Below are 72,089 nucleotides of genomic sequence, written 5' to 3'. Positions count from 1 at the left end.
AAAATTCTATTAATTGACTAATAATAATTGTGTAGATTCGTGGGATACAGTGTGATGTTTTAATGTATGTACACATTGTGGTATGATTAAATCAAATTAATGAGCATGTCCATCACATGCTTATCATTTGTTTGTGGGGAGAATATTTAGTCAACTTAAAAAAAACAGCTTTGAAATATACGATCATCAGGTACATCTCCATGCTGTGTGGGAGTTCACGGAAGCTGCTCTTGTCTGACTGAAACTGTGTATTCTTTGAACAACATTTCCCCTTGCCCATCCTTCCCAAAGATTCAGGCCACATCATCTGTTTTAACCCAGCAGCAACTTTAAAGTATTGAAGCCTCTGACCAGCTTGTGGGAATGAGCACAGAGAACCAGAGGCTGGCCATCAGCGGTGGGACGCAAAACAAAACTGGGATCTATTCCCCCAGGATGAATGCAGTGAGTGGACATGAGAGGACATGGCCCACTGTTCCCTGACAAAACGTGTGAGTCTCTTGCCTACGTTCTTTGAATGAAAGTTCCTAGATAGAAGAGTACAGACTGTGTTTCCATTTAGACAAAATAGAGAACGTAGCAGAACGTGCTGTTGCATGAGCAGTCAGGATGGTGATCAATCAGGGGTCAGGAAGGGACATGAGGCCACATGGATGTGCTCCATTTATAAAGATTTAACAACCCACATGCTTAGGAGATGTGCTACTTTTATGTTCATTTGTGTTGATGTGTGTGTGCATGTGTGCCTGTATGTATACGTGTGCATATGTGTCTGCTTGCATGTATGCTCATGCAAGTGTATATGTATTAATATTTTTGTGTATAAGGTGTGTATGTATGCATATGTACATATGAGTGCATGCATATGTGTGTGTATATATATATAGTGTATGTGCTGTGTACAATATGGATATGTTTCTGTATTTGTATGCTTGTATGTGTGTGCAAATATATATGTATGTATGTGTGTCAGTCAGCTTTCCGTTACTATAACAAATACCTGAAATACCAGCTTATAAAGAGAAAAAATTCATTTGGTTCACAGTTTTTGAGGTTTTTGTCCCTGATTGGCTGATCCCATTGCTTTTTGGGTCTAGCAAGGCTTCATGGAAGGAGAGCATGGTGGAGCAAAGATGTTCACCTCCTAACTGGGATTGAAAAGGCAAGAGGAGGAGAGAAGGGATGGCCTCCCACTGTCTCCTTCAAGGCTCCTCCATGATTTCCTAAAACCTCCTGCTGGGTCCCCTCTCCTGACATTTCCACCATCTCTTCATAGTGCCCTTCTGGGGCACAAGCCTTTGATACATGAGTCTTTAAGGGACATTTTAGATCCAAACTGTAGTATATGTTTTCATGTGTATGTGTGTATACATGTGTTGTGCTGTGTGTGTGTGTGTGTGTGTGATCTTATATTTAAAAATAGCCCAAAAGCAACTGTGCTGTGGGGTGGGCCTCATGAAGGCAGAGGCCACCTGCAACACTCTGTCCTCCATCCTTGGCCTTCCTATCTCTGCTCTCTGCTCTGGTCCATGCTGCCTTCCCTAGGCCTGTAAGGACTGTGCAGTGATTGGAGGCAGGAGCCTGGGATGGAGGCCACCAGCACTGCACTAGAAGGGACCACCAAGCAGTTGCCACCACGGGCCCTGGTCGTCAGGATGCAGCAGGAGGGAAAACAGGAACCACTTGGTGGTGGTGTCTGTCAAGACAAAGTGTCCAGACTATCCCAGACAGTGAGGCATGTTCGCACTTGAAACCAGGGACCCGGGCATTCTTCCAGAGTGCACTCAAAAGGACGGAGGGGCCAGAGTGTGGCGGTGGACACAGGCAGGGCGAGGAGGGTGGAGCCTCCCAGAGCCAGGCACCAGCAGGTTACCCTCTTGCTAAACGTTGTGAGTGCAGCATCTTAAAATCATTTTTATTCGTTTGATTCAGTCAAAAACTGTCTTCCTCCAAAGAAAGAATTCAATTAGCCTGGCAAAACCACTTAAGCAAATATTCTCCTCCCCAGATAAAAGAGGACAAACCAATTCAAAACTCCTACTTCCTCCTTTCTTTGCCGAATCTCAAGCACACTCAAGGAAACACACACACACACACACACACACACACACACACACCTATTTTTAAAACAACAGGTATTTTCCCATTGGTGCGCTGACCTATTTCTGGATCAGAAACTGTCCTCCCTGTCACAAAGCCATCTGCCCACCTGATGTTTGCTCTGCCCATGGTTGGGAAAGAGCAGTCTTGAGGTCTAACAGAAAATGCATTTTTCCTCTTTTTTATGATGGGCAGAATGCCATGAATTTATAGCATCTACTTTTATATTATACACAGTGGCCAACAATGGATCTCAGCCCAGTCTTTTCTGGAAATGGCTCCTTTGAAATCAGTAGGTCCACTTAAATGAAATAAATGTAGTCCTGCACTCCCTCGTGACTTGCAACATGATTTTTGTGTGTATAAGTTTTCTTTTTTAAGACTCTATCTGGAAACTGTTAATGAGGGTTCTGTTCCTCTTGATGAGTGGGATGGCAAGTGAGTCACCGTGAGTCTATCTGCCATGAAGACTCCTCCATTTCTAGAACCATGCCAAAATAAATATTTAGGAGGAGAGATCTCACAGTATGAATTTTCATTTGACAATATTCACCCAAACTCAAAAGAATTGAAAACCACTCATCTATTTGGATCCCTTATTTTACAAATGAAAAGACTAGGACAGAGAGAAACAGGGCTGATCAGGGATTTCCAAACAGAAATATGACAGCAGATAGGCAAAAGCCGCCAACGTTTGAGCAAAATGAATGCTGTGGAAAACGACATTCAAATTCAGCAAGCCTAATGCTTCTTGATCAATGGAACAGCTAACATGCGGATTACAGCTTCAGAGGTGATTGTGAGAAACATGATCAAGAAATTAACGATGACAAACTATGAAATAAAAAGAGACTGTTTCAAAAAATATCTGTAGAACTCTGAAATTTAGAAGATGATTGTTAATAAAAGCTCCGTCAATGAGCTCTCTAGGAAAACAGATAAGATTGAAGAAAGATTCAGTGAACTGAAAAAACAAGAGGTTTTTGTAGAAGGTAGAATGTTATTCCTAAGAATGAAGAAATCAGTAAGAGAGAAAGGCAACTGTCAAAGGTAGAACCAGATGTTTTCCTATGTATCCTTCTGACATCTTACTTGTAGGAACACAATATGTGCAAATCAAAGTGGGCTGCTCCTAACGGGAGTCGAGGTACCCTTCCACTCTAGCCAACGTGGACCCTCACAGCTTCTGCCTGCCGTGCAGTGGGGCCTCCCCTGTGGTTGTGAGACTGGGTGACCAGGCTCCCCACAATCCAAGCCTCAGAGCCTGGTCCACTGGGTAAGGAACCAGGAGGTCCCCACAGGTAAGCTTCTGTGCTCTATTGTCCCTTGGGTGGATGTCCAAAGCCAAAGAAAATTTTAATTGTTGTGTGTCTCTGTGTGTCTGTGTCTATGTCCATGAGCCTGTTTGTGTGTCTGTGTCTCTACGTAGGCGTGCGTCTATGTGTCTACCTGTCTGTGTGTCTGCGTGTGTCTGGCGTGTGGCGTACCAGCCTGGCCTCCCAGCCTCTTCGGCCTCCTGGACTTCCTACGTGGCTGCAGAGCCCAGGCCCAGGGGCAGTGCTGTCACGGGGACACTGTGTTCCAGCATGTCTTTGCACACTGCTGCCCACCAACCTGCCACGCAGGCCCAGCCAGGCTGTGTCTCAGAAGATTCCAGGAAGCTGGCTTGGCTCCAGGGCCAGCTCTGCAGAGACACCCTGGGAGGGCCCCAAGGAGCCCGGTGTGCCCAGCCCAGCCCAGGTCCCAGCCACTGTCCCTTCCCTCTCCTTTGGCTTCTAGACCACAGGGAGATATGACATGAGCTTGGGCTGCTTCAATAGCTCAGGCCTGCCACCACGAGTGAGGACCTGGACAAGTCCCCCACCAGTGCCCAGCAACTAAAGGGGCACATTGCTCCCGACCTGACTCCACCAGTTCTGGTCGTGGTCACTTCATTTCCTGAAAATTAACTCTTCTTTCTCTCTCTAGAAACTTCATAAATTCCACTTTACCTTTGAAGTCCCAAATAAGTATCTCAAAATCATATTCTGCTATGAGTTTGATCGGCCTTTCAGACAAAATCCTTCTCTGTATGCACAAAACCTAGTGCAAAGTTAAAATGTAGGGCCCTGGTTCCAAAGGCAGGAAAAAAGTAAAATAATATGAAATTATATGAAAAATAGAGTTTTCTTTTCATCCACAGCCTGTTTACTGACTCACTGTGCTGTTTTTCAGTTCTTTAGTGTGAGTCCAAGTAAAATTGAACTTTTAAATGATGAGCATGAATCATACTGTATGTGCAGTGCTGGTTTCAACTACACAAGAGCATTTAACTCGCATGAGGAATTGTGGAAGTCACATTTTGATTTTGTAGCTCATATGTACACATGTGTTTTGTCCTCACAAGAGCAGTGGAGACACTTTAGGGAATTAACTTGCCCATTTTTATTTCACTTGCTGGTGAGTGAGCATTCTCCCAGCACTCTGTGCCTTTGGCTGACTGATAAGCAAGAAGCATCGGAGACTCAGAACCATGACTGCTCGATCCTTCCCTTTCCCTCTGTGCCCTCATCTTCAGGTTTTGTGGTTGGCCAATGTGGGAGAGTAGCTCAGATGACAAGGGAAAGACAGGCGCCACAGCTATCCTGTTTCTTAGAGAGCCACTGCCTTCTTTCTGCACTTGGAGCGAGTTCTGGTTCCACAGAAAGTTTCCTGGGCCGTCTGGGTCCCTCTGACACCTGCATATGCCACATGCTGACCTAGGACTCACTGTGTGTCTCTGAAATCCCTGCATCCTGGGTCTGCACAGATGCTGTGCCCGTGCTGTGCTGGCATTGGGAAGGTAAGTTGGGCAAATAGATATTGGGACACACAGACTGCATGCATTTTTCTCTGATCTTGCACACTGTCCGTGGCCCAAGGAGACTTCAATTCCAAAACACAAGTTCCAAGATCAAATTCTTAGATTAAGAATTCTAAGATGGCAGCAATGCCAAATCCATAAGCATGGAAGCCTTCCCAACTTAGGGCCCACGTGATGGCACAGGTCATATCCATGAGGTCAGCCTTGCCTTTGAACTAAAAAAGTTCTGATGGGTTTTCTTCTCTCCTTGTTTGAATATTTCTCTCCTTTGTATCTGTCTGCTCTCTCCTCCCCCAGACATACACAAGCACACAGTACTCATCCATGGAGTGCTTTCTCTTCTGCTAAGCAGAAACGACTGATTGGTGACAATGGTAGAGTTGGGGATGGCCATAGGCTGGTGCCGGCCACAGCCTGAGAGCCAGGACCACTGGATTTTGAGCCTAATATATGGCAGATTCATTCTTGCAGAGGAATTTATCAATGGTGAGTTGAAGCTGAAAGCCACTAAATTGGTTGCAAAGAATGAAACTCAGGGTGGAACTTTCTCCTGATGTAGCTTCTCCAGTAGTGAGCATGTGGCTGGCGTAGGTCCTCAGCCATGTGCAGGAGCCTCAGCAAGGCCTAGCCAGGGTGAGGCCAGCAAGCCTCCTGCCCCGAGCCTCCCAAACATCTCCACCGTCTCACCCTGGTCTTGGCCCTGCTGCAGGAGTCCACATGGTACTCAGTCCAAGTGGTACTCAGTACTAAGTCAGCTTTCCTCCACTCTAATGAATACCTGAGATAATAAACTTATAAAGAGAATTGTGGCCAGCAGTTCTAGAGATTCCAGTCCCTGATTAGGTGGACCCATTGCCTTTAGAACTCTGGTGGAGTTTCCAGATAGCAATTGCAGAGAGGGCACAGTGGAGCCACACTGCTCACCATGTGGCCAGGAAGCAAGAGAAAGAGGAAGAGACCAGGATTTCATGATCCCCTCTGAGGGGACACTCCCAGTGACCTAAAGGACCCACCTCTTAGAGTTCCTGTTAGAGTGGACATGAATTCACCACAGGTTCCTCAGGATGGAGGTGAAGGGTTTTCCATTCACATGGGATCCTGAGACACTGCAGGGTAGGCCAAGTGGGCTGGGCCAGGTGACCACAGAGCACTGCTGAATCCCAGGGCCAGGCCCAGGCCAGGTGGTGACGTCTATGGATGACGCCAGGTGACTACGCCGTAGGCCCAGGGCAGTGTCTGCTGCAGAACACAAGCCATGCTGATGCTGTGGGCCTGGAGGAACCTTGAGTGGGTGCTCAGCAAATACTTGGTGTCTCTGTATGAATGAATTTGGAGATTTTACTGTGTGAGTTCTCCCAACCACATGAAGAACTACTGGACTTATTCCCTTATCTCCTCACTGTTGCCGTTGGGATCTGGAATGTCCCCAAAGGCCCACAGGTGAAGGGCTTGGTCCTCGGGTGGTGCTACAGGGAGGTGGTGGAAGTTTAAATGGTGGAGGCCTAGCGAAGGTCCTTGGGGGTCCTGCCTTCAAAGGTCATAGGGGTCCCAGTTTTCCTCCCTCTCTTTTGCTTCCTGGACAAGAGGTGAAAAGCTTTGCGATACCACCTGCTCCCAATGTGACATGCCAACACAGTCCCAAAGCAACAGAGCTAACACCCCCAAAACAGGGTGCCACAATAAACCTTTTGTCTTCGTAAGTCTATTGTACTAAGGTATCTGCAGTATCTGCTACAGTCATGAGAAGCTGACTGATACATCTTCTCTTCCTGCCCTTTTCCTGTCATCCCTTGATGATTCTGTTTCTGCTGTTGTCTCCTGACACAAGTCCCTTTCGATGGCAAACACAAAATATGACCAGAGCAAGTCGACTTAGTGAGATCATCACCCAGGACTGGGGAGTAACTCAGTGGTAAAGTGTGTGCTTCGCATGTGCAAGGTCTTGGGTTGATCTCTAGCACTGCAAAAAAAAAAAAAAAAAAGAAAGAAAGTCATAAATGATGGCCACCACTGCCCCCCTTCTCACATGGACACTGACCCTTCAAAAGTTTTGCTGGGCTAGAAAGGCCAGACTTCCTGATACCTGAAGCAATTTGTCTTTCACTCCAAAGGGAGGCTGGGTGGATGCACCCTCTATCTCACATCTCACTGGGCTGCAAGGTGAGCCAATAGGAAGTAATGAACTGGGTCTGAGGTGCTCACTTCCAGCCGGGGACTTTTGAGGCCTTCCGGAAGGCCAGAACCCAGTGAGGAAGATGTCCCACCACAGCTGCGTACCTACCTGCATGACAATCTACATATGTGTGTGAGCGTGGCGTGTGAGCCACCTAAGTCACAGAGTGGCCATGCCAGGGTCTTCCCACAGGTGAAGGGCTCAGCCCCTCTGTCCACTGACTCCAGCCCACACATCTTGGTCCCATGAAACTGACGTCCTCCCGAAGAACCCTCAAGAGCCCAGACCCCAGGCACGGAGGATGGCCACGGGGAAGAAGCAGCTGGTGAGGCTGTTTGTTATTCATGGAGCCAAAGTGCAATAAAAACTGCTTAGAGAGTCAGTATTGTTATTATCAATCTCACCATCCTCTATGCAAAGAAGGAGACCAAGGCGTAGAGAGATGGAACAACTTGCACAAGGTCACAAAAATAATAGACAAAGCATTTTTAAAACCACCAGTTGAGGATTCTGGAACCCAAAATCATGGTCGACCTACCTTCCTGTTGGGTGTGAGGAGCCCCCTGGTGTAAAATAGAGAACAGGGCTGGGGGTGTAGCTTGGTGGTAGACCACTTGCGTAGCATATGTGAGTAGAAAAGAGAGAGAGAGAGAGAGAGAGAGAGAGAGAGAGAGAGAGAATGAAATTTGGGTATTTTCCTTTGCCCCAATCTCCTTTGCCAAATGTGTCCCCATCTCATGCTCCAGGGTCTCCCGTGATGTACCCAGCATGATGAAAAGAGAGTTCAAGGTGAAATCATTAACTCCCCAATGCTGCTTTATCTGCAAAAGAATACATTTTTGTTTCACTGAATTTGTTCAATTATCCAGTTGTTCTTGGGAAACTTGTGACTGTTCTAGAAGGATGTGTGTCATCTCATCTACAGCAAATGTACAGAGTAATAGTCAGGGTTTTCAGAGAAACACAACTCCTGGGATGTGTAAAGAAAGACGCAGGAGAGAAGACATTACAGGAATCATTCGAGTTGCCATCTGCAAGCCAGGGACTCAGGGAGGCCAGTGGTATAATTCAGTCCTAGTCCAAAGACCTGAGAGCCACAGAGCCATTGGAATCAAAGACCCCAGTACCAGAAGCTCTTCAGTGTCTGAAGAAAGGGGAAGAAGATGTCCCAGCTCAGCTGAGAGAGCCACCTCACCTGTCCTCCCCCTCTCTGTTCTATTCAGACCCTCAACAGATTGGATAATCTGATCCAACAGACTGAAGGGTCAACAGAGTGGACCTTCAAGGCATCAGTGAGAGTCGATCTCAGTCTACCAAATAAAATGCCAACCTCCAGGAACATCCTCCTCACAAACACCTGGAAATAACGTTCTCCTAGCTGTCTAGACACCTCCCTTGTCCAGTAGGGCTGACACATAAAAATAACCAGCACGAGTCCATCCTTTGTCAATTTGACACCTCTATCCCTGTCCTTAAATGATAATCGATCTCCAGGCCCACAATACCAAAGTCGTCATCCAGTCTAACATCACACAATCCAAAACTTATTGACATCTTTTGTCAAGAGATGGAGAAATCCTAGAGTGATGTCCACTCTTCTCCCTGATGTCCCATCATTTCAAATAGTGTGCTGGAAAGTTACCAGGACTTAAATGCTGGTATACAGTCAAGGAATTGTGTGTTACGTGATAGAAAAAAAATAATAAAAAGGAAAAATAACAAAAATGTTTGCTTACTACAAGTTATATGCACATCAGTGTGGTACTCTAAACAAAATAGGAGATGCTCATGACCCCTGCAGTCCCCAGTTCTGAGAATGGTCTCTCGTCATCGCTGATGTTCCTAACACCTTCTTCCACTACCTGTGTTCCCTGTGCTGTCTGCAAGCACCTCAGCCCGTGGTGATTCTCTGTGCCTGGGGAGTGACCTACACTTTCCTTCCTGGGAGTCTGGGCCATTCACTGTCATGGACCTTAATCCCAGAGCATGGTGCTACTGGGAGATGCCTTAGGGAATCTCCAGACCTACCCTTCCTGACTTCTATCATGGGTTCTAGGTTAATTTTTCATTGGTAGTTGGATCAACCCCCCAAAACAACACTGTAACTCCCTGCTTAGCCTGCAGACTCAGAGGCATGAGGGATCCAAATGGCCTGGTATCACCCTAACTTCTAGTCTTCAGGGCCATTGTTGTGTCTCCTGGTGGAAGCGCCCTCCCTGTGGAGCTAAGCCTTCAAGGCCAGCAGAGCACATGGTCAGGAGGACAGGAGGAATTCTGCAAGTGCATCACTAGGGCAGCTGTGTGGAGCAGCTCCCGTGCCCACCCCTGGATCCAAACCCGACAGTCAGAGAAACAGCCCATGCATGGGCACTGATGTGGAGCATTATCCAAATTCAGTGGAGTCAGAGTGGAGTCTCCGAGGGCAAGTGTGGGAAACGGCCCAGCACAGCCCTGGTGGTTGCTTGAAATGTTGAAAGACATGCTGGGCCTCACAGCTGTGCCTAAGAAAACCCCTGTCCCCTGATTGGCACTGTGCTCAGGCCTGACTGTCAGTTACCTGGGAGGAGGCAAGGGAATACGTGTGTGGAAATAGATGCCTTTCATCTAGAAGTGCCAAACTTCATGCCATTTCTCAAGGGTTTTCTTGGATGTGTCCAGAATGTGGCTCCTCCTTGGCTTTGACTCACATCTAGAAATCAAGGAGATGCATGAGCTGACCTGCCATGGCCTGGGGTAGCTCTGGGAGTTCCTGGTGGAGGTGAAGGGGAGCTCTGGGAAAGTGGTTACAGGATCCATGCTCTCAACCCACACTCGTCTAGGGATTCCTTGGACTCTCGTTCTGTGTGGCTGAATCCTCCAACTCATCTCCATTAAGTAATGCATGAGGTCATGACTTTGTTTTCACACTTTCCCTTAATCAAAGCCTGGAGTGTTCATGCTCCTGTTAAGAGAGCTGAGCATTCCCGTGGTCTGAAGGCCAATCAGCCTGGATAACTTCCCTTCTGCCTCCCATCTCTGGTGACCAGACCTCCAAATGACCACATCTTAACGTTAAACTAGCAGACATGCAAATGTGTCGAGTGCATCTTTAAAAGAGTGAGGGCACCCATTTAAATCCCTTCACGGGCCAGTACTTTCTTATCAAAGATTAGAAACTGTTTCCCTGAATACAGCAATCATGTGCCAACCTCTTACTTTGCATGTAACTCAATACTTCATTTCTCCACTTATTGGAATATTGGAATGTGATTTCTCAATAGTGCATGCAGTTGCTGTCTTTTACTGTTTTGTAAAAAAAAAAAAAAAAAAAAAAAGGCCACCAAAGAGATCTCAGCTTCATTTCCTGCTCCTGAGCCGTGGGACCTGCTCTCGCCCAAGTGTCGGCTGCCACCTAGTGGGCACCTGAAGAGTAGCACCGACGAAGCCCATCTCCTTCCTGCCTTGAGAAGGGTCTCCTGCTGCCCCACCCCCTGCCCCCCAACTTGGGTCATGGAGGCTTTTTATTTTCCACATGGAACCACTGGGGACCTTGCCCACGGTCACCTTGGAGGTTACACCGGAGGTGCACATGGCTCTGGACACATGATGAGAAGTGTAATATTTGTTTTTTTTTTTTTTAATTCAATAAAATTTGCTTTGAATTTTAAAATTCTAGCTAAGGAATGAGAGGGAGAGGGAAGTCTAGAAATTACCCCAGCCAGGCGCTTCTGCAGGTCAGCGTTTCCCAGCCTCACTCCACTGAGCCGTGGGAGCAGAGGGAGGGGACAGCAGGAGCTATGGTGCTGGGCCAGCCACTCTGGAGGTGGGGGCCATGCAGGTGGGAACAGGAGGGCGGAAGCCGCACTGTTCATCCCTAAGTGGCCTCACAGAGCTGCCATTCCCAGGACCAGGGTGCGGGGACAGCCTTCCCTGGCCACCCATGCCCCCACCTCCATTTATATACCACAGAACTTTGAACTAGGAGCTGCACTGGGCGTAGGGACTCGACTGTGAGCAGAAACTGATTGATATATGCTGCCTGCTACCCTGCCCACTCCCTGCCTGCTGCTGGCTTGGGCTCAGTGGGGACGAGACTTGGGTTTTTGAATTAAGGAGTAGGAGGGGAGGGGCCAGGAGCCTTCACAGACTAATGTTAGCATCCCAGGGACACTGGGATGTAGCTATCAGTGTCAATTAGGGTTCATGCCCCCTGACCCCAGAGCAGTCGATTCCTACTGAGACACTCACGTGGCATGCACCAAAACACACAGGGTACAGCACACAGTAGGTGCTGCTGCATTAGGTTCACCTCCAAAGGGCTGGAGAGACCCTTGTGGTAGGCTGGTCCTCTGGGCAGCAGACTCTGGGAAGAGTGTCTGGCAGGGATTCATTAGGGAGGGCCCCTGCATCCACTCTGTCAGGACTGCATGGAAAAAGTTGAATGGCAGCCTCAGATAACCCTATGAGGGTTCTAGAATCAACACAGTCCAGAAGGACTCTCCTGGGTGAGTGATATATACCCACTTGGACACATCTGGACAACCCCAACTCCGTCAGGACTCCCAGCCTCCCCCAGGAAGCCTGACCTATGACGTGATGCTGCAAAGTGGGTGAATATCTTGCTGGCGGAACTGAGGACCCTGGGACCCCGAATGCCCCTTTAGGACTGGGAGAACCTCAGGGACAGCTTGGGCTCATCCCCAGCAGCTCTGTTGTGCCCTGACTGACTGACAGCTGCAGATGTTCAGATGAGGGCTCTCAGCTGCCCCTTCCCGGGTCACATATCCACATAGTCACATGACCACACAGCTCAACCACAATCCACAGAGACTATGGTGCTTCTGCTGCAGCCCATGGAGCATGTCCCCAGCATGCGATTCCTCTCATTTTGGGCACTTCTATCTCTTCTGGACACCACCTTTGTCCAATTACAGCTCCCTCCCCTTCTTCCTTTTCTCTATCACTCCTTCCCCCTCTTCCTCTCTCCATTCCTCCCTTTCTCTTTTTCTTCTCCTTCTTCTTCTATACCCTTCCCATGTAAAACCCACTCTCTCTGACACCCAGTTTTTCTCCATCATACCGCTGATTGGCACAATGGATTCCATGGAGAGCTACTACCATATAATCCTCAGGGTCTGGTGTTTGCATAGGCTCCTAGCATGAAGAGGACCTCATCAGACAGTCACATATTTAGAATAAAGTTTCCAAAAGTAATAAATTCCACCTGCCATCTTTTCTCCCTCCAACTTCCCCATGTCTAGTATTGGAATTAGCCACTGGCACTTTTTAATTTTAACTGGCTGGGGCTGGAACTCAGGTCCTCATGCATGCTAGGCCAGTGCTCTACCACTGAGCTACATCCCCAGCTCAGCCACGGGGACTTTTAAGAGAAAATGAAAGGTGAGTTGGAGAACACGCAGACTTGTGGCATGTATGTGTGTAGAAACAGTTGCTTCCATGTGGAGCTAAGTCCCTGCCAACCATCCAGGGCATCAAAGCCCACCACCCACTTGATTGACTGCCTGGCTTTGAGACATGAAGGTCACATGTGATGGGCACATGCCATATTGGGCCTATCCCTGGAAACATATGGGCATTTTTTTTTTTGAGTGAGTGCTTCAGGCTAAAACTACCTGAGTGTTGCTTTTGGTTGAACATTCAGGAAGCTGCCCAAGGATGCCTCTGCTGCAGCCCATGGAGCATGTCCCCAGCAGGACATTCCGCCCATTTTGGGGACTTCTGTCTCTTCTCCCCACCACCTACGTCCAATCACAGCTCCCCCCCTTCTGCCACTGTTACGGCATTTGAGCTGGAATCTCCTAGAATCTTTCCCATGAAAGGTCTGAACTACTGTCCACCTGAGATTCTTCTGGAACATCATCCCAGGCTGACCATGGCCTCCTGATGGCCTGCTCAGGTCCAACCTGACACCCCAGACCCCTGTGTGCTCAACTCTGCCAACAGAGGAGTGATGAATAAGGCCAAGGTCCCAGCTCTGTTCCCCAATGTGCTGAGCCAATATGACGGGTAATGGGCCTGACCTTTCCCTACTATTGATTGCCTGTTCTCACATGGAATGTTGGAACTACAGAAAGGTGATCAGATTTAATGGCAGAATCAACAGTGTTGGGCTTTTCTATCAGTGGAGACAAGTCTAGGTTACTCATCACTTAGCCAGTTTGGAATTCTGGGGCACCTTCAAGGGCAACTCTGGTGAGCATTCAATGACCTAGCACTTGATTCACCAGGTTCATAGCACTTGGCCTCAGTCTAAGGCAGAAACATCAGAACTCAGATCTGCCTCTGACCCTCAACTCCATGAACCAGGGTCCCATGTGGCTCCCTCCAGGTCCTCGAAGTTCGGGCCCTGACAAATGATGGCCATGTGAGCCTGTCAATGCCTGGGCTACTGGACCCTGACCTAAAAAAAAATTTTGCTGGCTTCTCAGGGACAAGGCCTGAGCACCAACATTCAAGGCTCTGACTTATTCTAATGGCTCACCAGGCCTGAGGAGCAGAAATCTGGGTTGCCCTCTTTCCCCCCCTACTTGCTATTATTTTTTAAGCTGTGACTTTTCTTTTGCAAAACCAGGAGTTAATAACAACAGTTATCCCAGAAAGATGGTTGTTTCTAGATTTAAAATATAAGATACACCTAAATGGGCTTCATGAGCTGTAAAATATTGTGCAAATGTGAATGCTATTACGGCATGCTTAAAAACATCACGAAATGCTGAGCTGCTCTGAGTTGGCCACCTGCATGCCACTGTGCAGAGGGCTGCCTGGCACCCCTGGGAGCACGCCCAGCAGGTTGTGAAGCCAGAGGAGCCCCCCGCTTCTTAGATGTCCTTATAGAACCTCTGGCTTCGTTCTGAAATTAAAAATTAGTTCCCTGTGCAGTCGGCTCACCGGCTCCCATGGAATTCACTTTCTTTCTGGCACAGCCAACTCTGATTTAGCAAAGTGATTTGATAAGTGACGGTTTGGCCATTTCCTTACCTTTTGCCCACCTCCTGAGGCAGAGGCCTTTCCTCTGTCCTATGTCAGGGGCAGAAGAATTTCAACAGCTGTTCAAGGCCGTGAGGTCTTTGTCATGCTGTGTTCCAACCAGCTTCGTCAACCTTGTGGTTTATGGAAATTTATGTCACCTGATATGAGTTGGGCAGAAGAAACAGCACCAGACATCGGCTCTTTATTTATTTATTTTTTCTGAATGAGGAAGAGTTGTTGATGAACAGCCTACATTTTCCACTCCTTGTTCCCCAGCTTGATGACAGGTGTGGAAAACTGAGTCATTGAAAGTCCTCCAAGATGGAGAAGCTGCAAAGGCTTGTGACTCATGGCTTCGGTGCAATCATGCTTAGCTTAAAAAAAATAATAATAACTGCTGGAAATGTCCCCAGCCAAACATTGTGTGGGCTTCTTCACTTGCTTGTCTAATGACCCATACAGGACAGTGACCGGTGGGGACAGGCCTGTGGTCAGTGCAGGAAGGGTTGGATGGTTAGCTCAGGATGTGCTGGGCATCCTGGTAGATCCTTCTTGGATTTGGTAGTGGCAGCTTTGGAAAACTGTTCTCTCTTCCCATAGCTTAATTTTTCAAAATCGCAAAATAGTAAGTGGCCTTTAAAGATCAGGTCCCCTGGGGCCCCTTTCTGTGTCCAAATGGTACTGTTTCTTTATCCTTGAATTAATCATTGATTATGAGTCCTACGGGTAGGGAGGGAGGAGAGAGATAGAGAGAGAGAGAGAGAGAGAGAGAGAGAGAGAGAGAGAGAGAGAGAAGGGGAGAGAGGGAAGATATATGATGTGCTATAATTGGGATCAGAAGTGTCCCCCAAGGACCATGGGTTGGAGGCTTGGTCCCCGGCCTGGGAGGTGGTGGCACCTTCAGGAGATGGGATCTAGTGGGAGAAAGTTGGGTGATTGGGGGCATGTCCTTGGAGGGGACACTGGGGCCTCAGCCCCTGCCTCTCTCTGTCTTTGTATCCAGGTGTTTGAGGTGAGGAATTTCCTCTGTCACATGCTCCCAGCATGATGCCCTCCCTTACCCCAGCCCCAAAGGCCACAAGGCCAAGCAACCATGGACTGAGACTTCTGAAGCTGTGAGCCAAATAAGCCTTTGCTCCTTCTAAGTGGTTTTTCTGAGGTATTTAGTCAAGCAACAGAAAGCTGACACCTTGTGTCACCACCACCTGAGAACCAACAGGAAAGGACTGGATTTTCACTCACTGTGTCCTTACGGTTCTACCTCCTAGTGCACCAGAAGCCCTCTGTCCATCATGCTGATGGGCATGCAGCACACGTGTGGCTCCGAGGACAAAGGCTGGAAAATGGTGAGCTAGAAAACAGTTCATGAAATGGCCTTGGTCACAGTCCTCACTCCTCAGAGCTTTCTGTAGGCCCGTGGGAGCTGCAGTGCTTCACTGGGAATATTCTCTATGGCATGTTCAAAGTCATTGAATCAAGGAAACACTTGCATGGCCTACCTCTGCCCCCCAGATCCACAGTCCCTGGCAGACACTTTGTGATAGGCTGCAGAGTCAGGGCATAGAGACGGAATGAGCAGGGAGGCCCTGGAGACAGAACCCCAGACTCACACAAACAAGGATTCAGTAAGATGGGCTTTCCCTGGAGCAGGGACGAATTTCCAGCCTGAGGCCAAAGCCAATGCCCAGGCAAAGGAAGAACAAGGCTATGTTCACCCAGAAGGAAAAAAGGAGAATTCAAAACCCCCAAACTTGCTTTGGTGCTTTCAAATCGCTTTCTTCCTTCCCCAAATGAGAACACACTTACCAACCTGTTCTGAAGCCCCCACCCCATCTCCAGAAGGGGAGCATGAGTCCAGAGCCTCTGTGCTTGAGCTTAAGTGAGCTCTGAAGCCATCCTTCGCTGTCAGGAGAAATGACCACCTCGTGGCAAGGGCCCCCCTGCTCCCCTGGGGTGGAGGCTCAAAGCCCTAGGCCAGTGTCCACACAATTCCTGCCAGCAGGTAGCCAATGGCGTGGGCACACACCATGGCAGCCACTGGCATCTGAGGTCACTGGGCCTGGCATCTGCGTGTGCCAGAGTAGGCACACCTTGCCTCCACTGTGGCGCTCAGAGGCTCAGTTTACCTGACCTGCCCAGGCCAGCGATGGAGGTGCTCTGTCCACACATTCTGCATTCAAGAGCAGCCCCAGGGCCATCGCCACTCTGTGTCATTCCCATCTCCTGTTTCCAAGAAGGTCTGGGCCACCAACACCATCATTCCCTCCTAACCTCTCCCTGGACTGGACAGGAGCAGAGGACCCCAGTGGGCCATAGAAGAAGATTATGGCATGGGGTCCCACCAATACTTGACCCAGAAAAGCAGAGGAGTGTCTCAACACAGATGCGGGTCTGTGTCCCTGGGCAGGATGGGTGCCCCACTGATTTTTAAGTGGTTATTTGAAGCCAGGTTCAGTGTGTGTGATGAGGATGTGTGCATGTTCCTGTGACATGCCTGGATTCCATGGCTCACATATGGCTGCGCTGTGTATATGTGCACACAGATGCATCAAGCATTTGGAGTGTGATGCCTATGTTTATATGATACTTGTGCCATATGTGCCATGCATCTGCCTCCACATCTGCATATATGTGAGAGTCTGAGTATGTGCATGTGAATGTATGTGCACTCATTTGCTTGTGCATGCTGCATACATTCATATGTGTTCATGCAACACATGTGCATACTGTGTACATGTGTGCACATACATGGGCACACACATATACATGTGCATGTGTATGCAGGCTTTGTAAATGCAAGTGAATGCATGTATGTAAATGCAGTCTATTTGTATATGTATGCATGTATGTATTTTGCATGTGTGTGTGTGTGTGTGTGTGAGAGAGAGAGATGTCCTTTATAATAGGAGATCAGGACTCTTCTACCCAATACTCTGAGGCTGTCTTCATAGAGAAAGATGAAGCTCATGCTCTACACTCTTGCTTTGGCATCGTTGGTGATTTCTGGTTCTCCTTGGTTTGGTGTGGGCTGTCAAGTCCCCACTGAGCAGATCCACAGTTCATGAAGAAAGGACAGACATACAGCTCAGGATAGAAGTTCTAGAAGGACTTGGAGATCTTTCCCCCACTTTCCAAATTTAACCCTTTTCACAGTCTAAATTCTTCAATGAGGTTGCCTTTCTCTATTTGTGACCCCAGGGGAAAGGAAAATTATCCCTGATGGTAGGACACAGATTTAACTTCACTGGTTGGCCACAGTGGACCTTGTGCACATAGGAACATGTTCTCCCAGGGGAGAGGCACTGGATAGTCTCAGGACAGAGGAACACATACATGACCTTCTACAGCGATCAAGGCTCCTGCATCCCAGTTCCCCAGGCACATTCTAGATAAGTGTCAGCCCTGGACTCCTGGGAGGGGTATAGCCAAAGATGCCAGAAATTCACACTAGAAAAAAAGACAACAAGTACAGCACCTGTTTGCTACACATGGGCATCCATGTTCCTAGGAGCAGGTGGCCTTTATTAAAGACACACTTAGGGTGAAGTGACTCAAGAGTTCAATGGCAGAGTGTCCATCTCTGAAGTACTCATCACTTTACCAAATCCAGCACATCCAACCCTCCCTCATGATCCAAATCTATCAATGGCTTGACCAACAGAGACCTTCCTCACTGATCTTTGTAATTTCAGAGACTGTAAATGTGCTCTGAGGATCTGCTCAGTGAGTTCAACACATGGGGATCCTCTCTTCAATGAAATGAATGAATGGTCAGGTAGCACAATTCCAAAAAGTGCGGCTGGTTCCTAAAAATTTCCTAACACAACAGCTCATGTCTTTTTTTTTTTTTTTTTTTTTTTGGCTAAGCAAAGGTATTGATGGCTACTTTCCTTCATACCTCAAGTTAGGAACAGGGCTTCCTCTGCCCTCCATGGCTATGTTTATGCTTTAAAATGCCTTAGATGTGAAGATGTGTCAAGATTATGCATATCTATAGACATTGAAATACCGGATAAATAACTTTTTAACTTTCAAGGGCCACAAGACTGGTATTAGTGGGTGATGATTTATAGAAGATCAAACATTATGTCCAGGATTCAAAGACTAACAGAATTCTCAGGTCTTACATCTTTAACCTAAGGTCACACTTAGTCACAAATAAGGCCTATCTGTGGTGAGGATCAAAGTCTTTGGTTTTATATGACTGATACTCTCTTTTAGAAACTCCTCTTTTGATGGCTTTGGCCACCACATTGTCCTCTGCTCTGGTGTGACTATGTCCCCCGAAGTTCATGTACTGGAAATTTAATCCCCAAATTCACATGTTAATGGTATTTGGAGGTGGGACCTTGAGAGGTGATTGGGATTAGAATGGGCCAAGAGGATGGGGATTATATGGGAAAAGTGGCTTCATAAGAGTGACTCCAACTGGCATGGCTCTCTCTTCATGTGATGCCTTTGCTGTGTTATGATGCAGCAAGAAGCCTCCTGCCATGTGCTAGCACCTTGACAATTGGGCTTCTCAGCCTCTAGAAGTGTGAGAGATAATTTTTTCTTTATAAATTTCTCAGTCTCAGCTGTTCAATTATAGCAACAGAAAACAGGATTTTTTAAAAAAATAAAAGATGGAATTCTGGCTGCAGCCCCTCTGTAGAGGGTAAACTTCATCTTGAAGCTTGGCCCATGCATAGTAGATAGCAGCCTGATCACTCTGCTGCCTCTGATGGGACACGGGATGAGGGCAGCCTGACATCACTATGCAATTTCCACACAGAACTTCATTCACTAGTCTCCATAAAAGCACAGAAGAACAATTTTTAAGACCACCTGCAGGGGAAAGGACTTCAGAAGATGTAACCTCAGCTGATGTACCCCCACAGTCCTCATTTCTCATCTAGATGATGCTTCTATCCCATAACAGAGAGCAAAAGCCATACCTAGGCTTATTATTGTTAGTGATTGGTGTGTCATTTTATTAATTGGCTCCATGCTTAGAAATTGTTCTGGCTGAACTTTTTTTTTTTTTTTTTTTTTTTGGCTTCACAGCAAGCACTTTCTCATCTGGACAGCTTTTCTCTGGCCAAGGATCCGTCTTGGGCTGTCAGAGTCCTGTTTTAGGGGAAGTCGGCTTCCTCTGCCCTTCCCTCCCCTTCCTTCATTTCCGAAGTCAGTGCTAACTGGGTTGGAGCCATGGAGCCCTGCCCTCAGGTCTCCAGGGCTTTCTGCAACCCCAAAGACCCCAAGAACGGGAATGACACGAAAGGAATTAGAAACATCCTAGAATCCGTCGGCACAAAATCCACCCAGACAAAGGACACGAACCAGTCTGGCAGCCCCTCCAGTCCACATGTCCTCTGTCTTCTTGTGGGACCCCGTTGGCTTGGTGGTTGGTGAGTCCTAGGACAGGTTTTGCTTACGAAGTCACCAGCATGTCCCCCCGGGGGCGGCTCTCTCCCCCAACAGCTGGAGATGGAAGGGCTGGAAATGGATGCCTATGAATACATGCTCCTGAGATGGCTCCTTGACTGAAGGCAGCGGTGGGCAGGCACGGGGCTGTTAGTTCACCACGTCATAGTAGTAATTGCGCAGCCGCAGCTCCACTGCTACAAACCCGGGCCTTTTGTCCACCCTGGAAGGGGAAGAGACCAGGTGGGGGTCAAGGTGCCTGTGAAAAGCATTTTCCAAACTGGGGCCTTCGCAGGCCCAGATTTCAAGCAGCTGTGCCCCCTGGTGGTCCCCTACAGTCTTTGCGCCCATCACTGGGTGATCCCCAGCCCATGAGAAATAGATCCCATCTGATTCCACTCCAAACCTGTGGAACCCAAATCTACGTTTTTACAAGATCCCCGGGGGATTCATGTCCACTTTGAAGTTAGAGAAAAATTTTTACTAGAACTCAGAATCTTTTATACCCTAAGTTCTTGGAATTTCCTGGTGATGCCAGCAACATGTCTGAAGATACCTCTCAGGTGAATGTGCTGCAGATAGGTAGTGTCTGACTCGATTTTCTTAAGTCCAAAAACATGGACATAGCTGCAACTCTCCTCCCCACATTCCTGCTGAACATGTATCAGTTTTCTGATAGGGGATGTTATATGGGTTCTTACTGAAACTTCCCCCATTTATTTGGTGCCCAGGATTGAACCCAGGGGTGCTTAATCACTGAATCACATCCCCAGCCTCCCTCCTACCCTTTCAAAGGCAGATCTGGATAAGTTGTGTAGTTAGATCCTTGTTAAGTTGCTGAGGCTGGCTTTGAACTTGCCCTCTCCTGCCTCAGCCTCCTAGCTGCTGGGATGACAGGAGAGCATCACCAGGACCAGCAAAATTTCCCTCTTTTCATGGCTGAGACAAAGACCCAAGCATTCTCTATTGCAAATCTTAACAGGGCAAGGCCTTTCTTTGAGCCAATGAGGTGCTGAAGTAAGCAAACTACGGGTTAAGGTTTTTTGCAATCTTGATCTCTAAAAAGACATTTACAGAGCTCGCTGACGTCCCTGGGTGGGCTCGAACCACCAGCCTTCAGGTTAACAGTGGAACGCACTAACCCGTTGCGCCACAGAGTAAAAAATTGGAGTTCATAACCCACTTGAATCAAATGTATGGAAGATGATATGTCATGAGCTTTGTAATGTTTTGAACAACCAATAAAAAAATGAATAGTGGAATTGAGAATATATTTTTCACTATTCAGTAATTATTTTACTTAGAACATATAAAAATGGATTTCTAAAGAAAGATTATTAAAAGTTTTATTGGATCAAATGGAAGTTTCAAGTTTTATTAGCAAAGAATAAAAAGACTAATAAGAATTGGTTTAAAAAAAAACATTTACAGCTATCTCTGCTTTCCATAACAGGAGCAGAGGTCATGGAACCCTTAGGAGTACAGTCTGACCACATGGAATTGGTTCCAGGACCCCCAAGGACACCAAAGTCCAAGGATGCTTGAATCCCTTCTACAAAATAGTATAGTATTTGCATATAACCTAGGCATGTCCTCCTGTATGTTTTAAATTGCCTCTAAATTACTTACACTATCTAATAGGATGTAAATTGTATTTACTATGGGAATAGTTGGACTTTATTGTTTAAGGAATAACAATAAGATTAAGAAGTCTGTACATGTTCAGTGCAGACATGATATTTTCCATCTATAGAAATCTGATCTGCAGTTGGCTGTACCTGTGAATGGGGAACCCCTGACATTGAGGGATGACTGTGTTTCTTACAACCTTGAGACTATCCTTGCTAAGAAGTTATTTTTCTCATTTTGCAATACTTTTCACTATAATGCAAGTGGTTAAAGTTGCCCAGTAGGTAAACTAGAACTTGAGGTTAAGCGGTATACAACTGTCCTCATTTAACCATTTTGACCCAAGACAGCTGCAGTTCCACCTCGTTCAGTCTAGACACACGGGAACAACCACAGAACATGCCCAAGAACCAAGAGTCTCTATTATAAGAGCGGTTTCTGCAAAACCAAGATGAGTAGTTTTGTCAAATGGCATCAAAATAAATGGTACTGCCAATATCTTTGGAATAGCAAACATTTCAACAGCAGTTCCTGAGAAACTAATAGCCCTTCAAACCATGGCCTCTGGGTCCACAGATTGCTCTTAGAGAACATGCCCTGTGGCTCCCGGGTGCCATTCAAGCTTTTTGAATGCACCTGAATTCTGCTCAGGGGCTGTGTGGGAGGTAATCAGGGAAGGAAAATGCATTGCACCCAGAATTAGGGATTGACTTTTGACTCTGCCTGTGCTAGGTAGCCTGCGAATGTTATGTGATGACCCTGAGCCATGCTCTGCTGGACCCCTGACAATGAACCCATCTGTGATCAGGAGAATCTCCTAATATATTGTAGAACCAGGGGTGCTCTCAGATGGGGCAGCTAAGATTGCAGAAGCAAGGATCCCTTACGCCACCTAGTGGTCCATAAGATCATACCTCCTAGTGACACTGTAGACATCTGTATGTGTAAACACATTCTATGTCATTAGCACAAAGACAAAAGTCACCCAGCAATGCATTCCTAGAACATGTCCATGTCACTAAGGGACATCTGACTGTATCTTAAAGAGGACAGTTCCTGGCCCTCCCCTATTGTTGTTTAGGAAAGGGCATATCTTGATGCATGACAAGGTAGAATTTGTGCTTCCTGTTCATGCCAAGTGATGCCATCATCCTCCATAGCTCTTGGGTAAGGTGCTAGCAGTATTGGGTACTCACTCGTAGGTCCAGCACAGGTTCATCAGGTCGTACATCTCTCTGGGACACCCTTGAGGGCACCCTATCCGCTCTCCTTTCTCCAGCATGGCGGTAACTTCACTTCCTTTCATCCCCTAAGACATGCAAAATACACAGGAGCTTTTGAAACACAGTGTTAACCAACAAACCCAAATAACCACCTCACTGCCCAAGACACCAAAGAGTATGGGCTGTGTTGTCAGTTATATAAGTCACAAGCCAGGGGCATATCATTTATGAGGTTAGAAGTTAGATCCGGTACACAGATTGGGGGAAGAGCTATATGTGGAGAACAGGGAATGGGGTGTTATGGATTAGATACAATGTATCCCCCAAAAGCTCATGTGTGAGACAATGCAAGAACTGTCAGAGGTGCAATGATTAGGTTATGAGAGTCCTAACCTACTCAATGGGTTAATTCACCAATAGGGATTGCTTAGGTGTAACTGAAGGCAGGAAGGGTGTACCTAGGAGATAGGTCACTGAGGGTGTGCCTTTGAGGTTTATATTTTGTCCCTGGTGAGCAGAACTCTCTTTCTCTTTGCTCCCTGATTCCCATGTTCTGAGCTGCTTTCTTTCATCATGCTCTTCTGCCATGATGTTCTGCATTACCTTGGGCTCAGAGCTATGGAGTCAGCTATCTATGGACTGAAACCTCAGAAATGGTGAGCCCCAAATAAAATTTCCCTCCTCTATGTTGTTCTTTTCAGGTATTTTAATCACAGCGACAAAAACAAAACAACAACCACAAAAAGCTGATTAGAACATGAGGATATTCTGGATTTCTGCTCTATTTCCTCATCTGGGGGCTGATTTCATGTGTGCTTCATTTGTGAAAACTCATTGAGCTGAATTTTAGGATCTGTATACTTTTTGATATTACACTTTGATTAAAAAATCTGAGAAGTGTAAACAAACTGTAAATTTGTTTCTGTCAATAGTCATTGTTTATATTTTAGCTCTAGTGAAACATGGTCTGGATATTTTATGCATATCTATATGTGTGACACACCATGAAGAAAATACACCATTCCTTTCAGGTCCGTGTAAACTGAGATCATGTTAATAACCACTGTCAAAAGGTAAGAAGAGACTCAGGGTGCCCAGAGTTCATGATTGTCAGGTTCTTGGGCAGATAATCTGGCGCTTATCCTTTCTATAAGCCACATAGTTTAGGAAGGAAGTGTGTAGACATGGATGACTCACTCGATAGGGCTTCTGCCCATAGGAGAAGATTTCCCACATTAGCAAACCGAAGCTCCACATGTCGCTTTTGCTGGAGAACTTGTAGTATTTGATGCATTCGGGGGCATACCACTTCACGGGCCACTTCCCGTGGGTCTGTGCCTGAACACAAAGCAGATGGAGAGAAAAGCCATGTGAACCAGGGTTTTATCCCCATTAGTGGAAACCTGGACACAAGCCAAGTGACCATCAGCAGACAGGTGGATTAACCAAATGTCATCTGCACAGACATTCATCTATTAAAAGGAAGGAGATTCTGATGCCTGCTACAGCACGGGAGAAACCGACGAGCATCACATTAAACAAAATAGGACAGTCGCCACACAGCAAATATGGTATGATCCTGCTTACTCAGAAGGATCTAGAGAAGTCATATTCAGGAGATGTACAGGGGAGAGTGGGAAGTAGTTTAATGGATACAGTTTCAGTTTTTAGATGTAGAGAGTTCTGAAGGTAAGTTGTACAACATGAGCACATGACCAAACAATGCACTTAAAAATGGTTAAGTGGTAAATTTTATGTTATATGCATTTTAACACAATTTTTAAAATGGAGAAGAGTATGACTCACACAATGCTCTGTGCATGTGTGTGTATGTGTGTGTATATTTGGAATGAAAAGACAATTTTTTTGGTGATATTGGGGATTGACCGTAGGCCTTCATGAATGCCAGGTAAGCACTCTACCATGTCCTTAGCTCTGAAATGAATTTTAAAATCCTATGAAATCTTAAAACTTTAAGCACTAATTTTAGATTTAAATATATATTTTTAAGAATTGGTTGGGTCAAACTGTCAAACTGCTCACTCCTTTTTCTCTTTTCTTGTCTTTTTCTTTCACCTCTTGGCTGCACACGGCTTCACGGAACTTGAAGTTGGCAATGGACCAGCCAAGCCTGAGTGTCAGGTCAAGGTTGCATGCCAACACCGGGCTGCTCACAAGCATATTCAACTAAAACTATGTGTTGGTCTGTAGTTTTAAGCCAATGCTAATTATTTTAGCATAGGCTATTTGCTGTGCCATTTAAAAAATGGAAATTAAATGCTTTAAACTTCCTAATTAAAAAAAAATCCAGTAGTATTAAGAAGATCAAAACTGTGCATAGGGAAGCCCTGGAGGGTTTGGGATTAGTATGGTACACTGTTGAGTCTTGTTATCTCTCCCTGATGTTCCCTTTCATATGAACAAAATCTCCCTGGGGTGGTGAGAGGGACATGATCTCAGTGAAAATTGATTTCATTTCACTGATGTAGGTCAGCAGTAGCAATCTGGGGATGTCACTATGGAGATGGTAGGATACCCTTAGACTTCTCAAAATTACACAACCAACTATACTGCTGTCTTAATCATGTGATACATTATTTTTACATTTTCTGATTTTCAATGTTGTGAACCATATAGTCAGGTGTGCTAATTCAAGTTCATTTTGAATTTTGAACCAATAACAAGGTAAACCTTTAACACATCCTAAACATGCTGAAAAGTCAGCCTCTCTCCATTACTAGCTCCAGCTTCTCTATGGATACAAGCAACTTTGATAGGATCTGGTGTATCTTTCAAGAACAAGCTAGATACAAGCATAAGCGGGTAATATGTATTTTTTGGTAATAAAACTAGGGAATGTGTATTCTGTACCTTACTTTTAATTTCCCTACTTAACCATGCATCTTGGACACAGCTCTAGATTGACACGTGCAAAATAATGTTACTTCTGAAAGTTGCAGTGTGTGCTTCCTAAGAAGCTCTCAGGACTCACAGAGCCAGATTCCTACTGAGAGGACACAAGGTGGTTTCCAGGGATTTGCTGTTACAGATCCGATCCTGCTAGAGTGCACAACACTGAGTGTTTATGTTTGCCCTTGTGGGGAGCTGTGGATCTAGGGCACTGTGAATACAGCTGTGACACCACCCGGAGCAGGCTGCCTTGTGTGGCTCCCCAGGCACTGGGGAGCTCATGTGCCTCCATTCCTATTATTTCTCTGTGATCTGACTTAACTCTTGATTCTTTTATGTTTTATTTTGCCAGCTTTATGGCCTCCTGAACTCGATTATTAGAATAAATATAAATTTTCTTAAAAAGCCTCCCTATCTCTATCTTTTCAGTGGTGTTGGGTCCTTTCTCACTGCTTCTAACAGGGTCCTTACTTCTGAGTATCCTCCTTTTTCTCCTTCTCTGATTCTCAGAGATCTGCTGGTTTGCTCCTCAACTGTACATTAATATCTAATATCTGTGGAAGTTTTAAAATCAACCACCAGTTGTATGTTGCTCTTCCTCTCAAGGGACCCATCCAAGCACAAGCAGGTTACTAGATCTTTGCAGAAAGCTTCAAAGATTAAAAGAGAATGAATCAAAACAGAAAAGAAAAGCAACTTACAAGGAACAGACTCTGCAGGGAAAACAAAATAGAATGTCAACATTCCCCATCATGGGAATCTGTCCATCCTGTCCCTTGAATCTGGGTGAGCTATGGCTGCAGTGCCCAAGAGAAGCAGGGAAAAATGACCCTGCTTCCTGTAGCCGCCATGCTGCAAGGAAGCCCAAGGGCCACAAGGAGGCACTACACAGAAGCGTGCTGGCCCACAGCCCAGTGGAGGTCTCAGGCCACAGGCTGTGGTCAGTCAGTCTCTAGCTGTACAAATGAGCACAATGGAGATGGATCCCCAGCTCCTTTAGTAAACTGAGTCACTGGGCGGGGCAGAAACACCCTGTCCCCACTGAGCCCAACCAGTTTAGTATCAGTAAATGGGTGCTGGTTGGTCTTTCCCTGCACTGAGTTTGCAGTGGTCTTTCATGCAGCAGCAGTAGATACTAAGGACAGCATTCATATTCTGATGTGTATTTCTCCATGTCTTCCTTTAATACTTGTTCCCAACTGGCTGTCCTCTCTTCTATTAGCCATGGCATTCCAACTTGATGCCTGCTTTACAAGGCTCTTCCTTCTGCCATATGTCCTGGTGCCCTTCCTTCCAGACTGCACTTTACTTTGCTGTTTCCCCTGGGCCTTCAGATGGGCTCCTGCTGACACCTGTCTCAGGTTGCTCAGGTCCTACCTGCACCCCAGTGGGCAGCTGCTTTATGAGCAATGGCACAAGGAGGGGGCTGTGTGGGAGCAGGTGCTAGTCACAAATACTCTCCCTAGGGCAGGCAAGTTCAACCAGTGCCTGCTTCTATTCCCAAGATAACTGACATCCGCCACCCCCTTGCCACCTCCTGGAGTCACGTACTGCCTCTCAGAAAAAGGGTGAATGGGTGGGCATTGTCCTCTAGGGGGACTTTTCTGATTACTGCAGGTGGTGCAGCTCAGGGAAGATTCCAAAGCAACCCCCTAACCTGTGTCTGGAGCCACCCCGTCCCCTGTGTTCTGCCACTCACTCATTGACCGTTCAGGGCGCCTTCTCTATTTATGAGAACCCTGGACATTTCTAGGAACCCAAAGAGTCAATCCTTCTGTGACACTTGTCCCAATAACTTGGTGACAAATCCTGTTACACTTTCCAGTTGGTCAACACAGACCCTCTGAATATGCTGTGACTGCATTCCTGTGAAGATGGGACTTGTTCCTTTCTTTTAGTTATCAGTTCATCTGAGGGCATGCAGAAGAGTGACAGTCAGGAGTGAAGTCACCTTGACAAGCAGGAATGGTCATTGTGAAATTGATTTTTTAGGAAGTACAAACACATACTTAGGCCTGGTCATCACTTTATGTTTTCCTGAGAGTCCATCCTCAATTCTGCATAATTTCTGCCTTAACAAACCAAAGGGTATATTTCTTTTCTACTCTCACATAATTACCTTGATTTTTGATTTCCAGGATTTTATTATTTTTATTTCTTACACTTTAATTCTAATGGATACCAACAATTTCCACATATTTAGTGGGAAGACATGGGCCCTGATCTGGACATAGATGATGATTTGGGTGGAGATGATGGATTTATATGATATTTCTCATCTGCTTTCTTTGACATATGTGTAGATATGTGTACGTTAAAGGCTGTTTTGAAATAGATCCATACCAGATGCTCTGGAACAGTGTTCCATTAGATGTTATTAGATACACCATGAATCAGGTTTGAGAAAAACAACAGAGGAAAACCCTCTTCTGAGCATCAGTGTCAGTTAAATAAAAGGGCTTAGGGAAACCTAACAAGAATCAACCTGTCCAGTCCATAGTTTTCAAAGTTAATTTAGTGAAGGAACTCCATCCTTCTTTTTCAAAACAAATTATTGAGTATTGTTTCATGGAACATAATTCGAAAGAGACTAATTTGAGTAAATCTCAAGGTGTGACATATTTGAGTATTTCCATTTAAAAAAATAGAATCAAAGTTTTTTTAAAAGAATATTTTTTAGTTGAGACGGACACAATATCTTTATTGGTTTATTCATTTTTTTATGTGGTGCTGAGGATCAAACCCAGGGCCTCACATGTGCTAGGCAAGTGCTCTACCAATGAGCTACAACCCCAGCCCCCTAGAATCAGAGTTTGATAAGAAAATTTTGACATGGTTACTAGGGAATCTTCTTCTTAAAATCCTACTGTAATAAAATAAAGAAGAGGTTGATTTACCTCTGGGCTTTTGACAACCTGCTGTTCTGAACATCAGGGACTCATTCCTACCTTGTAGTAGTTTTCATCTGCTTGCAGTGCTTTGGAAAGCCCAAAGTCGCTGATCTTCCCATAATGTTGAGTGACCAGCAATACGTTTCTTGCAGCCAGATCTCTGTGCACAAAATTGCACTCCTCCAAATATTTCATTCCCATGGAAACCTGATGAACCAGCTCTATGATGTTCTTATCCTTGATGTGCCTGAAAACCACAAGGCTGCTGTTAGGAACCATGGATAGTTACCCTCACTCCTCCTGCACACCGAAGATGAGACCCTTCATTCCCTAATCTTATACAGAGGCAGCAGAGGTAACCTTGTTAACATAACAGCACTTCCAGATGGAACTCCATTTTCCTGATATTCAATAGGTTTGATTTTCACAGCATGCTTTGAATTGCAAGGAAGGTAGCTTAAAGGTGTGGTCATATTCTGCCCAGCGAGGGCAGACTTCTTGTCCAAATCATCTGAGGGGCTGATTCTATTGCTAAACCGGAAGTGTGGGTAGAGAATGAGTAAAGGAGAACAAAAATGGGTGGATTACAGATTATCTCTAAGTAGCTGGACCCAGAGACTGTGCCTCCTCTCTCGAGGTTTCTGAGCATCGACTACCGTGGGAAGGTGCAAAGGGCGAGGTTTCCCATAGAACTCAGGCTGTTCTGGGGTCAGCAGGAGCCCTGTCCCTCCAGGCACAGCATCTTGGCCTCTGGGCCCATTGCCATACCTGTTCTGCTGCAGATACTTGTTGAGCGGACCAAGCTCTGCCATCTCCATGACCAGCATCCAGGACTCGGCTTCACAGATGCCGATCATGCGCACGATGTAGGGGTTGTCGAGCTGCTGCATGACATTTGCTTCTGCTAATAGTTCATTCTTCAGGGCCGGGTCATTGGCCTCATTTTTCAGGATTTTCACAGCCACTGTTTTCACCACTCTGAAAAACAGGGCATAACCTGTAGGGAACTTTCCAGAATGACTCCTGTCTACAAAACTACCTTCCATGAAGCATGATTCCTATGCAGAGTGATGTTATGCAAATACCTACAACAGCCAGGCATGGTGGCTCATGCCTGTCATCCCAGTGGCTTGGGAGGTTGAGGCAGGAAGACTGCAAGTTCAAAGCCAGCTTCAGCAACTTAGTGAGACCCTAAGCAACTTAGCAAGACCCTGTCTCAGAATAAAATGTTAAAAAAGGTATGGGGATGTAGCCCAGTGGTTGAGAGCCCCTGGGTTCAAACTCTGGTACAAAAAACAAAACCAAAAAATCTGTAACAGAGCGCATCTTATAATGCCATGTGATGAATGCATAGTCTTCTAACCATGCTCTTTTATTTTATAGATGAAGAGAGTAACACCACATTACTTACAAATAATGGTAGGGGACCATGCTAAAGAATGCCCCAAACCAAGCAAAACCCCTAAATGGTAAAATATTTAAAGAGCATCTACATAAAACCAACCATAACATACATGGATTTCTGTAACATCTTGTGATTTACCAATCAAGATTATGTGATCATAAGATTCCTTTAATAACAATGGAAAACAAATTTCTCAGTGCAGAATTATGAAACATACATTGCTAAATCTCACAGTTGGAAAAAAATACTTTTTTTTCCATCTGAAATTTGTTAATTTTAAGCAAGCTTCAACTTAGTTTGCAAAAATTAAGATTTTTTTTTAATATTATAACAAAAAGCACCACCTAGATCATGTTGAACTCCTGAAAATATTCTAATATAGTGAGACCTCAATAAAATAATAGAACTTAATTGTACGTGATTTGAAAAACTGCACCTCTCTGTGATACAATTCCCAGGAGTATGGGAAGTATCTTGTTGAGCCCCCAAACTGAAGAATAAAAAGAGAACTATCCAATAAAATAGATCAAAAAAAGAACCGGAGACTCATTCTGACACACTAGAGAGAAAAGCACTTGTAACTTCGGTGAATGTCAGTAGTTGACCATGGTGGTTGCTTTCACACAGATAGGTTCAGAACATTACAGCACCCCAGAAAACTCCCTGGACCCTCCTGAGGACATGGAGTTACTCCTTTATGCCTTCTCTACACAGCTGATTATTTTGCTTTTCACATTTGGGTCTACCACCCATTGGGAACTGGTTTTCTGTATGGTGTGAGGCAGGGGTCAAAATTAAGAAGTGAAAATCTTTCAACTCTTGCAAATGTTTAAGGAAGAAACAACAAACTCTTTCAGAAAAATATTAGATGAAGGAAACTCCCCAACTCATTTTGAGGCCAGCATTACTCTGATGCCAAAAATCAGATAATTACAAGAAAAGAAAACAAATTGACTGAGATCCTTCATGAACACAGATGTAAAAATTCTAAGAGAAATATTAATACACTAAGTTCAGTAACTTATGAAAATATATAATGAACAAATAACGAACAAGGAGAGTTTATTCCAGGAATTCAAGGTGCGTTTAACCTTCGAAAGCCAATCAGTGTCATCCACCATATAAACACAATAAAGGAGACAGGCCATATGGTGATCTCAGTGGAGGGACAGTGTTCAGCAAAATTAGGCATACATTCATTCTTAGAGAAAACTCTGAGAAGTGCAGGAATAAGAGAACACTTCTTTATTCTGATAGAGAGCAGCTAAAACCTATAGCTAACATTATTCCTAATGGTAAAATATAGGAAGTTTTCTCTGTTGGATCAGTGGCCAGGCTACTGTCCCCTTTTATCAAGCATTGCTTTACAGTTCCTGATTAATACATAAGACACACACAAACACAAGGATTGGACAGGAGGAAACAAAACTGTGATTATTCATTATTCAGGGAAGGATGGCTGTGCTTACTGACTAGAAGACTCAGTATGGTGAAGATGTTATTTGGCCCAAATTAACCTAGAGAGCCTCTTCCCTCCCCATACCCTCTAGTGGAAATTATGTACCTATGTCTATGTTAATACTTAATTAAGCAAGGAATTTAAATATGGCCAACTATAACAAGTTGAAAAAATGTGTGCCTAAATACATGAGAATTAATATTCAGTTTAAAAAAAAAAGATCGTGATTATATACATATATAAAAATAAGCATCGTGGACAATGTGTATATATATATATATATATATATATATATACACACATATATATACCCCATACACATATGCTATGCATATGTACACACATATGGTAAATGCACATGAATATACATACACATATGGAGGGGCAGCCTCAGAAGCAAGGGTTTCTGTGTGTGCTTTTGCCTATATGTTTTTCGTTTTTCATTTACATTGCTGGGGATAAACCCAGGGCCTCTCATATGCTAGGCAAGCTTCAGCCCTAGTCCTCATCTATATTTTTGATCTTTGAATCATGCAAATTACCTACTCAAGAAAACATCACTTTTACCAAAATTTCTTCCATCGCAAATAGAATGAAACAATAAACCCTATCAAACCTGTATTAGTGTTTTTACCTATCTGAAGAGAGGGTTTGTCTCAAAGGACTTTAGAAATCAGTATTTTTATGGGACATTCTATGTGTGATTCCTTCTAAAGATCAAGTAAGATGCAAAGTCATTTTAGTAATGTAGGAATTTTAACTGATTTATGGTACATTGTGATTTTCAATTATACCAGAAAGAAAAAAAAAAAACAAATTGTCCTAATGGTATTTGGAATTAAGAATTTTCTAGGTAAGAAAATTGAGACACATTATAAAATTCCCCCAAATAAGTGAGAACACCATACTGTTGTTTTATTTAAATAAGATAATTCATGTGTGTATACAGGTGCATATTAAACTTCAAAAAAATACACATAACTAAGTGTAGTTAAGAGTGGTCGTGTTTGGGTATGAATATGCTGTTCTCACGCATGTGCTTGTTTCCATTCCCCGATTTTCTATAAGGCGTATGTACTAAAACTGAAATAGTTCCTACACCCATAGTTAGTACACATAATGGATGCTCTCATTATAAGAATACCAGAAATAAACAAACTTTATAATGTATAAAGAACTCAGCCATGTCAGGCTGGATCTTAAGTTCAGGACTAAACGAATATCATAGATGTATTCTTAGAAGTTTCTAGAATGTTTGCTCATGGGGGGAGGATGATAGCATAATGGAGCACCGCTACTTACTTCTTCATTTGGTAGTAGCCCTTTTTCACCATCCTGAAGTTATCAGAGCCCAGTTCCTTGTCCTCTAGAGTGAGCAGGTTTCGGTCCAGGGAGACCTCCTTGGGCCTGATTGATCTCCTCGGGGTCCGCATAGGGGCTCTTGTACACCTCTGTGTCCATGGGCATGGCTTCTATCTGGGGACCTGCAACACAGTCCGGAAACACAACCCTGAGGTGGGATTCCCTGTGAGGGTCACCCCTTTGGTCGCCGTGGGAACGTAGGGTGTGACAGAGAACTGAAGGCAGGGCCGGGAGGCATCAGGAAAGGGTCCTCAACCCCAGATGGAACAGTGGGCTGTGGTGGCTTTAAATTAGGTCTGATAGTGATGGGACATCCTTCCTGCTGAGAGGTGCAGCCTAGGTCACCGCTCCTTGGTGGCCTTTACAGCTGCGTCAACCAGTGGAGTGCAGGAGAAGTGATGCGTGTGACTTCCAAGGACATACGACTTCTTCCTCGTCTGTGGGAAACCTCATTCCTGAAGTCTTGAGGTGACATGCAAGGTGTTCTGAGGCCACCGTGTTGTGAGACAGTCCACAGTAGCCCAGTCACAGGGACCAAACCAAGAGGACCTCTAGTTAGTACACGGGGGAGACAGAGACAGGCTGCCCTGGCCTTGCCCTGGACCACCTGCAGGGTCCAGCCTGAGTCTACCCCATGGGGCAGGTCCAAATCCCGACCTACAGAAGTTAATTAAATGAGATATAACTGGTTCTCATTATTCTAAAGCACTGCCTTAAGGTGTTTTATAGCATTAAACAGACTCCAAGTTCATTAACAAAAAGAGAAACTTGGAGATAGATACCTAGAGGACCCAAGGAAACCCTCCAAAGGCCCCACTTCTGAGGCCATGCCATGATGGGGGTATCTTCAGGAACTGTGTCTCCTCACGGCCTCACAGAGTTAGTTTCCCTCCACACACCTGGAATACGAGCGACCCACACGTCTCTTCCATCCCCACACCTCTGACTGGACCTTCTTCAAAACTAACAGTGGACACACAGGGCTTTCCAAGAACATGACCCTCTCAGAACTGCAAATAGAGTAGATGCCAAATTCCATGGGGAGACATTCGGAAGAAGACTCATGGATGTTGTCCACACAGCCAGTTTATGGAGAGGGTCTTGATGGTAGCACACTATCTCATTCAACAGGCCCGTCCTGCTCACGGACACATGACATCGCTGCTACCACGGGACAATTGTCTCACAACTACAGACCATGCGCTGAACTTTGGAGCCAACTCTACCCACTTACAAGTGCCCATACACTTTGCTCTGTGAATGTCCAGAGAATAAAATTGTGTTTCTCACCTCTCTCCACAGCCCAGTGTCCTCGTTCTGACTCATAAGGGTTGAAGGACACAGCGCTCTCTGGCAGGGTCCTGGGGGATGGGGAGCCTGAAGCACACAGATGACCCCCTATCACTTTTTTCACTGACACACACTCAGGTAGGTCTGAGTATTTTTTATTTTCCAATAATCACAGTTGAACTTATGCAGGGAAGACAAAGGAAAGAATTCAGAAGAACGAAAAGGAAAATAAAAAGGGTTATCTCATTCTTCCAGCGACTGTTTGGATTGTGGAAGGAGTACATGCAGCTCAGGTCCGGCTGGGGTCTCAGAGGGTGTGGGGAGACCATCCCCTCCGTTCATCAAGAATTCCCTCCCCACTTCTGTGGCTTTTCACATCAGTTTCCCACCTACCAAAAGATGCTGAGGGTATTCATGCTCCCCTTGGATTCATTTTCCTGCTCTAACTCTGTCTCTCTGATCTTATTTTACATGGAAGTTATTTTAAAAGGAAAATTCAATACCCACCAGCTGCTACCATCTACTTCCTAAGTCCAAAGCGTGCAGGTACATTTTATTGCCACCTGCTTCTGTGGCCGCAGGGGACATCTAGCACCATCTGAGTCGATGCTGGCAGATAGCCCTAGCCAGGAAGCTACAGGTCCCAAAGTCTGGCTGCCACCAACCCGGGCCATCGCAAAGCTATGGATCCTGTGAGATGAGGAATGTTTTTTGATTACCTGAAGGAAGGTAACAGAAGCCCATCTAAAGCAAAGCTTTGCGGGTCATTACAAACTTGAATAATATGCATTTGATTAACATCAATTTGCATCATGAAATAAATGGGGGAAAAATATACTCCTTATATTCCTAAGGACTCTCCTTCTTGAACACATTTATCCTGAATTTCCTGAACCATCTTCACCTTTAAGATAAATCAAGGTGATTGGGCTGGGGATGTGGCTCAAGCAGTAGCAAGCTTGCCTGGCATGCATGGGGCGCTGGGTTGGATCCTCAGCACCACATACAAATAAAAAAGGTATTGTGTCCACCGGAAACTAAAAAATTAATATTAAAAATTCTCTCTCTCTCTCTCTTTAAAAAAAAAAATCAATGTGATTGCTACTAAATTTAGTTCACAGAAAATCCACAATCCAAATCCCTCCCTACTCCCCATTGATATGAACTGAGTAGCAACTTTATTTATCCCAAACACTGGCCAGGAAGAAATGAGATAACACCAGATTTGGGAGAAATTTAAAGAAACAGAAAGACACTTAAGCTTAACATTACACCGTCACTTATCTTACAGGACATACTAAATCCTCATCTGCCTTATTAGTTATAGGCTCAGAAACCAACGTGTAACAATGCAGTCATAATGTACCACAGGGCCACCTGGCTGTGCATCTCGGTGCATCCTGATGTCCTCCTCTCCTGCTGAGGGCATGGCCTCCCACAGTGGTGAGGCTAAAGGACATGAGGTCTTATCTGTCAGAGGGATATCATCATATCTATGTTCTCATGATCATCTCAGCATTCTTATTGAACTGTTTAAAAGAACTATGACATATCAAAAATGACAAAAGTTCCCCGAGGTATACTATTCATTGCCTGCATGAGTGTCTGCCATATGCATGATAGGTGCTCAATAAAAATGTGTTAAACAAGCACGTGAATGGATGGATGGGTGGGCGGGTGGATAAAAGAAAATTACTCCTTATAAATGGGAGGTGCCAAGTGTAACCTAATATTGATGCTAAAAAGAGTTTTCTCTCCAGACTTTAATAGAGGGGAGTAGGTACAGATTATTCCAAATGACAATCTGCCTCTTTTAAACATTGTATATGATTTCACGTCCAATTTATAATACAATTACCCTGTTCTCCATCCTTCTTGCTGAGTTCCCTCCCTCAAACAAACTCTAAGCTGGAATACTTTTTTAAAAGTTGTTTTTCAGGTTAACATTTACTATAATTTTGAATTTACTTTGATTTTCCCTATAGGAAAATTCTAGATCCCAAGGCAAAACTTGAACAGACAACGAGTTAAAGGATACCCCAGGATAGGCCACCAGGGAGGAAGGGACCATGAATCCTTGCCTTAAGAACTACTGTCTTCTGCTCACTCAGGACACTATCCTGAGGCTTCGACCTCCCCCCAGTAGAATGTTCTCCAGAGCAAGGGGACTTCAAAAAGACTTGTTACAACTAAATCACAGTGCAAATACCTAACATAGAAATCCTGCAGAAACAATCTTAAAACAGAGGTGAAGTTGTTTAAAAAAATACTGGAAAGAATACAGTGTATAAGCACTAAGTAGGAATTAGTATTGATTGACCCGGGGAATCTAAAGTCCTGGACGTGAGTACCTCAGACTCAGATCGGCCGTGTGTTACATACTCCTTGTCTTTGGGGGCTTATTATGGACAAGGAAATAGACTGGGGCTCTCCTCTGAAAATTTGGGCTCCATATTTTCAGCAAAGGTGGCTCAGGGCTTGATTCTATGCTGCCCCACACAGACCACCCTGTGACAAGGAGGTCTCAGGGTTCAGCCACAGAGAGCCCCGAGTCCCTCCATTAACCACGTCAGCTCTCTCCTATCTGGATGCCTTCATCCTCAGCACCCCTTGCTTTCTGGAGCCTGATCAGTTTGGAACAAAAGATGGCACCGCACTTGACAGAACATTCTGTGGCAGAAATGGGGGGTTCCCACTGAGTCAGGTAAGAAAGCAATGTCCATTTTATGATGAAGATGATACAAATCCAAGTTCCACCTTTCCCTAAGGGGTCAATAAGCCATCTGGTAGAAAAACAACAATAGCTTAAACCTCGGAAGTCAAAACACAGCTGACGAGAACAATTTGAGGCCTCTGTACGGAGTAAAAACAAAGGCATAATGATGAATTATGAAGGTATTTATTATTGCGTAACATTTAATGAAATGTTAATTTTAGTGAAAAAACATATGGCTGGTGAGCATTACTATTCCTCGCCATCTTCCTTCTGCTTTTTGTTTGGGGAATCTACTCTGCCCTGATCAATACTATCATCTTTTCTCCATAGAGAACAACAAGGCTTAAAGGAAATGCAGACAGTTCCTTTTACCCAGTTTTGCCAACACTCAAAACAGAGAACACAGCTGTTGGGCACCACTAGGTGGCACCAGCTACCTGAGCTTCTGACTTTCCAAAGAGAAACTGGAAATTTTTAAATCTCATCAATTCAGGTGATGATAGCCTATTCCATAGAAATAATTTAAAAGTCATGTTTGATTATAAGTTATGGTCCCTGATATTATATAGTTTAGGTTTAACTGCAAATAGAAAATATTTTTGACAATTTTTTTTTTATTAAAGTGCTTGGAATTTGGAAGTGAACAAGAGTAGGGAAAAAAAAAAGAATGCTCTTATGGCACAGAGAGATAAGCTACTTCCGAGTTTCCTGGTTTCCCAGTACCGTAAGTGTCCTCCGGTTTATTATCTAGATCCTGATTTTTACTGTCAGGTTCTTGAAAGGTGTTTTCAAGTGAGGCAGCTGTAGTCCTATAGGTGAGAACATAATCATGATGGCAGCCAGTCAACTTCGGAGCTACTGGCTGCAGTAAACCATGCGTGGCTACCAGTAATCTTCAGTGGAATGACCACAGTCATTCCAGGTTGTGGGTCAGTATTAGGGTTGTTTCAGATGCACAAAAGCACACGTGATCTGCACAAGGAATCTTCTCTTATGTGACAGTAAAGGTGTAAAATCTGTCCCTCTAAAACCACATGGACACCCTTTCTCGGTGATGTAGCCTGCTGGCTTGGCACTGCCAAGTCAAAAGATGTGCCTGGAGAATTTCTGTCTTCCTGTTCTCTCTGTGGGGCCCTATGAAATGAGTATTTAGAGAAATGTTTTTAAATATCTCAATTACCCATGTATGTGTTGAGTAAAACAGGAAAAAAAAAGTGGGTTTTTAATGAGAAATTTGGGGACACATCTCAGTCTAATCATCTTAGGAAATGTGTCTTTGAAATGCAAAACTGAAAAGCCACCTTCGGGTCTTTAAGGCTGATGGTCAAATTCTGCTCATTTTTCTTAATAGGATACATTTTTATCAATGTTTTTATTAGTGCATTATAATTATGAATAATATTGGGGTTAGAGGATGGATACAGTTTTGTGCTTACGTTAAAAAAGACAAACAGAATTCCAGGACTAATGACAAGAAGGATATGATTCTATGTAAGGACTCCCAGGACTTATATTCTTTAGTTAAATTCAGTTATATAAATATAAACACATGGGCTGGGGTTGTGGCTCAGAGGTAGAGCGCTCGCCTAGCAGGCATGAGATACTGGGTTTGATCCTCAGCACCAAATAAAGTAAAATAAAGACATTGTGTCCACCTATAACTAAAAAATAAATTAAAAATAAGTAAATACAAACGTGATACTAATTTTTAAAGACAAGTTTAAAATGCATCTGACTCTTGTTTTTATTATGAAAATTTCAAATTCTCTAATCATTTGAAAATCAAAGCATACTTTTCATTAGCTGTATAGATGCTAGAGTTACTTTAAGTTCCAACACATATTTTTTATCTGAATTGTTAAAAACAATTGTTAATGTTAAGCAAATTAACAAGTTAAAAGTTGTTTACTCCTGAGTATAACAGATGGGCTACTTGACATAATTGTCACGATTCTTTAATCATGAATGGTTAAACAATGGAAAGCTCCTCATCCATTTTTGAGAACATAAGTATGAATTCTTTTAGATTATTCCTGATGAATCATTAAAATATTTAATCCCTATTTTAAATAATATAATCCTGCTCCCTTACCAATTATCTACTGATATTTTTGGCATCTATGAAAACTTGAAGCATTACCAGCATTTTCTGTATTCTTCTAGAATATTTCACACTATGTCAATACTATCTATCTGTCTATCTATCTATTTATCTATGACTTTGCTTTTTAGCAGTTAACATTGTATTTTGGAAATAATTCTAGATTTCAGCTTCTCTCACAGTAGCAATTTTACTTAACTGATAACATTTATTTCCCATTGAAAGACATTTAAATTATTACAGGAATTTGACAATTTTCAGCATTAGAATGAGCATTTTCATATATATACATCTGTGATACGATTGTTTTATGTACTTCTAATTTCCATAGATGTCACAAAATTGCCTTTCTTGTAGATTGTGTCATTTCATTTTTTCTCTAATAAAGTGTAGTGTAATTCACTACACCCTTGAGATACAACATACTAAGCCTTTAGATTTGGACCAGTCTCAGTTTCATACAGGCAACAGTTTTGGACAGGATCATGAGGTTCCATCCTACTCGTGATCCTCCCTTACTGACAACCTGCCTCCTGGACATTGGATTTGCTTAGCCTGCTACCATAACTGTATAACCATAGTTTTAACTGTATGCCATAGTTTTAACTTGCATTTCTCTTATTATAAACTTGAGCAACAGTTAATATATTAAAAACTATATATGTTTACTTTACTCTCAATTACTGACTGAAATTCCCTGCTCATTATCCTCTTAGATAGTTGAATACTTCCCTTATTGATTTATAGAATCTCTTTATATATTAAGGAAATAAATATTCTATACATGTTATTGATACTATTTATAATACTTATTCCCAGTTTTTACATTTCTCTTTTGGCAAAGTTATGGCTCTTATCATGTGTATATTGCTTTATTTTTATGTAGTCGTATTTATAGATTCTTAAACTTTCTTTAGACATTCTCTGTAGTCTAAAAAGGTATACTAAATCTTATTTTCTAGGTATTTCCTTAGCTATTGTGAGGGACCCTAGCTGGCTTAAGACTACTTAGAAAATGACAGAGGTTTGTCGTCTCACAGGACTGTTTTATTGGTTTTTCATGGTGATGGGTTTTTGAAATGACAACTTGGTTACCCTGAGCTATAGTCATTGAATCAAACAATAGTCTCAGCACTGTAGTGAAAGAGTTCTGCAGACTTAATCACCACACCTAAACAGTTAATTTATGTTAAGAAGATTATCGTGGGTGAGCCTGACATAATCAGTTGAGGGTCCCTAGGAAGAGAATATAGGTTTCCCAAGAAAGAGAAAGGGTAGCATAGAGAGACTGACTGATTTTGCCAGGGGAAAACAGCTTTGGACATGCCTCTGAGGTTCCAACCTGCTTCTGACTTTCCTTTCCTAATAACCTGCCCCATGGATATTGGACTTGCTAAGCCTGCCCCCATGATTTTGTAAGGTAAGTTCATGTAATACATCTGTGTGTACACTGATATATGTATGAGTGTGTATGGACATGCATATTACTATACATTACTATACATGTGGAGCCCATGTTATATATAACACATATACATGTGCATACATGTATAAATCTATGTAGTTAGTGTGTGTACATACCATATATGCATACAGATAGGTATATGTGTGCACATGTATGCATGTGTGAATATGTGTGTACATGTATGTCACATGTGTGCTCTCTGTGTGTGTACATATGTCTCCTATTGGTCATGCTTCCCTGGTCAAACCCTAAGCCATCTGCCTGTAAGCCATAGAATTAAGGTAAACACAGGATGCTGTGGTCAAGGTACATGGTGAAAGTGTTCCTTTCCGGGATGACGCATCAGCTGGGGACTGTAAGGTAGCACGTAGGCCTTAGGCCAGGAGAAGTGGAATGATGAATGAAAAGGGGTGGGGCTTGGAGACGTGGACCATGCCCCTTCCCTTGGCCATCTGGCAAATCTTGTGTCAGGGAGGTGGCCAAGGACGTGAGGGGACCTGGGCCTGGAGCTGGGGGAAGGCAGCCTGTCCCGGGCAGGGCCTGCCCTGGGCTCTATGAAGCCCTGGACACGTGATGTCCCCCTGACAACGAATGCACTTTGTGAGTGTGGCTGCCACAGGACGGCGGTCACTGACTTCAACTGGATCAACATCATGACTTTGAAAAGGAGACTCATGCCTGAAGAGCACCCTCCCTCGGGCAGGTCTTGAAGCTCCTAGGCTTAGGAGACACCTCGTTGCCTGTTTCCCACTGGACACGACTCCTGCTGGACTGTAGCCATCTTGGCCAACCAGCAGGGCCTCTCACACCAGGGGAGTGTTGCCCATGGTGAGTGGACAGGGGTGGAGCTGTGCAGGGTTCTGCCCGCCAACACCAAGGCAGACCGAGTATTCCCCCCAGGGGTGTGAGGGGCCGTTCCCCTCAAATACTTCTCTGTTCTGTGGTCAACAAGATCAAGGGCATCTGTGTATGGCTGTCAACTTGGAAAATTACTATTGAATAGGATCGCAGTGTGCTTATGCTTTTTATTTATGTTGATTTTAATAATTAGCTTAATCAATCTCTTCCATGAGTTTAATATTCGATTAAATGCCAAAATGTTTGGGATAGTGCTGATGAATGTAAAAATGGCAAGAATGAACTTTACTCCCACTGAAGACAAAAGTCGATAGGAAGAAAAAGCAGTCCATGCCACACACACACACACACACACACATGGCCCTGTGAATTGTGCATATGTGTTAATCCAGAGTTCAAGTTCAATTGTGCATATGTGTTAATCCAGAGTTCATGCACATATGTATGATTCGTTATAAATAAAATCATTAAAAATGACTTCCCTCCTCAAAAATCCAGTCACACAGCCAAACACACAAATCAATTCGATGTCAACTGCCCCAAAAAGAAAAATAGTTTTTCTAGCCCTCCTATTCCATCTCTTTTCTGTTATATTTAAAGTTCTGTATTGGAACTGTGACAACATAGAAAGAATTGAATGAATACTAGATAATGAGTTAATATGCATCACAATTCTAATTCATTAACTAAGGTTCAAGTCTAATGAATTAGGATAATGGACTCTAATTCTGCGCTGGAACCTCCTAGCAGCCATGAAATGGGAGGGGGGCACACCCTCTGCATACAACCTGTGGTCTTTATATGCAGTGCACCTACCAAACCTGTTCCCAACAGATGCAACTGACAGTCAATCACATAACACCGCCCCGAGTGATTCTGGCAAGGCAAAAATTGGCTGTCTTTGAAAAGCTCTTCTGATAGGAATATTAGCTACCACTGATCACTCTCACTGCAATGACTTTGAAGATGCACTCGAGCAGCGTCAGCAGGTGGACATGGATGGACTTTATAACAAAGCAACTGAGGACCCACACGGAAAGCAGGTGCACATGGGGTGTGGGTGTCGCGAGCTGCGGGTACAAACGAGGGCTGCACACGGCAAAGCACCGAAGCACAGCTACACGGGCAGTGGACAGGGAGGGCGGGCTGAGCGCCGGCTGAGCCAGGCCAGTCCTACCGTGGCTCAGGGACAGCAAGCAGGGGGCAGGGGGGTCACGGTTTAGCACCTTTCTGCCGTCCCGCTTTGGTAAGTAGTATGATTTGATTCTTGAGATTATTCCACCCGCTGACCAACTCTAGAAACCATAATGGCAAAGAGGAACAGTAAATTTAGTGTCAGAAAATAAATTCAGGACAGCATACATGACATCCTACCTGAACTTGCTTCTGTAACGGAGCTCGGCTGAGTCCCTCCCTACCCTGCGGGTGAGGTTGACTCTTGGCCACTTGAAATGCTTCCTGTAGAGGTTACTACTTGAGCAGAAGGAACTAGAAAAATATTAGGGAAATCTTTTCCACCCCTGAGCAGCCTCCTTGGTTGCAACAAAGACTCAGATCCCAAGTGGCAATCGCCCCTGGCAGAACATACATATCGATGTGGCTTTCTTTGGATCTGGCTTTTGGGGGTGAGGGGTGGGGTATCAGGCACAAAGTGAGGTACAGAAGGCCCACTTGCCTGGTGGCATTAGAGGTCACAGAAAGTCCACACTGATGTACCCCAAAGGAATGAGAAAATCAATTCCTGCCTTGAATATAAGTCAGCTCCTAGCAGTCTAGAAGAAGAAGAAAGGCAGGGTTTCCCTTCAGAGGCTTCAGGCACACACTGGGAAAACTCTGATGGAGAGGAACAGTAGCCTCGTTCTCACCCCCTGTGGACATGAGCCAGGACAAGAGCTCTGGGCCAGACTCACAGTCTCCCTCCTTCTCCAGGAACTTCTTTTGAAATCTCACCAATCATCCACCTCCCAGTTCTCCTTCCTCTAAGCTTTTGTTGAACCAGTTTACTCGGAAAGATCTAATTCCCTGATATCAATTTATCACTTGGGAGACATCTTATCTACCTGCCAAGTCACCCTGCTCAACATGTGGCCCTATGGATTACACATATGGCCCTGCATATGTGTTAATCCAGAGTTCAAGGCTGAACTTGAATGAAATGTTTCCATTTCTCAAATCTGACAGAGGGCCTATTTCTGATTTGACATGGGGGTTTCTTCCTTATTTTAGATACTTTTAGAAAATAGGGAGAATTTAGCTGGGTATGTGCTATATGCCTACAATCCCAGCAGCTTGGGAGGCTGAGGCAGGAGGATCACAATTTTAAAGCCAGCCTGAGGCCCTAAGCAACTTAGCAAGACCCTGTTTCAAAATACAAAATAGTGGGGCTGGGGATGTGGCTCAAGTGGTAGCGCGCTCCCCTGGCATGCATAGGGTGCTGGGTTGGATCCTCAGCACCACATAAAAATAAAATAAAGATGTTGTGTCCACCGAAAACTAAGTAATAAATATTAAAAAATTCTCTCTCTCTCTCTTTAAAAAAATACAAAATAGTTTTGAAAAGGGTTAGGATTCTGGTTCAATGGTTAAGTGTCCTGGTTCCATCTCTGGTACCAAAAATAAATAAATAAATAGATAATAAATAGAGAGAATTTAACCCAACCAAGAACTTAGGAAAACTTGTCTATCCTAGCACTGATAATAGGTTGGTTGTACCAACACTCAACAGAAATCCCAGTTCATCAAGGGGTATGTTGTGAAGTACAATCAAAACAATGAACACTACTCTTATTAGCTAAACTCTGCTTTGCACTTGTGCTAATAAACATTTGCTTCGCTGCCAGAGGTATGTCTAGTGACACTTACCACAGGATGAGCAGTTGGTCCTTGTTAATGAGCTACAGAAGTAACATCTCCTGGTTAGAAAGAGTGTGGAAGGCTTCCTCTGTACACATACCCCCCGCCGTTGTCCCCTCCTCCACCCCACACCATCAATGTGTCTGCACCACACTGATTCTTGAGAAGACTACAGACCTCTGCATCCATTTCTTTTTATCCTCTTTCACTAGCTTTCACACTTATGCAACTAAAATGAATGAATTTTTTTTTAAGTTAAAGTGACTGGCTGTCTTTTAAATCCATGGTTTTTAAAATGGGCGCACTCTGACGGCACGTCTAATCACTCAATAAGAACCAGGCCTCATCCAATAGGAGCCTGGAATAAACCAAATCTGAGACATGGTTGATTAGACTCATATCTGAAAGTCAGATATCCCTGGGTCCAGGGAAGTCACCCATCTGTGTGCCAATTTTTTGACATGGAACTGTAAGAACTCTTAACAAACCATCTGGCTTGTAAGAATAATGTTCCACCAGCTGAAAGAGAACAAAGGGAGAAAGTGTGGTAAATACCAGGGCAAGAAATGGAAAAATAGGGACAGAGAAACACTGACCACCTGTCAGACTTAAAAGAACTCAGAATACACTTAAATCTCTACAGGTGTCTAGGGAGGTGGGCACCCAACCAGGGATGTCCTCAAACCTTCTGTGTAAATGGCCAGATAGTGATACTTCAGGCTTTGGGGGACCCCTTAACATCAGTATCACCAAGTTCTTTATTTCTAAAACAATCCTTTAAAAACATTTTAAAAAATTCTGTCTTTAGGGCCTGCACAGAAACAGGCCATGGAACAGATTTGGTCTAGAGGTTTGCAGACCCCTGAGCTAAAGTAAATAATGTGAAAATAGAGCAGGGTCATAATTACTGACTCTCAGTCAAATAATCCTGGGGTCTTGGGGTTGGAGTAGAGCACACAGGTACTTTCCAATGCTGTCAAGGAAAACCAAAGTAATCATGGTCATAAAAAATGGAAGACATAACTGGCTAGAAAATACACACTAAGAAGTACTCAGTGCGGGCAGAATGTTATGATATACCCAATGAAAACAGCAAAGTGTCTTAGAAAGGAACATTCCAACAATTACCAATGTTGAGCTGCATCTCACAGCTCCTAGAACTCTAGAGTGAGGCACAACCTTTGAAACTGTGAGTGAAAAACCACACCAGTAAAACTGTCATTGAGAAGTTGAATAAGTGGCTATATATAAGTGACAGGCCTGGGATCTAAGTATTAGACTAGCAGAAAAGACTCCTGATGCCTTTATTTATTTATATTTAGTTGTGTTTTTCTTTTTGCAATGCTGGGGATGGTACTGGGCCTCATGCACTCTAGGAACTGCTTTAGCCCTGACCTACAGCCCCAGCCCCTCCAGGTGCCTTTAAATAATTCTTGCAGGAGGCAAAATACCATGATGGGAAAAGAATACCAGAAGGCAACATTCTGTATTAATCTCCCTAATGTGCTTGGAGCTCCGGGTACAGGTAAGATTAATACTCTTTCAAATCAATACCGTTAAAATAAAGCAAAGCCTGTGATCACCAGGGAGACACATACTGATGAGCCCCATTACCAAAAGCCAATGCCCATGTTATGAGTGACATGTGTGACTAATTATAATAACTACTACTCAAAAAAGGAGTATCTTGTTTTCTGATTATAGCATTAAGAATGAAATCACATCCGGGAAGAAACTCTAAAGGAAATGAGGATCTGTGGTCTCAGTTTTTAAAAACGGCAGGGTTTGGGGTTGAGTGCTTTCCTGGACACTGATTGACTACATGTGGGTTCCTGGCTGGGCCTGGGTGGGGGCTTGTGAACTCACCACAAGTATGTCCCTCACCCAGGAAAGTTCAAGGTGGTTTTTCTGTGGGCAGAGATGGCTGGCTGTCTCTGTCTGTCTCTGGACTCTCTACGGATTGCAGATGCCCTGGGAACATGGTGCACAAAGGACCATCACTGTCAGGTCCTCCCTGTCATCGAAAGTAGGTTCAATAACACAATTAACAACCTAGACCTAATTGACATATATAGACTATACCACCCAACATCAAGTAGTTACACTTTTTTCTCAGCAGCTCATGGAACCTTCTCAAAAATAGACCATATATTATGTCACAGGGCAACTCTTAGACAATATAAAGGGGTAGAGATAATACCATGCATCTTATCTGACCACAATGGAATGAAACTGAAAATCAATGATAAAGGAAGGAAGGAAAAATCAAGCATCACTTGGAGAATGAACAATAGGTTGCTGAATGATCAATGGGTTTTAGAAGACATCAAGGAGGAAATTAAAAACTTCCTAGAGTTAAATGAAAACAGAGACACAACATATCGGAATCTATGGGACACATTGAAAGCAGTTCTAAGAGGAAAATTCATTGCTTGGAGTTCATTCCTCAAAAAAAGAAAAAACCAACAAATAAATGATCTCATACTTCATCTCAAAATCCTAGAAAAAGAAGAGCAAAACAACAGCAAAAGAAGTAGAAGGCAAGAAATAATTAAAATCAGAGCTGAAATTAATGAAATTGAAACAAAAGAAACAATTGAAAAAATTGACAAAACTAAAAGTTGGTTCTTTGAAAAAATAAATAAAATTGACAGACCCTTAGCCATGCTAACGAAGAGAAGAAGAGAGAGAACCCAAATTACTAGCATACGGGATGAAAAAGGCAATATCACAACAGACACTTCAGAAATACAGAAGATAATCAGAAATTATTTTGAATCATTATACTCCAATAAAATAGAAGATAGTGAAGGCATAGATAATTTTCTTAAGTCATATAATCTGCCCAGATTGAGGCAGGAGGATATAGACAATCTAAACAGACCAATAACAATAGAGGAAATAGAAGAAACCATCAAAAGATTACCAACTAAGAAAAGCCCAGGACCGGATGGGTATACAGCAGAGTTTTACAAAACCTTTAAAGAGGAACTAACACCAATACTTTTCAAGCTATTTCAGGAAATAGAAAAAGAGGGAGAACTTCCAAATTCATTCTACGAGGCCAACATCACCCTGATTCCGAAACCAGACAAAGACACTTCAAAGAAAGAAAACTACAGACCAATATCTCTAATGAACATTGACGCAAAAATCCTCAATAAAATTCTGGCGAATCGGATTCAAATACATATCAAAAAAATTATACACCATGATCAAGTAGGATTCATCCCTGGGATGCAAGGCTGGTTCAATATACGGAAGTCAATAAATGTTATTCACCACATCAATAGACTTAAAATTAAGAACCATATGATCATCTCGATTGATGCAGAAAAAGCATTCGACAAAGTACAGCATCCCTTTATGTTCAAAACTCTAGAAAAACTAGGGATAACTGGATCATACCTCAACATTGTAAAAGCAATCTATGATAAGCCACAGGCCAGCATCATTCTGAATGGAGAAAAATTGAAGGCATTCCCTCTAAGATCTGGTACAAGACAGGGATGCCCTCTCTCACCACTTCTGTTCAACATAGTCCTCGAAACACTGGCCAGAGCAATTAGACAAACGAAAGAAATTAAAGGCATAAAAATAGGAAAAGAAGAACTTAAATTATCACTATTTGCAGATGATATGATTCTATACCTAGCAGACCCAAAAGGGTCTACAAAGAAGCTATTAGAGCTAATAAATGAATTCAGCAAAGTGGCAGGATATAAGATCAACACGCATAAATCAAAGGCATTCCTGTATATCAGCGACAAATCCTCTGAAAAGGAAATGAGGACAACTACTCCATTCACAATATCCCCCCAAAAAATAAAATACTTGGGAATCAACCTAACAAAAGAGGTGAAAGATTTATACAATGAAAATTACAGAACCCTAAAGAAAGATATAGAAGAAGACCTGAGAAGATGGAAAAATATACCCTGCTCATGGATAGGCAGAACTAACATCATCAAAATGGCGATATTACCAAAAGTTCTCTATAAGTTCAATGCAATGCCAATCAAAATCCCAACAGCATTTCTTGTAGAAATAGATAAAGGAATCATGAAATTCATATGGAATAATAAAAGACCCAGAATAGCAAAAACAATACTAAGCAGGAAGTGTGAATCAGGCGCTATAGCGATACCAGACTTCAAACTATACTACAGAGCAATAGTTACAAAAACAGCATGGTACTGGTACCAAAACAGGCGGGTGGACCAATGGTACAGAATAGAGGACACAGTAACCAATCCACAAAACTACAACTATCTTATATTTGATAAAAGGGCTAAAAGCATGCAATGGAGGAAGGATAGCATCTTCAACAAATGGTGCTGGGAAAACTGGAAATCCATTTGCATCAAAATGAATCTGAATCCCTATCTCTCTCCATGCACAAAAGTTAACTCAAAATGGATCAAGGAGCTTGATATTAAATCAGAGACACGGTATCTGATAGAAGAAAAAGTTGGTTATGATCTACATGCTGTGGGATCGGGCCCCAAATTCCTCAATAGGACACCCATAGCACAAGAGTTAACAACTAGAATCAACAAATGGGACTTACTCAAACTAAAAAGTTTTTTCTCAGCAAAAGATACAATAAGAGAGATAAACAGGGAGCCTACATCCTGGGAACAAATCTTTACTCCACACACTTCAGATAGAGCCCTAATAACCAGAATATACAAAGAACTCAAAAAATTAGACAATAAGATAACAAATAACCCAATCAATAAATGGGCCAAGGACCTGAACAGACACTTCTCAGAGGAGGACATACAATCAATCAATAAATACATGAAAAAATGCTCACCATCGCTAGCAGTCAGAGAAATGCAAATCAAAACCACCCTAAGATACCATCTCACTCCGGTAAGATTGGCAGCCATTAGGAAGTCAAACAACAATAAGTGCTGGAGAGGATTCGGGGAAAAGGGCACTCTTGTTCATTGCTGGTGGGACTGCAAACTGGTGCAGCCAATTTGGAAAGCAGTATGGAGATTTCTTGGAAAGCTGGGAATGGAACCACCATTTGACCCAGCTATTCCCCTTCTCGGTCTATTCCCTAAAGACCTAATAAGAGCATGCTACAGGGACACTGCTACATCGATGTTCATAGCAGCTCAATTCACGATAGCAAGACTGTGGAATCAGCCTAGATGCCCTTCAATAGATGAATGGATAAAAAAAAATGTGGCATTTATACACTATGGAGTACTACTCTGCATTAAAAAATGACAAAATCATAGAATTTGGAGGGAAATGGATGGCATTAGAGCAGATTATGCTAAGTGAAGCTAGTCAATCTTTAAAAAACAAATACCAAATGACTCCTTTGATATAAGGGGAGTCAACAAGGACAGGGTAGGGATGAAGAGCTTGAGAAGAAGATCTACATTAAACAGGGATGAGAGGTGGGAGGGAAAGGGAGTGAGAAGGGGAATCGCATGGAAATGGAAGGCGATCCCCAGGGTTTTACAAAATGACATATAAGAGGAAAGGAGGCGTAAGACAAGATAATACAAATGGAAGAAATGATTTACAGTGGAAGGGGTAGAGAGAGAAAAGGGGAGGGGAGGGGAGGGGGGATAATAGAAAATAGGACAGACAGCAGAATACATCAGACACTAGAAAGGCAATATGTCAGTCAATGGAAGGGTAACTGATGTGATTCAGCAATCTGTATACGGGGTAAAATTGGGAGTTCATAACCCACTTGAACCAAACCATGTAATATGATGTATTAAGAACTATGTAATATTTTGAAAGACCAATAATAAAAAAAAAGAAAGAAAGTAGGTGTGATCTAAATCGGAGAGCAACGTGTGGCTCCCTGCAGAGTTGTGAAAAGCAGGGGAACACTTTCAGATGTTCCTGAATGCTCAGGTAATGACCCCCATTGTGAGTAGAACAGGGCCAAGAGGAAACCGTTTCTAGACCAGGGCTGCAACATTCCTAGACAAGCAGCACCCTGGAGCCCAGGAATGCAGACTTAATTTCACCAGGGGTCTTAGCTGCTCAAGGGAGAGACAGAGGCTGTACCTGCAGTGCAGATGGCACCTGAATTCGATATCTACTCCTGCATCTCACAGCTCTGAGTCCCGGCCCCTGAGCCTGGCTCCCTGCCTATCTGCGTCTGTATTTTGTGTCTATTTGTCTGAAAGACTATTCTGGGTTCTAGTTAGAATATCTTAGAAGGAAGCATTTTCCAATTCCCCAAAGCCAGGCTGCCTGTTCAACTCAGAGCCCAGGCCTGAATGGTAAGGGGCAGAACCTTCTGGACCTTTGTTTATCTGGCACAATGGTCCTTAGGCCCTGGCTTCTCAAACATGCAAGTCCCCTGGAGATCAGGAAGCAGGCTCTGATTGAGGAGGTGGGCAGGGACCCCTGTGTGCATTCCTAACATGCTCCAGGGGCTCTGCTGGTCTGGGGGCCACACTGTGGATGGACAGCAGCCTGTCCCCTCTTATTCCTTAGAGCCAGCCATGAGGAGGGAGAGGACGACGTGTACCTGCCAGAGTGTGTGGAACTTCTTTCCGTCGGGGATGGAGAGCTTCCCTGTCTTGTCCTTGTCAATGCGATAGTGCAGCACCTTCCCTTCGTGCAGCAGGCACAGGGCGTAGGAGCCATTATTGTCTCGGGCCCTGATCCTGGAAGAGAAGACACTGGGTCATCCCCACTCCAGCCAGTCCTGAGACAGGAGCCTGGGAAGCAGAGTCCGGGCCAGAGACCTGGCCAGCAGATGTTCTCAGGAACTTTCAGCTGGTGACACAGCCTGTGGGCTGTCCCAAACCTCGAGGGCCCAGGAAGCTTCAACTTCTAGCTCAGGGATGCTCTGCAAGAAGAGGCTGGTGGGTTCAGGACCAGGGCTCAGGTCTAGCAGGGCCCCAGCAGCCCTGGAGGGTAAGCCTAAGGCTCAGAGGACAGCAAACACGGCTCAGGGTGACTAGCACATGGGACCTTGCGGGGTTCTGAGGGTCTGTGGAGCGGGGTGGGCTCATCTCCTTTTGGACCAGGGTCTTGGTTTGGATCAACCCTAGATGGCAAGACCCACAGCCTTGCCAGGGATGCAGGTGGGAGGGGTCTGGTGGGGAGGGGTGCAGGGTGGGCACTCTAACCAGGAATTTTCTGGGGCACAAATCTAGAGATGTGAAGCTTCTGATCCTCAGGGCCTTCTTTACTCCTTCCCCTTTTCCTGATGCAGGGGCAGGGGGGATTCAAAATGTTTAAATAGCTGAGTCAGGTGAAGTCCTTCAGGGAAGAACATGCCATCCACCGGGGAGTGAGTGGCTGGCAGCACCAGGGCTGCTATCTGTGGTGTTGATGGTCCCTGAGAATCCATTGTCATTGTCATCATGGGTAACCTTCAGTGCCACCTGGTGTCCCAGGGGACTGAGACTTGGGATCTGATGACAAACAGATGAGGACACCCTCTCATGCACCACGAGAGTCTTCTGAGCATCTCAGGTACCACCAGATGCAGCCCTCTTGTCCCTGTTCAGGCCCTCCAGATCATGAGGTCTGATCAAGAGTGAGTCACAAAGGCCCCAGGAAGCTTCTCCAGCCCTGGCATTTGCTCACATGAGGAAGCAGAGGTCAGAAAGCATGAAGCCACATGCCCAAGGGGACATGCTCAGGGGAGAGCTCAACTGTGGCCCAGCTGCCGCGGAGAATGTCAGTGAACGGGGGGGATTTCTGCTGCCTCTTCTGGGTTGCAAGAGGTCACGGCCACAGTCACCATGAGAGTAAGATAAGCTCTGAAACAGGACGTGGCCACACTTCCCTTTCTCCCACCACATACTCTATCTCCAAAATCAAGCCCAGGACTTGAAAACCAAACCCTGGCGTGGGGGGTTGGAACTTGAAACATGAATTTCTTCTCGAGTGGTGCTTAGCCAGGCACAGTGGCCGGCTGCATTCCTCTATGCTCCACTGCTCAGGGCACAGACCAGGGGGAAGATACACACCCAGACCCTCCCTGGCTCTGGTTGGTGACTCTACTGAAACCTCCCCCTCTGTGAAAACAGCCCAAACCCACAGAAACACCAGCATCTCAAGATTGAATTCCTGTTTCACAGTCATGGGTCACTTAAAGCCACAGTGGGCTCCTGGTAAACGAACCCTCCCCACCCCACAAAAAAGCACACAGTGAAACATAGTTTTAGATGGACGAAAACTGAGTCTACTCTATAGAGAAGCCAGTTTATAATGTGGGGTGATTTATGCTTGCTTTGTTTATCTTATAAACATCAGTGGCTCACAGAATTTTGTGGATGTATAAATAATATAAATACCAAATAATTAAGCATTATGCATATACATATAAAAGTTGGTCTTGGGAGAAGGATGACCAGAGGTCACGTCAAAATTCTTCTTGATTTAGCTGGGTGTGGTGGTGCCCGCCTGCAATCCCAGTGGCTCAGGAGGCTGAGGCAGGGAGATGGCTTGAGCCTAGGAGTTCAAGGTCAGCCTGTGCCACACAGTGAGACCCTGCTTCTTTAAACAACAAACCCCCAAATAGACACAGGAGATCACAGACTGCCCAGGGTGAGCATGCAATCAACCTCATAAGAAATCTGGCAGATGCAAACTTAAGGCCACCACGGAAATACCACAAGACTGTTCCTCCCGGCAAAACCCCCAAAGACTGATAACTTCTGATGTTGTTAAAAATGGGGGGGAAGCATTCTGCTGGTGGAGCATGCACTGGGTCAACCACTTTGGAAAACTCTTTGGGCTGTCCCGCAATCCACACTTTCATGGATCAACAATTCTATCTCCAGGTATTAAAAAAAACACGAGTATGGTGCACCTGAGAAAGTGTTATGGATCAGGCTCGGTAGCCCATGCCTGGAATCCTAGCAATTTGGGAGGCTTGAGGCAGGAGAATCACAAGTTCAAGTCTGCCTCAGCAATTCTCAAAATAAAAAGTCAAAAGGGCTGGAGATGTGGCTCGGTGATAAAGCGCCCCTGGGTTCAGTCCCCAGTACTGCAAAAAAAAAAAAAAAAAAAAAAAAAAAGTTGGGCTGGAATGTGATAACAGCTCTGTCTGGGCTCATCGACACCTGTATGCAGTCTGGATTTTCACTCACCATAAAGTAAACAAATTGTATAAGCAATCTATTCATACAATATACCAAAGCAATAAAATGACAAGTGGCAGCCATATGAAGCATCAGTAAGTCTCACAGACAGAAAACTTACTCCAAGAACATGAAGTCCCCCCAAAGCAAACTGATTTATACAGAAATGGATGCCTGGGCAGTAAAAGTAAAAACAAAACCAAAAACCACCAAAATGTCCAGTAAGTGGTCCCTCCCAAGAGGATTGTGTGGAGGGAGAGGGTCGAGTCATCTGGAACTCGGGCTGGATTTTATTTCTTGACCTGGGTGGTGTTGACTTGATACCTACTCACTAAGCTGCCCCTCTATAGAGTCTGACACTCTCAGGTGTTTTATATCTCACAATAAAACCAGCATAATAAGAGCACTGGATCAAAGAGGAATCGGAGACCACCCCTTGCTTTTGAACACGTGTTTTCTGCAAGACCCCCACTTTCTCAAGCTCCTCAAGGGAATGGGTCCTGCAGATTCCTACTCTCTACCTGGCAGCCCCTGCATGTTCCCTGAGACAGGTAGCTGACAGGTGTGGCAGCTGCTGTGGACACACAGCCTGAGCAGTGCCCCGGGCAGCTAGCAGGAAGTGAGCACCGAGAAGGGAACCCACAAGCCCAGCATCTGGAGCTGGTGGAGACCAGAAGGCTTCGGCAACATTAACGGGCCAGCAACCGGGAGCCAGCTGCTGGCTGCAGGCAGGTCCTGGGCTGGACTACACGGAATTTAAAGTATGAGACAAATGGCTTTGGAACCTGCCTCCTGGCTCCTCTTCTGGGCTACCTCGTGTTCCTGAGCAAACTCCCCTTGGCAAGTGGTGTGGGCAGCACCAGGATTACTGAAAGAGCCAGCACAAGTCCTTGTGTTCCTGTCAGGTTCAACAGGCCTCGGGCTGTTCACCAAAACCTTGGACTATTTATTTGGAATTTTTTTTCCCAAAGATTCCTTTAGAAGAAGCTAACAGATCTGTGGTTTGCCCTTAGAAAGCTTGGGGGTTTCAAGGCTTGATCTCAAGATTATGCTGAGAAGTTGTGCTTACAGACCCTAGGCCAGTCCTTGTCCTCCTTGGTGTGGCTCCCCTCCTAGGGGGGACAGGCCCAGGCCTGGGCTGGGAGGCCTCGAACCTGTGCCATGCAGAGGCGAGACAGGAGACTATTGTTCCCAGGCTGGGCACCGCCTGGAAGTGCTGACACTCTTCTTCACCCTCTTGTGCCCTCCTGGGTGAAAGAAATGCATGGTCGTGACGCTGGGCACAGAGGGCCAGCTGAGGACCTGGGAAGTGGTGGACACTTGCTCCAGGCAGCCTCTCTGAGGCTTCTAGGATAATGACAGAACTGAGCAGCCAGGCACATCCCCGCCCACTCAGTGTTCCTGTTCTCCCTTGACATTTTTGTCCCTCTCAGGGCAGAGTAGAGCATCACTGGGCAAGACGTCATTCCAGAGGGGACGAAGGGCACCTGGCATCGGCTGTGTAGGCAGGAGGGACATTAACTGCGGCTTCGAGGCAGAGGGTGCTCAGTTCTCACTCAGTGGCTTCTCCAGAAAGCAGGGCTCGGGGGAGAGGGAGGAGGGAATGCGGGAGGCCATGACATCCTGAAGAGTGTCATGCCACTCAAAAGAGATGACAAGGCTATTGATCCCCCAAAAGGCACAATAAATAAATATAAATAAAATAAAAAGGCAATTTGTAGGGACTTTGGCTCTGTGCCATCGCAGTGTTTAGGCACAGCATGCACAGGCCATACAACACGAAAAATAAGATCAGTCCAGAACGCAATCCATGTCGGGGACCATGCCAAGTTGCTTTTAGCACTTCTGCCTTTTAAAACATTTTATCACAAGCACCTCTCTGTTGGAGTCTATGAGGGTGGAGTAAGTTCATGCTTCCTCTCTTTCAGCGTCATTGAAACTTGTGTCAGCACCATTGAGCTGATGCGGGCACCGCCCTCAACTGCCTTTGAACATTCATTTACCTTCAGACAGGCTGGGATGCTCTTCTGCTGGCCTATGACTGCAAAGCCACACACATCGTATAAAATGGTCCACTTTAATCAATCACGGCCACAGATGAGAGCTCTGACTGAACTTGGTTTTCATCATGGCATCGGAGGCTCACAGCAGTCAAACAGTCCCACCCATAATGAACAAGGAGAAGGCTTCTGTAAAATGCATAGCTCACTTTCAAAAAATAGAACTAAAATTGAGTTGAAATGTGAGAAGGGAAAAGGTGAGTATCAAATAAGAGCAAAACAGTGGGTTTAGGGCAAACACTAATACTGGTGTTGTAGTGAGCAGGGAGTGACCTCTTAATCCAGCAACCAGGCAGGCACTGGATATGAAGTCCACATGAACAGGGCAAAACCTCTTCAACTCTGGAGGAAAGCAATCCCAATATAGGACACCCAGGATTCCCACAGATGCATAGCAATCGAATTATGAGAGCAGAAATGATCACCCCAAAAACAAGGGAATACAAATTATGAGAAAAGGGCCATAGATTAAAAAGAGAGAGGAAGAGACAGAGATTAATCTCCCCACCCTGTTACTTTCAGCATTTGAAAAAATCAGATATGGAATATAAACTATGTATGAAATGTTTAGAGAAATAAAAGATGGGATAATAAAAATTACTAATGTGATTCTCTCAAAAATTCCCAGAAATATTTGAAAAGCTACAACTGCTAGAAATGATAAGGAAATGATAAGGAAAAATCAATGAGTGAGTATAACAGCAGATTAAAAAGAGACCAAGCAAAAATTAGTGAATTGGAAAATAAATTCAGTGACATTACCCAGTGGAGCATATAGAGAAAAGTGATAGAGAATAAGAAAGAATTATGAAGGATAAATTTAGAAGGTCTAACATATGTTAAATAGGAGCCTATGAAGCAAGAAATGATAGGCATGAAAGAAGGCAATTTATAGGGGAAAACAATAGCTAAGAGTTCTTTAGAACTGATGAGAGAAAAGATAGATACATGAGAACCACTGGCTCAGCTTTATATATATATATATATATTAATTTGTTCATCTGCAAATGATTCAAGTTAAAACCTGACAGTAGTCATCCCTTATATGAAGGCAGCGCTGTCTAAGACTCCCAGTGGGTACCTGACCTTGTGGATGGTACTGAGCTCTGGGTACACCAAGCATCACATTAAGTACTTCACTATATATACTTAGCACTTTACAGGTTACCTTTGGCGTATTCACATTGCCAGCTTCACTACTCTTACTCTTGGGTCATTATTAAATAAAATAAGGATTAACTGAATAGAAGCATTGCTATATCACAACAGTTTATCTGATAATTGAGATGGCTGCTAAATGAATAACAGGTGGGTAGTGTATACAGTGTGGATACACAGGACAAAAGAATGACTCAGATCTCAGGAGGGACGGGATAGGACAACAGAAGATTCCAATCAAGGACACAGAACACCATGTAATTTAAAACTTCTGAATTGTTGATTCAAGGTATCAGGCTCCTAGGTGTCAGGCTTGCCTGACTCATAACCTGTGTTTTACACGGTCCCACTCAAGTTTCTACAAGTACAAACAGTTTTAAGGTTAACACTGTCTCACCAGACAAATATGGCAGCATTTGGGGTGTGATACAGGAATATTCTCACCTATAAATATGGGCACAGACCCTCCAGTGAATTATGGAAACCTCACACACTCATTGTGCTTGATTCAGCCTTTACAGCTATCACACATCTCAAATAGGCTTAAACGAGGTCCCCAGACCAGCAGAATCAGCAACATGGGCAAACTTGCTAGAAATGTCAACCATTAATCTTAACTAAATATTAACCTAATCTTAGTGAATTAACAATGCAGGGAGTGGGGATCCAGCAGGCACAACTCCTAGTGTACACACACACACACACACACACACACACAGATGTGAAAGCTGCTGCTCAGTATATCATCTCCTCTGGCCCTTGTATATGTTCTGTGAAGCCCAACTTAAGGTATCGCATCCATCTTTATCCTTAACCCTAATTTAGATTTGTTCCTTGGGCAGAGGGAATAATACAAAAGTGTGTATTCTCACAAGCTGAGGAACTGGCTGCAGAGTGAATAAATTTTTTATGGCTGCCTTATATCAGGTGACCATTCACAGAAGGGCATCGGTGATGCTATTTCTGAAACACGGTATCTACCTGTCTTCTGGGTCACGTGGTTGAGGCAGGGGGCAGGGAGGGTGCAGGGATCAGTGACAGGAGTTAAATTCTGAAGTTCTGGTATTCAGGGTGATGATGTCACTTCTGGTGTCCCCAAGCCAGGTCTTCCCAGGTCTGATCCTGAACAAGAACTTCCAGGCTCTGATTTTCACACCCCAAATTATGTGTGGACACAGCCCTTTCTTTAGGCCCAAATCACTGAATATTCTAGTCTCTGGCTGGCAATGTACAAAGATTTGTTCAGCCCTCTAAACCATCTATTCCTGTTGATCATATCCTGCAGGGCCTCCCACGGAGCCCCAAACCTGAGAGGCCTGAATGAGTTAGTGAGTGAATGTGTGTGTGTGTGTGTGTGTGTGTGTGTGCGTGTGCGTGTGTGTGTACAGGAGGAGTCTAAGGGTTTGGTGTGGAAAGGAGGAAAGAGAAGGGGAAAAATAACTGAGTGCATCATACTCCCCCTGGAAAATGACTGATATAAAAAGGATGACTCAGGGACTAAGTGTTCATTCCTTCATGAAAGGGGCTGGGGTGGAAGGGCAGGAGGGCATGTGAATTCATATACAGAACACATAAGAAAAGGCCACACAGGTGCTGTGATTGTCCAAGGGAACTGGATAGGGGGGAGTCCACCATGGCCTCTGAAGGGCCAACTTCACTCCTCCTTGCTCTCTGCTCAGAGGGCCTTCTGAACAACTTTTTCCCCCCTACATACAAAGAGCAAGGGCTTCTTGGAGTGATTTTAACTAGTGCACCCAAGATCTGTCACGGGAGAGGAGCACGTATAAGGTGTCCCACCGGATCACGTACAATAACCAAGGCCAGAGCAAAGGGGCCAGGAACGCTTTCCTGACCCACAAGGTAAGCCCACAGGCCACATCTTCCTTGAGAACTGCCCCACATGGTTGCCTCTCAAATCCCTGTTTTTCAGAATTGCCTAGCATCTTGGTGCAGATGTGAGGTGTCCACCAAAGCTCATGGGTGTGACCACGCAAGATATTTCCGAGGTGAACTGACCAGGTTATGACAGCCTTAACCTAATCAGTGTCTTAATCTGCTGGAATGGATCAACTGGGTGGTAACTGTAGGTATGTAGGGTGTGCTGGAGGAGGTGGGTCAGTGGGCGGGTCTTTGAAATTGACATTTTATCTCTGTCTGCAGTCTCATCTCTTCTCTCTCTTTGCTTCTTGACAACCATATCCTGACCTGCTTTCTTCCACCACACTCCTCCACCATGATGTTCTGCCTCACCTTGGATCCACAGCCACGAAGGTGGCCATCCATGGACGGAGACCTCTAAGCCCTGAGCCTCAGATTAACCTTTCCTCCTCTAAAATTGTTCTTGTCAGGCCTTTTGGTCACTGCAATGAAACAGTGGACTTCCCCCCTCTTGGTTTCCCACCCTTCCCTCCCTTGGCCCATCCTGACCTGGGCAGGCTGCGGTGGCCATCTCAGACCCTGGGCTCCAGTGTCTCTGGCTCTGTGTGGGCTCAGAGTGCCCTGTCTGTGTTAGTCAGCTTTGCATCTCTGCAAGCTTTGCATCTCTTTTGCACCTTATAAGTGCTCCTCTCCCGTGACAGATCTTGGGTGCACTAGTTAAAATCACTCCAAGAAGCCCTTGCTCTTTGTATCTAACAAGATCAACTCAGAGCATGAAAAGTTGATTTTGGCTCAAGGTTTCCATCTCTGCCAGTTCCATTTCTTTGGGTCTGAGATTAGGCAGAGCATCATGGCCAGAGGCCCCAGTGGGGAGAGCTCTCAGATCATGGTGGGGTCAGGAATGGAGAGGGAGAGAGGAAGGGGATCTAAACCATAACACCTTCCCCCATCCATACTCAGGCCAGCTGAGGGGCCTCCTAAGAGATTTTAGTTCTATCCCAGAAAGATTACTCTGTGGCCAACTTCCGTTCTCAGAGTTAACAAGGACCCTAAAAATATACAAATTGTGACTGATAATGAGTTGTGAACTTACAGAAAGGACTGATATCTATTTCTATATAGAGAGAGCAATATTACTCAGTTTTTGTGAATGGGGAGGCAGTCAAAATACCATGTGATACAAACCTTGTAGAAAATAAAGGGGATTTTAGAGATGTATCAGGCAGCTCATGGAAAATCATGTTATTTTTCTAAATTTGTTTGCTAATAGTATTTACCAGCTTTTTTAAAAAGGCAGTAATTGATTATGGTTACTTTGCTCTTAATTTTGTATTTTTTTAAAGAGGGTCTCCAAATTTTGCAGGCTCTGGACTCCACCAATCCTGGATTCTTCCCTGGGGGGAGGGACACATAATTTAAAGGAAATAAACTTTTTGTTTCCTTTTTCTAACAAATTCACTTTGTAGCCACCTGAGCTGTGACTAACTTCTCAAAATAGCAAGCTGGAGGAGATCAGAGAGAGCCAAGGATCGTGTTTCATTCCTTCCCCACATAGTCTCACAGGGACCTGTCCCCATGTGGAACAACATGTGCTACAGCATTTCAGATCACAAGGAGCAAACATGAGCTGGGGAGGCGGAACAGATCCACAAAAATTCACTAATTCAGGTGGTGGACAGACACTGAGTACCCCGCACAGGTCAGTCACAGGCCTGCACAGCACAAGGTCATAGGTGGCTTACGGTGAGTCACAGGCAGAGACAAAATGACAGGGGCATGCTTGGAGTTCACAGTGTGCAATATCAGGGAAATGAGGCCATTCGGCATCCAAGAGCCTCTTTCCCTGTCCCTGAAGACCACTCCACCCTTAACCTCCGGAGACAAGATATAGTAAGGAGCATTGATCAAAGTAGCCCTTGGTAGCTAGTAGATAGGCAAGAGGGGGGAAGGACTGAGGCAGTGAGGGACGGGCTCTATATCTTTCTGTGCCCACCTGAGACAAGGTGATCAGTGTCACCTCTAAAGAGGGCTTCAAGGACACAAGTTTCCCCCAAACAGGGGTCTTGCTATGTTGAACCATAAAGTAACCCCAAACTTCTAGAATGAACTCTCACAGCTTCACCTGTGACTACTCGGGTGATTCTCTAAATGGGACTTCTAGCAGGTCACTCAACAGTACCCCATAGGGAGTCGTTGGGAGTTAGCTCCCTATGTTCATTCGTGAGTCAAATTCAGTCTGTTTGGTAGGCTTCTACACATGCCCAGCATCTTCACACTGTAAGGTCCCTGCTTAGTATCTCAACAGCCATCTTCAGTGACAGCCACCATTTTAAGAAAAATTTTGCTTTCCTGCCCGAGGGTGTTTCTGAGAAAGACTCACCACTCCCTTACACCAATCCCACCCTTAACAGCTGGCATTAGGGCCCACCCTGCTCTGATCCCTGAGTCTGCCCCATAAAAGTCCCAAGCCCCCAGCCAGTTTTGCCTCTCTCTGTCTATAGAGAGATGGCCTTTGTCACCTCTGACAAATAAACTGTCCTGTGTATCTCAGCCTGGTCTCTGTCTTTCATCTCTCACTTACCCATCCCTCGTTCCTCACTTTCCTTCAGGAATCACAAAACTTAGATCCTGTTTCTAGATTAGGGAGCCCTGAGGTTCATCAGAGGGAGGTCTGAGGGAAGGAGGGTTGGTTTGGGGAGACTTAGCTGGGGTCACCTTGGGCTAGGAATGGACCTGTGTGGGAGACCTGCGTGGGAACCTTACCCGGAACAGGCAAGTCAGGGAAATGGGTGGACAGGCATCAGAAACATCAGGACAAAAGAATTTACTTAGCAGTTTTTGTTCTCTGTGTATTTGTTCTTTGAGGTTTGGCTCATTTCCTCTTTTTTTGGGGGGAGGGGAGGAGGGGGGTCTTGGGGATTGAACCCAGAGGCACTTAACCACTAAGCCCTTTGTGTGTTTTATTTTGAGACAGGGTCTTCCTAAATTGTCGAGGCTGGTTTTAAACTTGCGATCCTCCTGCCTCAGTCTCTTGAGCTGCTGGGATTACAGTTGGGCACCACAGTGTCCAGGTCATTTCCTTAGTTTGGGTTCAGAGCCTTCTCCAGACTTCCATTAAACACTGGCGAGACCACACTGTGGCTGTAGTCACCTGGCATCCAGGGGGGATTAATTCCTGGACCCCATAAGGATCAGATCCATAAGCTGCTCAAGTTATGTTAAAGGGAACAGAACCTACACACATCCTACCGTAAACTTTAATCATCTCTACTTATAATACCCAACGTAAAAGCTATGTAAAAATTGTTAGTCTATATTATTTAGGAAAGAATGACAAGAAAGAAAAAAAGTCTTTGTATGCTCAGTACAGGTACCAATTTAAAAATATTTCGGATAAAATTATCAGTGCTTATTTTCATAACCTCACTTGGCTGTTTTCACTGCTAGGACCTCTGGTAACTCTACTTCTGCTCCTCTTGCTCAGTCCAGGTCTTTTTAATCCAATAAAGCTTGTATCTTCCAGATTACAACAATTCCATGTTAAGAGATGGCAACACAAGATTATCAACCCCTCCCTGCAACTGAGACCAGTGTCTATCTCCTTTAGAACAGTCAGGACGGGACTTTTGATCCCTGGCTAGGCAGGGTCATCACCCCTTGCTAGCCTGAAGCGGCCATAGAAGATGGATCTTCACCCCTCACTAACGGAAAGATTAAGAGATCAGAGTCTCAGGGGAGGAAATAGAGAGGGATTTAGAATAAGGAGACAGAACTATGGAATCTTAAGGGAAACACCCTCAAGCCATTGAAATGCAGAGTTAAGTCACTGAGATGCAGAAAACACACTTGCAAACTTTGGCCCATGTTCTTGGTTTGTGATCTTGAAAACTGAGGGAAATACACAAGCGCACAGGAAAACTGGCATGATATTGTACGGCAACACCCTGGATCCACCTCCCATCCAGCCCCTGATGTAGCCCTTCTATAAATATTGAACCCCCCCCCCAATCCAAGGCAGGGCTTCTTACTTTTGAGACAGCCTACCTTCTCCCTTGAATGTGCATCTACCTTCCTAATAAACCTCTATCTGTGCCTTAAAACAAAAAATTCAGATCCATGAATGTGGAACCCACATAAATGGGAAGCTGGCTGTATTTAGTTATCCATCTGTGCTGCAAAGCAGCACCTCATGGGTGATGTCTGGTCATCAGCAGCTGCTGGATCACCTTTGCTTCATTGAAGGATGGATTGCTACTTGGAGGGAGTCACTGGATCTTAACAAAAGCAAGTTTCAGAAACCCCAAATTCTCTACAGGGCCCTGTCTCCAAGTACACTCAAGGGCAGTCCTTGCCCTCAAATTCTGCCTTCTGTCTTGTTGCCACATTGCCCTGAGAACAAGAACAGAAATGAGATGTGACCCCTAACCACAAACTCAAATGGAGAAGGGTGTGGGCCCTGCCCACCTTATACAGAGCCATCATCCTGAGCACCACACGAAGGGACAGGGACTCAAAGGGAATGTGAAGCTTGTCCTATCACCAGGGAGCTGGAAGCCCAGACACAGAACATGGGGCACCAGGGACATTCTGCACTGTGCCCTGAGGACTCTGCAGCAGAGCTTGGCACATGCCACCCTGTCTTCCCACAAGCATTGAACACAGTTCCTGTGCTCAGGCATGAGAAGGCAGAGACCCCAAGGTCACAGTAAAAAATAAACTCTGCCCCACTGTTCCAGCATGCATGAATACTCACGGCCTGGCTCTGAAGGGTGGGCCCCCTTTCTCTTCAGAGCCTGTTGAGGATATGAGAGGCAGAAAGACCACCCTGAACACCTGGTGCATCTGGCCCTAACTATCCCAAAGGTGGCCCCACCAACTTACCTGGAACAGAGCCTACCAAAGCCTGAGACCTTCCAGGTTATCCCTCCTCCTCCACCCCTACCCTTCTCCCTCTGCACCATCTAGCTGGCCTCCCATGGGGGCCCAGCCCTCAAGCACACCCCTGCCTCGAGGCACTCACAAGAGCTCAGGTGGGATGCATCCATATGGCCACAGGTCTCTCCTTTGCAATGAGGCCCTCCCTCACCACCTGGCATAAAACAGGACCCTAGTTAAGTGCCCTCAACAGACTATCAGCTCTCCATATTCACAGGTTCCACATCCAATACTCGTTCAACCAACTGGGAAACTGAATTATTTAAAAAAAAAATCAGTCTGACTGAGCATGCACAGACTTTGTACTTGTCATTATTTCCTAAATAACATAGATTAACAACTCTTTCCACAAGATTCACATTACATTAGGTATTACAAGCTATGTAAAGAGGATTTAGACTATCTGGGAAGTTATGTGCAGATAGTTTACCATTTTATACAAGAGACTCATGCACTGGTGGATTTTGGTATCTTAAAGAGATCCTGGAACAAATTGCCCCACGGATGTGGAGTGATGACCGTAGAGGGCACTTCTAACTGTTCAGTGTCTCTCACTAAGAAGCTGGCTCCACAAAGGCAGATACTTGCAGGGCTGAGTTCTCCCATGGCAGAACCTCTCAGGGCACCCAGTATTTGGTGCTTTACAGAACTACAGACTCCAGTAATGTTGGTTCATGGGTAGATGAGCAGATATAATAACAGGAGAGGAGATACCAGCCACATTCTTTGGGAAAATCTAAATAAAGGCTTGGGAAGGACTAGGAGAAAGAAACCAACAGCTTGGAGACACCCGCCTTTTCTAAGTGAGGATGCCCAGCCATGACTGGAATCCAGTTGTGACTTCAAACACCCTGTGCCATGGCTATTTGTTGGAAGGAAAGAACATCTTAGGACAGGTCAGATCTGAATCACTCAAAACCAGGCTTGGGATCTCCTGCAATCGTGGTGCACCCCCGCAGGGGCAGGTAGGACAGACGCCTGTCATAGACTGAAGACAGGAGTACTCATGGCACATGTGCAGCCTCAAGATCTGCTGCTGGCTCATAAGAGTCACTGGAGTCTGTTAGCTCTACTTCCCATGAAATAAACACCAGCAGACACTTGTCAAGATGAAGGAATCCGGACCAGCCTGGGGGCAACCTGAACTTGGGAGAATCATCACATTTGTTGACATAGACCCTGCTCCATGCCAGACACAAGGAGGATCTGGGCCAAAATCAGGATGCTAAAAACTTCACAGTCTACAAAAGTACACGAGCCCATATTCAGACACTCAAGCACTGTACACCACTGTCTTGCAGAAATGTCTTGGTCTCCACCAAGTACCCCATTTAGGTATTGCAGGAGGACTCACTGTCATAAAATAAAACCTTCATTAGTAAAGGTTTCTAGGATGCCTCTTTATATTTTATCTGTAACAAATAACCATGAAGGTTCCTAGTGAAGAGAATTTCCTGGTTCTAATGTTGGAGAATAAACACTAAAAGTTAGTGGAGAGAGAAAAACGCAGACTGGTATGGACCCAGAGTCCATGCCCTGCTGTGAGCTTGGCATGTGTTTCCTTGAATCTGCAAGGCAACAGTAGGCAACATCGCCACTGACCCCAGACCCAGACAAGCTGAGCCTCAGGAAGGTCATCCCGTAGTCCGAGGTCCTACCATTGGCATTGGAACCTTGGTTGTGAAGTGGGGACTCTCCAGCTCCACCATGGGCTCCTGCCTCTGGATAGTAACCTCTCTGACACAAGGCCTGAACTGAAGGGTGCTGATGGTGGGCAACCCAGCATGTTTGGCAGCGCCAGGAAGGAGTGGGGGCTGGGGTGTGGGCAACAAGCAAGGTAGCATCCAAGAGATTGGAGATCACCGTGTAAGGCAGAGCAGGAACCCAGTCCATAGCTGGCTGTGCTGGCACACACCTGTAATCCTAATCACTCGGGAGGCTGAGGCAGGAGGGTAGGAGGATGGCAAGTTCAGAGCCAGCCTCAGCAATTTAGCAAGGCCCTAAACAACTCAGCAAGATTCTGTCTCAAAATAAAATGTGAAAAAGGGCTGGGAACATGGTTCAATGGTTAAGAGCCTCTGGTTCAATCCCTGGTACCCCTCTCCCACCAAAAAAAAAAAAAGAACCCAGTTATAGAGTTGACTGGGGGTGTTGGGAGCAGGCGACCGCACCCTGAAAATGGTGCTGGCTTCCTGCTTCTGATGACTCAGCGGTTACAGAGTTAGTAGTAAATAACTCATTGTTAGGCTGTGGGCTGGGCTCTGGCCTGCTTCCACTGCGCTGCACCTATTAGACTCTTCCACGTAGTGCTGGTTCATTGGCAGGGCTGGGTACTTAAGCTAGGGCAGACCGATGCGCGCTATTTCTTCTCTTGTTCCTGTCTTTTCATTATGATTCAAAGGTCCTGAGTAAACTGCTGAAGGAAGAATCCTGTGTCGTTTTTTCCCTTGCCAGCGAGGGGTCCGTGACATGGGGAGACTATGAAAATGTGGATGTTGGAGAAGGAACACTAAAAGTTAGTGGAGAGAGAAAAGCCCTCTCCACGGGGCCCTGCACCTCATGAGCTCTAATATTGGCTGATGCAGATGCACAGTGGTTCTGAGACACTCCTATGTTAACTGTGAGCCCCAGGACCACGAGGGTGCATGGGATGTCAGTCTGTGCAGCAGACAGACAAGGATGCACATTGGGTCCCCTGTCTTCTGCATGAAGTTCATACATGGCCTTGAAGAAAGAAGGTGAGAACAGGACTTGGGCCCATGTAGGGTGTGAACACTTTTTTCAGCAACAGGTAACTTTGAGAAATAAAATCTGCTCCATGGTTATTTCCCAAAGAGTCTAAGAACAGGTCCTCTTAGCAAAGAGCCAGAAGGCCTTGTCTCTGGGTCTTGTCCCTCAGGCACTCAATACATGAAGAATGCAGTCCTGTGCCATGTGTGTTGGAAATTATTGCTGAGGAAATGGAAAAAGTCCAAACTGAGAAAATGAGCTTCTAGGTGTCTACACGGAGGGCAAACACCTTTTCTTCTGCACACCATCAGTGCTAGCAGCTGGGGCTGCATCACCCTGAAAGTCACAATCTGACATCATGCATCTCAACCTGGGGTACTTTTTTATTTTTTTAAGTTTGTGTTTAAAATCATTTTAAAAAATCAGAACTATGAGAAAAATTCTTTAAATAGGTGGATACTCAGAGAATACACTTCTGTTTCTAGCAAAAGTTGACAGAGTCTGCCCGGTATTCATCAATGTGCCTGACCACTAGATTACCTCACTGTTTCTGGTTCAGTTTCTGAGGCAAGAATGGGGTCCTCTGTGGTCCCCAGGAAGCATCTCTGTTGGGAACACTGAGTTGTGACAAATGCACATGAGCCTTCTCTCTGCTAGCAACCATCTGCCCTTTCATCTTACCAGAGCACCTTGGGAGACAGGTGCTTTCACCCCAAAACAGCTCTCAACCTTTCTGGACCATGACTCCACCCAGCTGGCCCGCTCCTCCAAGGCCCGTCTCAAATTCAGGTTTACACTGACCCAATAAAGACCACAAGTAACAGAACCCAGGATTCATACCTTCTGATGTTTGAGATTATAAAATGAAGTCCGCAAACCCATTCTGATTAAATAGCTATAATCACTGTTTATATAGACTACTCCCAGGAATCTTTTTGAAACCAAAAAAGAAAAAGTCTACCCTGTTAGCACTTAGTTCCAAGAAAAAAATAGAAGTACAGTCTGAGGTTGGGGGTGGGAGGATCTGAAGGAACAAATTTGTGTTTGCCTTTCTGTTCCATGATCACAGACATTGTCTGTGCTCCCCATATTTGCCATGAAAAGTGGAATTCAAGTTGATCCTCTCTGAGCTGAAAATCTGAAATGTTCCAAAATCTGAAACTTGGGAGCTTGAACATATTACCAGAAATGCAAAATTTCACACCTGGTCTTATGTAGTGGGTCAAAATGGGTGCACCGAAAATACCATCTGAGATTCTCTTATACAACCTTACACAATGTGTATTTCCCAAGATATTTCCAAAATTAGAAAAAAAGAATATCAAAAATCCAAGGCACTTCTGGCCCCAAGCATTTTGGATAAGGATTATTCAACTGTCTGTGGCTGAATGCCATTTTCTTTAAACATGGAGTCCCTCTATACCCAAGAAGGGTGTGCACTTCAGGGACACACTAGGCAAAACACACTGGGTCACGGTTAATAGTTTAATATGAAGTGTCCTTAGGACAGGTCAGCACATGCGTCATCAGATGAAAATATGTGACCCCTTCCTGGGGTCACATGGAGTCTACTCACAGGGAAGCTGAGTTCCCCTTAACTATCCAAGCAAGCCCAGAGGTAGAAGGAGAGGGGAAAACACATAATACTTACAAAAATTTTCCATTTGTCTTTGATCCTATCAGGACAATCTGCTCAGATTCATCCCGAGAGATGTTCCCGTGGAACCAGGGCATCTTTTCATGGGCCGTGGTGGCTATCAGCTTCTCCAGCTGGGGCTTCTGACTGATGATGGCTTGTTCCAGAGCCTGGCCCTGTGTGACCAGGGAGAGAGAATGAGCCACACCAGGTAGAAATGGAAAAAAAACCACACAAGCCATGTCTGATGTTTGGTGAGCTCTAATGTGGCCAAGGAGGATCAGATTCCATCCATCCAATCATTTATTCATTCAGAAAAAAACAAACTGTAGGATCTTGAAGGTGACTTAAATACCTTCAAGTGTATAAATAAGAAAGATGTTTTGGAAGAAAGAGTTTGGCCTTTTCAAAACCAGACAAAATGTTGAATACCACCTGGTATAAACACCAAGGCCCAGAAAACCAAATCATCCACTAGGTAGACAGTTCTATGATAGAACCTGGTTATTCCAAGAAGGTCTTAGGTCAAGAAGCCCTAAGAGGTGAACAAGGAAGGCACCTGAGGTGTCCGGTCCCCTTTACCTAGTTACACTGGGCACCTCACTGACCCTGTACCTGTAGGAAGCGTCATCACAGAAAGCACAGGGGAAAACTCTTGCCCCTGTGAGCAAAGCGAGATGGAAACCAAAGGTGGAAAACTGGAACGAGTGCTTAGTCAATCAAATACTTTGTCTTTCTTAGTGGGAAAGAAACCAATCTTTTCAAGAGTTACTAACGAAGAAGCCAGTGTTTGAATTTGCATTAATCAAGAAAAACCCAAGAAGTAAAAATAAAAATAAAACCACCCCAAATGTGTAGCTGAGAAGAGCAAGGAGGGTAGGTAAGAATGTGGACACCTTTGCCAACTTTCCAGAGGCAAACTTTTGTGCACGTGTCCAAATTAAACACAAGCATCCTCTGCCGTGGCAAACCTGGCCTCTTGGGCTTTATACCAGAGATATTGCAATCCAGCTTAGTATTGGCATAGAGTGATATCATTAGCAGCAGTATTTATAATTGATAAAAGGGTTCATCAGTGGATACTAGTTAAATAAATTATCATGCCCAGTGGGCAATGCCAGGTGGCCAAAGAAAGGGTGGTGCACCTATGTGTGTGTGAGACAGAACATTCAGAGAGAGATATTAAGAATCTGTAAATTCAAGGGCCAATCATTATGCATGGCATGACCCTGTTAGGTAAATATCAATGTCTCTTTGAAAAGTCCCTCCATGAACTTGGTGGCAACATCTCCTGTAGTGCAGAAAGCCACATCCCCGGCATGAAGTTTCCCTGCCTCAGCATATAAAGGAGGAATGGTAGTCTTCCTAGAGTCAGTCGCTTTTTGGCTAAAATTAATGGTTAAGGAGTTGGGTGCTCATTTGGGCACACTAGGTTTGCATGTCATGGGGACATCTGTGTGGGATCCCAGGTTCCCATGAACACAGGGTGCAGGTCCAACTGAGACCCACCTGCAGGTTCCATGTCTGCTTTACATATTCCCTGATGAGGTTTTCCTTCAGGTCCTCGAAGGGCCCTGTCTTGGGCTGCACTCCGAGGGGTCGGTTGAAGGGTTTTCTGAGAAGGCAGATGAGGCCATCGGATTCCTGGGAGTGGTACTGGCAGAGGTCAGCAGGGCTGCTGTGGGTCCTACCACCCGAGATGGCATAGGTGCCATTGATCTCCCTCTTGATGGTGTAGTGGTGTGCCTTCCTGCAGTGAGCCACCGACAGGGCAAAGCCACCCAGGTAATTGGGACTCTGACGCAGCAGGTAGAGCCCATCTGTCATGCCCCCCTGGACCAGGTAATCTTCGGCCTCCTCCCGAGTGATGTTGCCAAAAAAGAAGGGCAGGTGGTTGGTGCTTTCTGTTGGGCTGTTGGCCATGCCTGTGCCATCTCCTCAGGAAGTGACAGGGCCCAGGCAGGGAGACACCGGGGGACAAGACAAAGATGAGAAGACTTCAGTAAGCAACTCAAGCTGTGAGAAATGTGGGCTGAATCCCTCTGAACCCTTGCCAGCTGGAGACAGATCCTCCCAGCTCAGAATGGAAGTGCTTCCCTCTTTGGACTTCCCATCATGTGTTAAGGTCCGTAAATAAGTCAAAAATAACACCTGGTATTTTGCCAGAGAAATGTTAGAGTTCGTAAACAAGTCTGGATGGTGCCTGGCAAAATGTCAGAGGGAGTGGTTTGAGAAGTAACAAAAGCGAGCCATTAAGTGTGGAGATTCCTTATTGGTTGATTGATGTATCTAGTTTATGCTAATTAAGATAAGCTGTGCAAAATGTATAAATAGCTCTGTTGCCCTACAATAAATGGCTCCCATTCCTGCTGTATCAACGTACACAAGTTATTCGTCACCCCCCGGTTATTTTGCCGCAGCCGGACTGCGGCAATCATGCACTGTCATTTCTGCTCACAGGACTTACGGTTTCCCAACCCGCCCTCTGCATAATTAACCCCAAATCACAGCCTTTGGCCAAAGTCACCAAATTCACTTTTTTTTTTTTCTTTTTGGTGGGGGACAAAAAATTTTAAGAAGAAACCTACTAAAAAAGAGAAGTACACAGAAGTGTTATTGCAAAACAAGCTCAGGCACTCCCCGTGTGGGTGGACGGCAGCACCCAGGAGCAGAGACCAATACAAGCTTAAAGCCAGGGTTGCTTTGGAGATGGCGACAATTTTTTATTTTTGCAGGGCTCATTGCCAGTGAAGATGCTGTTGAACTCCTTTCCTCTCTTTTTTTTTAATTTCCTTTTTTTTTTTTTTTTTTTTAGTTCTCGGTGGACACAACATCTTTGTCTGTATGTGGTGCTGAGGATCAAACCCAGGCCGCACGCATGCCAGGCAAGCGAGCTACCGCTTGAGCCACACCCCAGCCCTCCTTTCCTCTCTATCTGAACTACAGAGATGACTCCAGATAGCCACTGGGGGAGTTGAAATCCAGAGAGAGCCGTGGGGGCCTCATCTGTGACCATGGAACACTGTCCCCTTCTGTCACCACAGGCCTCCCCACCTGTGGTCTGGGGTGGAGACCAGACAGCAGCTGCCTGAGGCACCCAAGCCACATCCTCCTGCAGTTTGCTTGAGCGTGGGAACAGTATGCCCCGACCCCACTCCACTCCACTCCATCACCTCCCTTTGTCACATGGCTTCCCAGGTGACCAGGGCTCCTCCAATGCATGGGTGATAGATAGTACAGGCTCACAGCTACAAGGACATCTGAGCAGGAAGGTACTGCCCCCTGGTGCCAGCACACACTGCAGAGGGGAAATGGAGCTGCAGACAAAGGTGATTGATTGATTGATTGATTGATACCAGGGATTGAATCCAAGGGTGCTCAACCACTGAGCCGCATCCCCAACACTTCACTGGATTTTAGAGACCGGGTCTCTGAGTTGCTTAGGGACTTGCTAAATTTCTGAGGTTGGCTTTGAATCTGCAACCCTCCTGGCTCAGCCTCCTGAGCCACTATGATTCCAGGCATTCGCTACTGTACCTGGTGCAGATGCAGTTTTAACATGGAGCTTTGTAAATGAGATGTCCAGGAGGTATCCACAGAGGCGTGTATTTTAAACTAAGGGACTAGTCATGGAAGGAGATTATCCAGATGGCCTCACTGTTCATCTGGGGAGAAAGCACTGGCCCCTTCATGTTCTCCAGACTCCCCGAACACCTCAGGCATACACAACATACTACACACACATCACACGCACATATATGACATACACACTGCATCACATACACAGGTATCCAACAAATACACCAAACCCACAAACAACCCACAAACACAACACGCATGTCATGCACATCACCCATACACCACCCCCACATCATACACACTCCATAAACATGCCACATATCACATATTCACCACACAACATACACACATCACAGACTTCACACACATAACAGACAACACACCACATCTACAACACAATATACCACACACATATACACATCAACCATCAAATTCACACACATAACAGACAACACACCACACCTACAAAACAATATACCACACACGTATACACATCAACCATCATTCACACAACATACATATCACAATCACACATCAAGTATACATGTGTCTTACATACACACATCATACAACATATATACAACACAAACACCATACACACCACTCATCACCAAACATGCTCCACGCAGCACAATTACACACATACCACACACATCACATCCCACATATCACATACATACACATCACATACACATATACCACACATACTACACACATAACACACTATATACACACCATACACACATCATACAAACCCTACATCACATGTACATGCCTGCACCACATGCCACATCATATCCACTGACTACATCACATATACACACACACCCCACATGATACACAGCACGGCCGCCACATGATTATATGAAACAACCCCTTCGGATGTGAATTGTCCTCGAATTGGCTGCACAGCACAGGAACACCCACCTGATGCAGGTCACTGAATTTTCTCTGGACAGTATCCTCACACTGAGTGGCCCTGCAAAGATGGGGGTGTGGTCCAGAGTGATAAGATGCACAGTCATTTTTTTGCTTGCTTTTCATAGTATTTGACTGTTAATGTCTGATTTTTCTTTGTCCGACAAATTTCTAAGAATTTAAAGCACAGTCTAACTTGTTCTTAGGTTGAGGATGCTGTTAAGGAAGGGACGTCTCTGGTGAAACCGAGTGTCTTTTGGGAGGTACATCTATTCTGACTCTTCCCCTCCCTGGTTCTCTAGCCATGGTGTCTGCCGCAGGCTCGGCCCTGCCCCTAAGTCCTCTCTTGTCACACTCCACACTTTTTTGGCCAGGGGTGCTGAGCCTGTAGGGCCTGGACTATCCCTCCTACCTCCTTTCACTCTGCAGGCTGTCCTACTGTGCTGCTGTTCCC

General features: G+C 44.9%; 1 pseudogene; it reads right to left on the bottom strand.

Annotated features, from left to right (window-relative positions):
- Nucleotides 1-19,640: 19,640 nt before the first annotated feature.
- Nucleotides 19,641-69,061, bottom strand: LOC144251416 (tyrosine-protein kinase SYK-like; annotated as a pseudogene).
- Between the last annotated feature and the right edge of the window lie 3,028 nt (nt 69,062-72,089).

This window comes from Urocitellus parryii (assembly GCF_045843805.1).
Source record: "Urocitellus parryii isolate mUroPar1 chromosome 13 unlocalized genomic scaffold, mUroPar1.hap1 SUPER_13_unloc_2, whole genome shotgun sequence".
NCBI classification, from domain to species: Eukaryota; Metazoa; Chordata; class Mammalia; order Rodentia; family Sciuridae; genus Urocitellus; species Urocitellus parryii.
Note: the sequence above shows the minus strand (reverse complement) of the source record. Positions and strands in the feature narration are given on the sequence as shown.